Raw genomic sequence first — 72,089 nt, 5'->3', positions numbered from 1 at the left:
CGATGATTAGATGAAGATGGATGAAGATAGCAGTTTCTTCGGCGATGGCAGCACTCTAGCTACGTTTCACTGGAAGAGTAGATGTTTACGAGTAAGTTAGAGTATGTTTAGTTTTAAGACAGACAGTCTTAAAACAAACTCTTTACTGGACGTTTTCAAAACGTATTATGCTAAAAAAAAATTGCACAGTTGTCGTAGCAGTCAGTTTCTATATCAACCCGTGTGACATCAAATAGGAATTATTCTTGTTTTTTTAAATAGTTTTTTCGAAAAATATATGTAACATGTATAGCTCATACAGTTATGAATTTATAGTTAATGGAAATTCGGATGTTTATACTTCATAGATATTTTTTTAGTTAATAATCGTGTAAATAATTTGATTAAATAATCAGGTACCTACTCATCACTAGTATCAATTTTATTATATTACGTGTAAAATCACCGACAGACTGCATTTAAAAAATTAAAAACATTATAAAATAAAATATAAAATAATGTTGTAGTAGAAGCTGGAAACTGTAGTTTATTCTAATTTATAATCCAATTAATGTAACCGAGAATGTAACTATTAAATTCATCATTGAATGATTATTCAGAGATCACTTTGGGATAAATGTAAATTAAATTAAAAATAATTAAAAAAACATTTTGTGAAAGGAACAAGATTACTGCTAATATTTAAGTCTTAATTATTATTAACAAATAAATACAAATAATAGATATTTTAATAGCTTTTTACTATGAATACTCAGTGTAAATATATTTTCTGATCGACTTACCTATATGTAAGTACCTTCTATAAAATAATTATTCATATCAAATAATCCTAACAATTTAATGCAAGAATTCTCATAAATTGACCTACAGCAGTCTTAAGACACCAAAAATACATTTGTACATCATTTACAAAATTTAGTTCCCTATTATGGTGTGGGTATTAATACAAACAATAAATTGCTATTCGAAAACACAATTTCGTATACGTATTATTATTTACTAAATACCTACAATTAAACTAAACTAAAAATAAATATATTATACGTTCCCCTTTCAATTTTTTTTCATAAATTTAATTCAATTGATTTTTAATATGAATATTTTCAAATTTGTAATGTAAATGCATTTGCATGCTGGCGCCCACATGTGTGTTTCTACTGTAAAAATTTTTCCATATTTTTTTTTGTTTTCTAAAATGCTCCACCCTTCTTCAATTTTTTTTTTTATTACTTTGAACATCGTTTTGTGTATTCCTACGGTAAAATTTTTTCCATATTTTTTATTGTTTTCTAAAATGCTTTTGCCTGCGGGTGCCAACACCCTTCTTCAATTGTTTTTTTTAAGTAATGTAACTCTAATTGAATTTTTTTTATATACTTTTTGAACATTGATAACCAGCTGGTGCCCTATGAATAATTCTTTAATTTATAAATTCTTTAATGAACTAAATATTTCTATTTTTAATTAACATTCGTTTTATACATTTTCTAATACATAATATATTACGGTGATACACATCCGAACATGTTAACTATTCGTTTATAATAATGTAAACAATAAACACAAATGTTTTCTGTTTAAGATTCTGTACATTTTGGTTTGAACTCATTAATCTGTGTTCCTACTAAATAATTTTTTCTACATTTTTTTTGTTTTTTAAAATTCATTTGCCTGAGGCCTGAGGGTGCCGACACATCGCTTCAATTTGTTTCGAATTTTTTTTTACTGTTCTTGAATTTGTTGTAGGGACTTTTTAAACATTAATAATTTGATACCCTCTGTATTATCATTCTTTAGTGAGCTTATCATTTTCAATAGTTTTTCTGTATAAGATTCTGGGAATTTAAGTTTGTAGTTTGTAATGTGTAATCCTAATGTAAATATTTTTCCACATTTTTTTTGGTTTTCTAAAATGCATTTGCCTGCGGGTGCCAACATCTCCCTTCAAATTTTTTTTTTATGATTTTAACTCTAGTCAAATTTTTGAACATGGTCAATCTGGTTCCTTCTTTAATGAACTACCTATAGTTAGTTTGAATAGTTTTTTCTGTTTAAGATTCTGAGCAATTACTTTGAACATCGTTATGTGTATTCCTACGGTAAAATTTTTTCTAAATTTATTTTGGTTTTCTAAAATGCATTTGCCTGCGGGCGCCAACACCTCCCTTCAATTTTTTTTTTATGATTTTAATTCTAGCCAAATTTTTTAAACATGGACAATCTGGTACCCTTTGAATAATCCTTCTTTAATGAACTAAATATTTTAAATAGTTTTTTCTGTTTAAGATTTTGGAGATTTTAGTTTGAAGTTTGAATGTGTATTCCCACAATATAATTTATTTAAATGCCGATCTGCAGCGTCGTGAAGCTGTCAGCCGATATTGACGTAGACAAGATAGTGATGGCCAAGCAAAATGCCGCGATTTATGGCGTACTTGAGAAGATTGAGTTCGTTTTTGGAGACTTTTTCAAACTGGCAAATCATGCAGATAAAGGGTAACGTCATAGTCACATCGCCACCATGGGGCGGTCCAGAATACAACAAAATGGATGTTATCGAAAATGTGTGTATTTAAAAACTGTTTAACTCGACGTTGCTGTATGTCTAGTCCAATAATGTAAGTTATAAGTCATTGTGTATTTAATGCAATAAAAGCATAATAAAAAAATAATTAATAGACTATATTAATATAGTACCTACTTAATTAATTTAATATACCTAAAGGCTAATAACTGTACCTATACATACAACAATATTATAATAATGTATTATTTATGTTTGAATTCATTAGAACAATGCCGTATCAGACGTCGCTCCCAAACCGGTCGACATCCATCTGCATAGCTGTGAGTTGAAAACGCCTATATTTAAAAATTGTTAGAGTATAATATTTATCTAATAAATTAATTTTCTTTGGCATTCCGCAAGAAAGAGCGGTATAGTTTGAAAACTTACCAAAGTTATCTGGTGGATGTCGATACGTTGGTGAGCAGCCGTCGCACATCGGTCTGATGTACCTAAGGAAAGTTATTGTTGGATCGGTCATAATATTACGTTGAGAAGTTATCTGTTCATGAACTCATTTGCAGATTTGTAGGCCAATTCCGTTGCCATTTTTTAATCATTTTTTAATCATTCTTTGTTTTTCTTAAGGTTGAGGCGTAACAGCATTTTAGCCTTTGATGTTTATTTCTATAGATTGGTTTACAATTAATGATTTATGGATATTATAGAATAAAATATAGAACTTAATTGTATATTTTATTCTAGTGACAAATATTTATAAGTTATTTTAATCACAAAAAAAAAATAAAAAACAAGTTACGGTTTAATTACGGAACAAACAACACAATTAATTGCGTACGTATTTGGTTACTATGAACATATTATTTCGTGCCAACACATAACGAATTGAAATAGACACCATCAACGTTTGACAAAGAAGCGTTGAGATGGCTGTTGCAGGGCCTAAAATTAAGATATTTTGCTACTGCACACCTAATTCCAAACAAAAATATTTTAAAATAATGAACATAATAGACCTAGTAGTGCACACGCAGTGGCGTGCCCTGGTGGGGGGGGGGGGAAGTTAAGGGTTATATCCCCCCCCCCCATTGTCTTTTTTTTGCTGACCTACAGAAAACCACTTATTAGTCATTACAGCTGTTTGGAGTCATTCATTTTTATTAATTATTGATTTTACTCGTTGAGTCAACAAACTTGAAATTTAATACGATACTCTTAATATATTCTTACAATGGCAGTTGAAAAATATTAAAAATACAGTCACAATTTTTTTTTTTAGGCATTTAGTGCAAATATTGACTAATTATGAAAAAACCATTAAGATGTGCGAATTATTTTGATTTATAAATTCATAAAAAATCTTATTTTTAAATCTAACTATCTAAGATTTGATAATTTAATACAAGATTCCTTATAAGTTTGTCTACCTTTATCAAAAAAAATGTTTAGCGAAGTCAAATTAAATTTTTATAAACGTTTGAAGTTCAAATTTAAACATTTTCTTATATTGTATTTTTTTTTTTATATAATTTATATTATATAACAATACATTTTTATTTATTTGGTCAAAAAGCGTGAAAATATAACACACGGCTCCTAATATATTTTTATAATAGCAATTGAAATATATTTAAAATACATAATGCACAATTTTTTTATAAATATTTAAAGTTTTAATTTGGACAAAATTTAAAATGCGGGTAAGTGGATGTCACTCTGCTGTAGAGTAGGTTACAAGTGAGTCATTGTATAATGGATTGTATTAAACTTGAATTCAATGATATATAATAATTTGTATCCAGGATAAAAAAAATAAATAAATAAATAAAAACCATTGTAAAAACAATTATAAAATGATTTAGTAGTTAAAAATGTATATATTATATTAATAATAACAATATGAATATAATATACAATATCCTATAGGCTGCCAAACAGTTTCTGTTCAGAACCGTTTTTTGCACACATGATTTGAATTTAAATTTACAGTCATCCACTTGTAGCCTACTGTACAGCAGAGCGACTTCCACTTAACCGCTTTGTTTTGTTTATTTTAAAAAAAATGTTGTCCCTCCCATTTAAAATTTCTGGGCACGCCACTGTGCACATGCCACAAATAACTTCATTGCACAATTGTTTTTGCTATTTATTAATAATTAGGTAGTTATAATAAATACAATCTAAGACAATCTTCTATAAAAGTCCATGATACCTATATGATTAAACATTTTAAATTATAAACGAAATAGCTTGGGTTAGTTTACTTATTATATTATAAGCCACCCAGAATATAGTGTAGTCGGTATTATTTTTAGTGTTAAGGATTTTAAACGAATACAATATGCTAATTAGTAATTTTCAATAATTTAATTGAATATTAATCAAATAAAAATGTATAAAAGCTGAAAATAAGTACTGCACACTTTTAAATTTGCTACTGCGCATTTAATATTAGCTACTGCACACAATTTTAGGCAAGTATTTCAATGGCAAGCGGAACTACGACGCGGAACTGTTCCGTATGTTTATTAAATTAAGCTGACACGATTTGGTAGGATAACGTGATACACGCGGAAGAATGGCTCGAACCAAAACGTTGTTGATAATAACCTATGTTAGTGTGAATGTGAAAACCACGACTGTGTTTGTGCGTATACCTAGTGCAGTGGTAAAACACGTTTTTCCCGTCACTTGTAAAGTTCTAACCAAGTAACCAACGATGTGAGTATTAGCAGTCAAAAATTGAATTGTAGTGTATTTATAATATTATTATAATTACATATTTATATTGTTCGTGTAATGAACATAATATTTATCAGCATTGATGCATCAATAGAAAACCATATTATAAAAACGGGAAACGTACGCTGTCCGCCAACGCACGGCCGATTCGGGCTCTGGGCGGACGTGATGCGAACAGTGATCCTTCAATTCACGATAACTTATAAAATAAGGACATTATATTATAATATTAATATTATATCTATTTGTTTTAATAAATTTATAAATTATGAATACTATAAAATATAACGTAGTAGGTACTTTGTTATTTGTTTAAGTGACAGATATTTATAAATACTTTTGATGGCATACAAAGTATATAAAAAAAAACCGGTAACGGTTAATTGCAGAACAAAAATCAAAATTATTTTCTCGCGTAGGTTTTTGGTTGCATCAGACATTACAAATTGTGTAGATACACAACGAATTGAAATCACAGATATCTATGATTGAAATAGAAACCACGAATGTTTGACGAAGCTACAGGTGCCCGTCAAGATGGTCAAGCCCAATCTGATTTCAGTGGTAAGTGCGGAACTACTACGGGGAACGGCTCTACTTTTAATAAAATAAATGTATAGGTACAATGAATACTTTCATTAAATAATTTCAATGATGCTGACACGATATGGCACTTCACGTCGAAGAACGGTTTGAACCCAAAATCTGGTATTGTGGTTGGTAATCCTATATTATTGCTATATCAGTGCGAAAAGCATCACTATCTGTACGCATCAGTAAAAACATGTTTTCCCCCTCAATTCCAACGATGTAAATATTAATAATTAATATTTATTGAGAAGCAAATTGTAGTGTCTTATTATAATATTATTATTATTATATATTTATATTGATATAAGAATTAAAATTATATTATTTTTTTAAACTTTTTCAAAGAACTTTTGTTACTTTTAACTAACTTAAATATAACGATAGTTACATTTTTTTTCCATGTTATTTAGCAACTTATGTCTTTTGAGTTACTTTATTTTATTGTCACGTTAAGTAAAGTTAATTTTATTCCTAAAACACAGATCAAAATATTTTATACTTTATTTTGCTTTTTAGTTCTTTCTTTATTTACCGTATTTGCAGGAGTCGTTGTCTACCCTCTGCTGACTACATTTTGTGGTATTGATATTATTATAAATTATTATTATTATTGGTACATATAATTTATTATTTATTCGTATGGCACATATCTTGTCTAAACGCTGAGTACCTACAGTTTATCAGAATATAAAACGTTTAAATGTTTGTTTTACAATGTTACGTTACATAAACTTGAAACTTAAAGCTTGCAATTGAATGTGAACGTGAATTTAGGTTAAGGACAAAAATTGAAGTTATGTGTCGTGTATTTGTCGTTGGTAGATAAATTTATTAACCAGACGAGTTAATTATTATTTCTTCATAATCTTTTGTTTTGTAGCTAATGGTCTAAAATGACCAACAAGCATATAGATATAGCCGTGAGGAAAAGTACCTACTCTACGAAAACACATTCTGTTTCACCCAAAAAAATGTGCTCAACGTTTTGTTTATCTGTAGAAAATGGGTATACCGTATACCCAATTAGTTATAACTAATAAACAATTATTCATTGAAGATATTCGTCATAGTCATAAATATAACATTTTTTCCGTTCTTGATACAAGATAAGAGATGAATAATATTATTTGTTTCGATAACAAGCTCAACACTGCAACTCCGAGATTGCAGCATCTCCTGCACCAGACGACCTCGCGATGCATGCATATACGCTTGGCCGCCGATAATGGTGAGAGGAAGACAATAATAAACACGCTCAAACAAGTGTTTTTTGACGTGTATATACCCAATATTATAATAATACGCGTATAATATTCTCGTATCCGAGGAAGCTTGACGTGGGTACATATTTGTAATTTTTTCTCGACACGACTGAGCCGCAATCGCATGAGACGCGCATCGGCATCGTCGTTATACACATATACATATTATTATATATATATTATATATTATATTATATCACATTATATATTATGTACACGAAACTATAATGGTAGAAAAAGTCTGGTGGTCGTGTAGGAACTGTGTGTCTGTGTGTGCGGCATATAAGCAATGCGCGATCACGCGTCGGCCGCACTGTAGCCAATAGCGCCGTCCGTCGTCGTCGTCGAGTCGAATCGAAAATCGATCGCGGCGATAAGAAAATAAAAAATCATAACGATTTCTTAAACGTATTTTTTTATCATTGGTATTACCTATTACTGCGGCGTGCGATTTTTATTGAGTGACCGTTTTGTAAGACACGGCACAAAAATGTAAAAAAAAAAAACGGTCGTTTGTTGTAGGTACACGTATTATATACCTATATAATATAGTGAACAATATATTATATTATATGTGTACATAGCATAATACACATATAGGTATACCTCTATACCTATACGATATTATATATATATTATTAAATCGTTATCACCGTTCGCCGATCGGCAATTAACGTTCGGACGCGACGGCGGACGACTATTATTATAGCAGTCATATCATAGACAGAAAGAGGAGATATGCAGTACGGCCCGCGGAGGACATAACGTAAATAAAAAATGGTCCATCTTGCGGCAATAACCGTTGACCGCGCAGTCGAGGAGAGGAGCCGAACGATTTGGAAACGAAATCCGATCGATATCCGACCCTATATATATACTTGTATCATATAATAATATTATACTATTGGGTAGCTATATAGGTATTCCTTTGCGGCGAGCCGATCGCCGCCGACGAGCGCACTGCGGAATACATTATCTCATTACCCACGACCGAATATGAGACGACTGCGTATTATTAAATAATATTATTGCAACGACATAAATCATATATTGTGTTTTCGTCTCGCCGAAAATCCGCAGACGAGAATCGAGGTTACACGTAGGACGACACCACATTAGCAGGTGGAAAGGGGGACTTGAGATACTCGCTCTAGAAAAAAAAACATTATATATGGATAATATCAAAACATTTTAAGTCTATTTTTGTTTGGTGTGTATTCGAAATGTTGATAAATTGCAAATATTATTTTCTATTTCAAAATTCATAAATTCTTCAATTTAAATATCTTATCTTGACATTTTATAGAATGTCCTTCATAAATTATTCTTACAGTAATTTGTTTAAAAATATCGAAAAGAGATTATGTTTTTTTATGCACACTTTTATTTTATAAATCGTTAGCGTTTGAAATTTAAATTGTGCGTTTTTTCCTTCACTTAGAAATTAGATTTGTATTTTCGCATAGGTCATATTCTTAACGAATTCAAACCAACAGAAACAAGTTCTCCAATTTTTTTTTTTTACAAATTATGGCGGTTGATTACTATTTACGTAAGAAGTTCATGGATAATGATGGATTTAATTTTTCAGTCAAAATATAAATACCACTTACATAAATATTGCCACTTTTACAAAGAAAATATTTTTAATTTCTATTGTATCGTGTCCTAGCTAGTTGAATGTTGATCTATGGACATTTTGGTCAATATTTATAAAGAAAAATATTACAATTATTTATTTTATTCGTTTTTAGACGAGCTTGAAAGACTTTTGAGTCTAATCCGCCCTAAGCCCCCCCCCCTGCCAATGGCTGACACAACAACTTACTGAAAATCATGCTAAACGAAAATCGATATCTACCAACTTTCGTTAAAAATGATTGGCTGCGGTTCTGTCAATCTAGGATTTTAAAGCTCTGCAGTCATCGCCGCTGAACCAAACTGCAATTTATTCGCAGTCTGTATTGTAAGTTACGTATAGGTATAATATAGTATTTCGTATCATAGCAAGTTTACCGACCGTTTCGAACAAGCGCGGGCTCCGACGCAATGTATCGTAATATTATTGTTGTATGTTTAGGGTTTTCGTGTCGGGAAAATCGGTAAATGTTATATCATATTATTTTCTCTCAGTCACAAATTGACATCGGAGCAAAACTACGTCAGAGTCCTCCGTACGTATAATATAATAATATAATTTACGGGGGCGGACGACGGGGAATGTATAACAGTTGCGACAATTCATCCTTAACTCTCTCCCCGTCACTCGTCACTCCTCCGCCCACTATAACCGCCTCCGCCTCGTTCTTTATTCGGCGAAAAACGAATACACCATGAAGGCGCAACATTTTCGCATTGTGTTGTATTCCGCTGACGGATGTGTGCTATATAAGGGAGCAAAAAGCTCATGTTTGTACTCTGCTGATAACGACGTTTGTGTCCCCTCGGCGAGTTATCGTGTGTACACGACTATATACTGCAACAACTACTGTATACGTCTACACTGCAGCCACTATACTGATGTTGTTGCTAGTATTAGTGTTCAAATCGATTTCGTATATATATAAGTGTCGAGGAAAAAAATAAAGCAAAGTTTTATCTCTCCCGAGTCCTGATTCTGGTAAATAAAAACACTCGCACTGCAGCATGATGCGTTTAGGTACTTTCGAGTTTTAACCGAAAACACAGCGTGGTATATTATATATATATATATAACTTACAAATCGGCTGTTTCGATAACGGTAAAGTTTTTATTTTTTTAAGGACAGCGACAATACGTCAGTCTGTATACAGCAACCGTTTGCGTTCAGACGATTTATTTAAAAAAAAAAACCACAGATTTCTTCGATGACCTTTCTACGAACAATAAAAGCACGCGTATTATTACTGTGTATAATATAACGATATAGTAGTGCATACCTCCTGTATATTATACCGCATAGTATAATATATCGTCGATAAGTTTGCGTGAGAACCACTCGTCGCGTCATCGTCAGTCACTATTGGTCACATAATATATAATATTATATATACTCGTATATCGGTATAAACTCAGTATATATTAACTATAAAAGATAGGTGACAAAACCACCGCACTCACAATAATATTATACAAAAGCACTAGGCACATGCCACTAGGCACATGCATACGCGCTAGAGTGTGTGTGTGTGTGTGTGTATGTGTGTGTGTGTATGTGTGTGTGTGTGTGTGTGTGTGTGTGTGTGTGTGTGTGTGTGTGTGTGTGTGTGTGTGTGTGTGTGTGTGTGTGTGTGTGTGTGTGTGTGTGTGTGTGTGTGTGTGTGTGTGTGTGTGTGTGTGTGTGTGTGTGTGTGTGTGTGTGTGTGTGTGTGTTCGGTTCACTCATTCATTTCGGCCGAGTCCGTTCGTTGCGAGTCGTGACCGGTCGACGTATACATTATAATATGCGCGATCAGAGGTCTCTTCTCGATTTCACTGCTCTGCGAACCGTTCTCGTTATATTATCCCGAGTCGGTTGATTTCAACACCTCGTCGCTTATTATGATATACCTATTTATATTTGTGTGTGTGTGTACATTACTTCCCGACGACAAAGTTGCGGTGAAGTTATCGTCTGATATATACGATAAATGGCGGTAGTGTTGATGATACCGTAGTGGCGGCGGTAATGGTGGCGGTGGTTTTTACATTTTTTTTCGCTCTAAATAATTAATCGTACACCACCGCCACTGCCGTCGTCGTCGTCGTCGTCGTCGTTGTATGATAATATACATTACCATAAGAATGTCCGTCTCGGACGGAAATGATGCTGCCGTTGCGGCGACAACGGCGATGACGGTGTAAAGCGCACTCATTAGACACATCGGCCGATGATTCACACGGCGCGTGCAGGAGTCTGCGGCCATCATCGGACACCCGATAAATCAGACCACGCACGTGTATTCTAATTAAATGGCAGAGATCGCTTCCCCGACCCCGCCAGCCCATTCTCCTGCGGGGATCTACGACTATACGTGGACGAGTCCTCGCAGCTACGAATTGGCTTAATGATGTAGATACGACACATTATATATACATATATAGGTAGAGGTATAGTGTACGGCAGAAATCCCGCCTCCGAAGGTTTGTCCGTCTATATAGCTCGTAAGTCGTCTAAGTACACAATATGCGTTTAATATCCGCATGCCGCACGGAAAAGTTTATACCGAGTTTAACGCTGCTTTTTAATTTTAAATTATTAAAGTAATTTTATATCGAACGTATACTTATTGAAGGAAGGCTGCTCTATACACGACTGTATGGAATGTAAATAGGTACACGAAATTTTGACTGAATGTTTATATTAACATTCTCTATATACACCATAACATTTTGACTTGTTTTGAGCTGTTTACGGATATTTTCAGTTTCCAATTTTTTTAGGTTTTTTTTTCAATGAATATCAATAAAATTTTATTCGTTTGGTCAAAAAGCTTGAAAATTTAATACAAGGTTCTTAATAAAATGTGACAAAGTCAGTTGAAAAATATTAAAAATACAGTCACAATTTTTTTATAAGTATTTAAAGTTAGAATTTTGATAAAATACGAAAATGTGCAAATTGTTTTGAGTTTGTAATTCATACAATTTTTACTTTTTAAATCTAATGTTTGAAAATTTAATACAAGATTTCTCACACGTTTGTCTACCGGAAAGTCAAATTAAAATTTTATGAGCGTTTGAAGTTTTCACATCAATTCCTATACTTGATAACATTTTCAAAATATTTTGACTAATTTTTAGCTGTACATTTTCAATTTTCTATTTTTTAGGTTTTTTTTCTATAAGCGTCTATATAATTTTATTTGTTTGGTCACAAAGCGTGAAAATTCAATACAAGGCTTCTGATATATTGTTACAATAGCAGTTGAAAAACATTAAAAATACATAAGCACAAGTTTTTTTATAAGCATTTTAAGTTTGATCTTTGACAACATTTATCAAATTGAAAATTGAAAAATGATTTTATATACTTAAAAATGTATAAAATGTTCAAACTTTATAGCTAAGGATTGAACTTTTAAAACAAGGTTCTAGAACCTTACAGAACTAGGTTCTGTCACCAAAAAAATATAAAAACAGTTTTTTTTTTTATTCAAATTTGGACGAAATTACATATTAAGTAACCAAGAATGTAATGTAATTTTAAAATGTAACCCTATCCATTACAGTGACTCACTTGTAACCTACTGTACAGCAAAGCAACACCCACTTACCCGCTTTTTAGTTTTTATTTATGGCATGTTTAATTCCTAAAACCATCGTTCTATGCGTTTTTTCATAAAAATAGTTTTGATGTTTCACATCTGCCATGCGTCCCACGACTGCTCACTTTTTATTTGTTTAAATAAATATAGTTATTACTTATTTTAGAACAAAATAAGTCAAAAGGATGTAAAATATCTATTGTGTTAATATAAAAAAGCAAAGGTAAATGTTTAATTTATTGATAATGAAAAATATTTAAATTGTAAGCAATGTTATTTATGAATTTTGATCTAGTGTCATGTAAAAAAGTGATGCTATAAAAATAGCATATCTATAGGCAACTTTTGTTTTTTAGTTATAATAACTCTATCTAAAATTCTAAACGAAATTAATCGATAATTGTTTATGAGGTTATTTACTGGATTTAAAAATAACTTTGTAAATGTATTTCAACTTTCAATATATTATATTATAATAATATTACAATTAATTTTGGTAAAATTGCCTATACAAAACTCCGTAAAATCAGGACAATGCACGGGTTTTATATATTAATTTATCGGAATAAAATTGAGATATAATAATTATTATCATTAATATAATACATTAAATTTACTAAAATATCAATTATTTATATTATATATAGAAAAATATCAAAAAAAAAACGCTAAAACATATTCTGGAGGTGCTGGGATTTGAACCCAGGACTTTCAGCATGCGAAGCAGACACTCTACCACTGAGTTACACCCCCAAGTAGGAGAAGTTTATGATTCTTCTGTATTTAAGCATGGCTTAGTAATTTTATTACCTATTATAGTATCTAAAAATAAAATATCAACAATTTAATTAGAAATAATTAATTATAATATGTATATGAGTATATGAACAATGGTATAGATTTAAAAACAATATTCAATATAGGTGTAGGAAAATAAATAATTATTTAAAACTAATTTAAATCTAATAAGTAGCCAGTAGGTTTTAAATTTAAATACTTAGTCAATTAATAAGTAGGTATGTAAGGGGATAGGTAAATTGGGTTCATTGTGAAAGCAGTAAGTTGAGTCCCGGGTTAAAACCAGTAGTAGATAAGTTGAGTCCCGGCTATAAGCCCTCTTTGACTTCTCAATAACGCGAATGGGTTTATTGTTTGTAATTGGTGGCTCGGTCAACGTAAAAAGTATACGATAATATTATAAGACATAGTGTTATTATTATTTTTTTTATAGTTATATTTACCGTTAAAACAAATGCTTCATTATCTTCAGCATGTTTTTGTTTTTTTGGAAAGAGATTCGTCTTTGAAAACAATTATATTATGACAATTATTAATATGATAATTAATAATAATATCAAACATTCAAATTACAATAATGTATCGTAATTTATAACTATTAGTGTTTCAACATAATCAGTAATCACTGATTTTCTACACAGATAGCATATTATTTATACCTTGTGCTGAAAACGGAAACTGCATCATGATTCATGATTCATGGCCATATTGCCCATATTATAACTGATCTAAATAATATTATCAATATAGACAAATTCTATAGTTATTATTCGTGATTTATAATTTATATGAACAGTAAACAGGGGATGATTACACGTAGTTATTTAGTTTATTTTTAAATGTTATGCTTACTATCTATACGACTATACCTATGGTTTGGGGCTACATGAGATAAAGAACGAGTTAATAATTGTTTATAAATAATACAATATGCATATATATTCTGCCTAAATATTATAAACAATACCTACTGAATATTTTAATTTCCGTTATTTCAGAATAATATATTATTTAATTTTAATGATTGAATGTACCTATATAATAATATTGAAGATACACAATAGTTATTATATGATACCAGAAAATATGAGAATTTAAAAAGTTTGTGACATGTTTATATGTTTAAATAGTTTAAAACTTATCAAGAATAGAAGCGTACCGGGGTAATTAATTTGTTTAATTATTTAATAATGTACATAGTAGATGTACCATTGTACCTAATATGAATATTGAATAATACGTACTTCAGAGGACGTTTAGGATGATGTTATGTGGTGGTGGTCATAGCAATAACTGTTTTGTGGCGGGAAGAACCGAGAAGGCTATACAGTCGTAACAAAGAAACGAAATTTGCACCACATAAAAAAAGAGAAATTGGCTGTGGCGTTGTGCATTATTGTTTTTATTTTTTTCATATCAGTTGTACGAAAAAAGTTCTTATTGTTACCAAATCCATTGTTATTTGTGTTTTTCTAACTTAACAAACATTTTTTGAAGTTCCGATGTCGATAAAATAAAAACGATATTGGACAGCCAAAGTTTCCTTTTTATATGGTGATTATTTCGTTTTTTAGTCGTGCCTCAAATATATAACAATAAATTAACCTGTGAACAATATGCCGCAAAACAAATTATTTACCATACAACTACAGAAACATATTTACTCAAAGAAAACATTACTCAATACGTTCAAAAATTGGGTAATCATTCAATGAAATGAGGGTTAATGTTTTTTTTTTAAAAATAAACCACGTTTAGTGTGTCAAATCTCAAATGGTACTAAAATTTGCAATAAATGTGGTTAAATGCAAGGTTAAACACAGTTGGTATAGTATATAGGTGAGATGATTGTACATTTGTACATGATAGGTCTATGATTGTAAAATATAAACATAATAATTGAATCATATGAATTGAATATGGTTCAAAAAAAATAATAACTGATTTTCAACAGGGCCTGCATTTGAAAAAAAAATTCCGTTATATGTTATTTATATGAACAATTAAAACGTTACACAATTTTTGCGTTTATCGTTATTTAGAATTAAAACGTTATCCAAGTTTTACGTTTATCGTTATTTAAAATAGTGTTAATTACCTATTAAATTTAAGAATAATAACTAATGCGGGTAGGTAATGACCCGGATAAGGAATATAATAATATAATCAAATCTAAGATTGTTTGCATGAAATAAATATTTCTACGAAACCAATAGACCTTGTTTTAAAATATTTCTTTTTGCGTTATGTTTTGTTTTGTCTAATGAATAATGATGTATAATATATTTTGTTAACCGTTATGTTTTGTTTTGCAATATTTAATTATTTTTGATTATTGCTTTCCGTTATAATAACGTTTACAAATAAAATATCAATCGTTTTTTTGTCAAATATAACGTTTGCAAGCCCTGAAGGTTATCAATGATAAAAAAATGTAACTTTATTTTGTAACCATAGATTTCTATACGGTAAAGTATAATTTAATGAAAAAGTAATGTAAAGTGATTAAAATAATTTTACGTTACGCAAATGTATTTATATAAAAATATTTGAAGTAACGAGTAACGTAATTTCATTATTTTTTAAAAGTAATTTACGCAACACTGAGAATACCTAAGTGTTGTCATTTTGACTCAATATGTCGACTGGGGGTGTAACTCAGTGGTAGAGTGTCTGCTTCGCATGCTGAAAGTCCAGGGTTCAAATCCCTGCACCTCCAAAATATTTTTTGCAATTTTTTCCGCGCACGACCAAATAAAATAAAACCCAGCGACAACATATTTTAACATAATAAAACCGATAATTAGAGTTTATTTTAATAAACAATACATTTCTCGTAATTCGTTCCGATTTACTATAATACATTGTATAGTCGTAAATCATGTTGACGTAGACACGGTTCCTGCACTACACTATTCTTCTATTTGTACCAGTAACGCCATCTCTGTTGCTGTGTTAAAAAAATCAGCTGTTATTGTTTTTTAATAATATTAATCATGAATATCATCAATAATATTAGGTATCTTAATAATTATTAATTATTATTAATACTACCTACGAAGACACGTAGTAGCGTAATAGTAATACTGTTAAGTGTATGGGTCATGGATTAAGATATTATATTATAATATTAAATATCCTAGTACACGGTTTTTACGTTATCTTCAAATCTACAATAGATCAAATAGTTAATAATATGTAGGTATATGATATGTTAACACAATAACATCTATACTACAACCTGCACCACGGCCTTGGTAGGTGGTACACGACGTAGACCAGTGCTGTAGCCAAGGGGAGGCACTGGGGGCACGTGCCCCCCCCCGAAATTTTTTTTTGGCTTGTTTTATATTATATGTTTGATAAAAATTAAAAGTGAAGCCTGTCAAATGCGAACCATTTTGAAGGGGTCGGATACTCGGATTTAGGAAATATTGTACATACATCATTAGTGTGTGTGAGTTACCCGAATGCTTTATGTAATTAAAGATAAACGACGGCTAAGATTCTTGGACCTCAGTAACGTACATACTCGCAGTCACGTCACTGTATTTGGTGATAAAACAACTCACATGTGCCACAAAACTCCCAAAAAGAGGAAGAAAAATTCACCCAGTACCAAAAGTCCTATTTAAATTTTTAAAACATATTTGAATTCCTTAATCTCTTTTGTAGGTAATGTAAGAAATTGATTTTTGATTTGTAGTATTATTTAAGGGGCTTTGATACCGTGGTTTTCTGTTTTTGTCTAACACACACGCGACATAGGATTTTAGACTAGTTCTTTGCCAAACCTACCAATAATTGATCTAATGAAGCGATAAGAATTCTAAAAACAGATTTGAATTTGTCGTCAAGTGTACTTGAAATCAACTTAACCACATTTTTGATTTTTTGATTTTAACTTCTCCAAAAATTAAAAAACGAAAATTTTTAAATATACTCGTTTAGATTCTGAGCGAAGTGAAAAATGTATTGATTTTACAATGATGTTTTTTTATTTTTTTATTTTTGTGTCTGTCATCACCTTTTAGGACAGTAAAAATGCTTGGGTTTTCTTCAACAGTAACTTTTCTGATAGGAAAGTGAATTTAGTTGGTACTTTGGTGGGTCAAAAGTAAAAAATTTTCCAGTGGTTTTCAAAAGCGACATGAAAAACAAAAGCAAAATTAAGGAAAAGCGGGAATTTTTACGCAAAATCTGTTTTTGAGAAAATCGATTTTGGTTTTTAGTGCAACTCTAAAATAAATGACCGTAGGTACATGCAATTTTGACTGAATGTTTATATTAGCATTTTCTATATACCATAATATTTTCCAAATATTTCGACTTATTTTGAGCTGTTTACGGACATTTACAGTTTCCATTTTTTTTAGTTTTTTTTTTCTATAAATATCAATAAAATTTTATTTGTTGGTTAAAAAATCTTGAAAATTTAATAGAAGGCTCTTGGTTATTGTTTCAAAGGCAGATGAAAAAAATTAAAAATTCATAGTCACAATTTTTATAAGCATCTAAAGTTTAAATATTGACAAAATACGTAAAAATAACGAAAAAATGACGAAAATTTGCAAATTATTTTGAGTTAGAAATTCATAAGAAATTTTTTTTTTAAATCTAAGATTTTAAAATATAATACAAGATTATCCATGAGTTTGTCTACCTTGAGTATGTCAAAAAAAATGTCTACAAGAAAGTCAAATTAAATTTTTATGAGCGTTTGAAATTCATATTTTTACAACATTTGATATTCACTCGATTTCTCATATAACAATTTTCTCTAATTACTGTATTCACAATAATATCATCAAATTTACTTTAATATCATATAGGCTGACTGACCGTTTTCGCTCAGAATCGTTTTTCTTATACAATGATATTATATCATTAAATTCAAATTTAACACTATCCATTTCATTGACCAACTTATAGCCTGTATAACCTACTGTACAGCAGAGAGACATCCACTTACCCACCTTTTTTTTAAACGACATTTTTAGGAATTTGGGGGATAATATCAAACATGTGGGAAAGTCGATTTCAAGTAGACATGACGACAAATTTAAATCTGTTTTCAGAATTCTTATCGCTTCAAATTTCAATAGATAAATTGAAATGTTGTAAAAAAACACGTCTAAAATACTATGTCGCGCGTTTATTAAACAAAAACAGAAAATCACGGTATCAAATCCCCTTAATTACTATAGTAACAAATTAATTTTCTTTTTTTTCACAATTCACTTTTACTTTATTATAATTAAAAAAAATTACTTCCTACAAAACACAGACAAAAAGCGGAGAAATTCTTATATTTTTTCGAAATCAAAATTGGACTTCTAGAAGTATGTTATTTTTTTCGCTTATTGGTCTAAATGCACAAAAAAAACGACCAGCTTACAACAGCCCTAATATAGTCTTGTATTTTTGTTAGTAAATGTTAATAATATTCGAACAAAAAATGGTATGTTTTGTTTACAACACATTTTAAAATAATGATAATATATTAATATGCTTATATTAATGAATATATTGACCTATTACAATAATATTAATACATTATTATATTAAATATAGGTACCATCATAGTTGTTAACATAAAATATATAGTCATTAAAAGAGTAGATACACTTTATGAACAAAGTAGCATTTCAAAGGCTTGAGAAATAAATTAAGTGCCCTTCCCCCCAAAAAAATTTCTGGTTACGGCACTGACGTAGACTGATAGATTCTACGGTTTACAGTTACATATTATACCGCACTATTATTTCTAAATTATACTGATGTTTTAATATAAGTTAGATATCGATGTGTCACTTTAATTTATAAATGTTTACAATGTCCAACAGAAGAATAAATTTAATATTGTAATTTTAATAAAATATATGTTTACTTACTACTATACTGTATTCTGTATAGGTGCCTAACCTATTAGTTTTCTAGAAAAGTTTTTGTAAAATACTAAATTGTATTATTATTCAGATTGATTGTTTTCGGTGGGTCAAAGCTCCCCTCCCCAGTCCCAACGTCAGTTTTCCGTTAAAAAAATGATAGTGCTCAAGTCCCGTTGATTTAATTCCCTGTTTGCGGTTTTGAGGATAACTCATTTTTGAAACAAAAACGAGCTTATACGAGAAAAAAAATTAAAGTAAATAACCACTTTTATATAGTGAATGTATTTAATTTAATAAAAAACAAAAAAAATGCAGAAAACTGTATACGAGGAAAAAGTAAAGACAATAATAATGAGATAATATTTTAATAATCCGGATGGACCAAAACTTTGAAAATATTATTATAATGCAGTGCTACCCCTGATGCAAACCGGAATATTTAAATACGGCTGAGCCAGGAAAAAATATATAAAACGATTTATACGTGAAAACACCAACAACCACCGGTTTTTACGCGATAATAATATAATTATTTATATAATTAATTAAAAAGATTATATTTATTCTAGTGGGGTCGAAATAAATTTGAATAGTCACGCACAAATCTCGGGTCGAGTTGTTTGAAATGAAATGTGAGCGCATGCGGGATGAAGGTCACCGCGGTGGAGTATTTAAAAAATTTCGCTCTTCGTCGTCCGACGATGTCGTCGAACCGCGGGTTTCGCACGGGAATATTTAATTGACTTGTTTATATATTTAGGCACCTACCCCTAGGGCCTCGACGATTATATAATAATATAATATTAGAGCGTAGGACCATTCGCCGGTTCCTCTCACGGCTTGCATATTTTAATTCAATCACTGCATCATCTGCACGGCACCTCCTCACCACTAAACAACCGTTTAGATTTCACACAGACTCATTTACTTAAAAGTTAAAACCGCAATAATTAATTATATTATTATTTATAATATTATATTCACGTCATCTATGACCTAATTAGAATAGCTAAGGTATATTATAATAAAAATATATTTGTATATATATTATGTTTATATTATAGCCATTATTTGGTATACATAATACGTATGATAATAGCTATAGTTATAATAACTACTTAATAAATATTATCGAAAATCGCATAATCAACTATAATAATATATGCAAATTTGTATAAATTAGAGTGTACCTACATTTTATTATATTCACGTCAATCAGTGTGATCTTGGTATATTATTGTAACACTCAGGAACTGCCCGAACTGGAACTATACCAATAATAATAAATTCTGGATGCGGACAAATATAAGCTCTTTGAAAATATTGGAACCTTAGTTTTTGTCGTTTTTTTTTTATAATCATGTTTAGTATAAGACGTTAATTGAATTCTGAAGCAGATAGTTTTAACTTAAAAACCAAAACCGACTTGTTTGTGTTTTCTAAGTAATGTACCAATGAAACATTTTTTGTTCTTCGCAATATGAATCAAAACAAAACTGAAAAAAAATCATAAAGATCCCTGTTTCTGCAGCTGGGCTAACAGTTACCTTTATGGCTAATGGCTGTAATATAATATATTATTATCAATATTACAATTAATGCAGTCTTGGTGAGTCTTATATAGTATGTCTATGTTTTCATAAGCATGGACTCGCCCGTCATAATGGTGCATATTATACTAAAATCTTGAGAAATGTGCCAATAACAATGCATCATAATTTGTAAGTTTGTTTTGCTAGTCCTGTTGCGAAACTATTGCGAGTCACTTCCTTCTAAAACCACCGCAACTATAACAGATGTCTTATTTTAAAACTTCAATATACATATATTACATGGCCCACCCAAACCATTGACCTGTAATTTTATAGTAATTATCAATTAATATTTATAATGATAGCAGAAATTAAATGATCTGCGAATAATATGTGCGTTACCTAAAATCTCGTTTTGCTAGTCTATTCATACCGCTATCCGGCGCTATATATATTATATATATATAATATATTGGCTGCAGCAAGAGACTTTTTTCGCGTGAGTACGTCGTGGTGCGCTGCAGGTATATCTATCTATATAATATCATATATATACCTATACAATATCTTTTTCCGAGTGACCGGTTAATTCTGATCAAGTGTATCCGTATTTATTGTCCTTTTAGGCGGTCGTAATTTTTATTTACTACATAATATCATGTGTATAGGTATAAAAATATAAGTATAATCCCCTACGCGGGTTTTGTTTTGTTTCGTCGACCGAAAGGAGTGGTCGGCGGAACACACGGAACGACGGAAGCAGCAATAGCAACAGTACTTCGGAGGATGCGCTCCGTGGCGTATATATATAGTGACAAGCGGGCGAAAGGCTTTTTCGGTCGTTTTAAATTTATGTGAGCGCGCGCCCGCGCGAGCGCTCATGCACCGCCCGAAGACTTAAGACCTCTCAACTCTCCCCCCCCCCACACTCACCAATCACTATCCTAGACCCAGAAATTCTGTAGAAGATGTGTTTGTGTGTGTGGTAAACGCGAGGGTAAGGGTATAAAATCGAATTATCCGCGTGTGCGTCTTGACCCTTTTTTTTTCCTGTTTCCGGTGTTTTCGGTCCATTTGTTTTCCATACACTATACACAACACACACGCATACGGGCGTGCGGGCACAAAACCGGACACGGGTGACGGACGCAAACGTTTTTGAAAACCACAGCACTGTCGCCACACTGCCACAGCGCACACACACACACAACAGACATATACGTACTATCATACACACATGATGTTTACGCACACACGGTTGCGACAACCCCGAGCGCTTTTAAAATTTTCATTACGACGCATCCGGTGCGGCGGCAAGAGCCGCTTGTACGTGCGATCCGACTTGTTTGTCGGCTTGTCGCCCTACCGCTGGGCCCCGCCAGTATACACTGCACCGTAACTATACAACATATTTTATATTATATATATATATGTGTGTGTGATTTACGCCGCACGGATATGTCCATTTCTATATTTCCCATTTCCTATGTGTGCACCGTGTACCAAGAGAGATGACAAATAACAATAATAATATATAATAATAAATAATAATATACATACCTATACATATATCGTCTACGCGTGCACTGCACATTATATTATATTATTATTACTTATATCTATACTCGCCAAGTCTCCGAAATTCAGCGGCATTTATACATGTCTAACATATTATTATAATATATAGTATACATTGTTATTATTAATAGGGATAGATATGAGAATCGATAACTTTGTCTTCATATTTTTCCGGCGTTCCGCACTTCCGCCATATTCGCCAACTGCAGTTCCAAGACATGGTCACATATGCTCCCCCTCCAAGGCCCCAACAACTCCGCTATTCACGTGTATGCTTTTCATTATAGGTATTAGGTACCCAAATGTTATATAATAATTAATAATATTTAGGTACTATAATTATGATTTAAATTTTAAAGACGTACCGTGTACCGTGCACGCGGTATTTTAAAATCATTAGTGCATTAGTGCTTCAAAAACAAAGCACAGGCCTAACCGAATTTTCTGAAACGAAAATTGTTTTAAGAAAAAATATAATAATAGATATTTATGTGACTATATACGTTTAGAATTATATAATATAGGTACCTAGCTAATATACTAAATATATGGGTACCTAAATAAACCTATTAAGTCTAAATCGTTATCAAATAGCTACAATTTTACACTACTAATATAGTTATAAATTATAATAGATTGCTAAATGAATAATGAATAGTTCGCTTTCACAGGTCGCGGCTGGACGGTGTCCACCGACTCCACCGTCAGCACGCTCGGACAGAACAACCTGTTTCTCTAATACAAATTGTAGAAAAGTTCATAATACCATGACAGATTAAATCTAATTTGTCATGCATAATACGACGACACAACACGCTCTTACCACACATGAAATCACGGACACCGACCACCGACGGCTGGACAAGTGGACAACGCCGTCGGCGATACATATATCTGTTTTCACGACCTCTGACTTTGGCGCACGTCCGCAATGTCAAGTCTCACCGACAACACCGCTCAACTATACTAAAATCGTCATCGTCCCCTCGTGGACGTTGGTGCCGTCTGGCCATTTTTGTACGCCGTCGTCTTTCATCATCAGCCACTGGCCGTGGGCGACGTTGCCCATACGTGCACTGCAGTCAGCAACTCAACACCAGCGTGGTTGTCGTAAAGTATTATTTTCCCTACTTTTATCTTCCCCTATACAACTGTTAACCCACGTGGTGCAAGCCGCGAGTCCCAAAAAATTCTCTCGTTCATAAAGTTACCTACGTTTTTTCGTTCGCAAGATGCGAGCCATTTGGACCACAATGCCTACTACGAAAAGATGCTTTTGGCACACCCACGCGGTAACGCTGTGGCTCGGAATCTATGTCACACACTCACACCCTGGACCCCTTGAGCCGTAAACCGTATGACTGGTTAAAATATCATTATTATTAAAAAATCGAACGTCCTGCGACGAGTCAAATTATTATATTCCCTTTTCATTTAAATTATACATACCATGCTCAATCATCAAAACTACATAGTGGTCCCCCATTAATTATTATTTGTATCAACTGTCTTCTGACAATGCTCAAAACCACATTATTCTCTGTGTACCTTACACCATGTGCCACACAAACAACAACCATTATTATATTAACTGTCAATTGTATTATTCTTTCAAAAAAAAAAAACTGTTTCATTATTCATTATTAATGAAGCCAAAATTATTATTCAAAATTGTAACATGCCGTATAATTATTTTTAATTGTTCCACATATAAAAATACACAACTCGTGATTACCTTAAATTGACATCTTATTATTATTTAAAGTGTCACCTTTATTCTACATGTTATTATTTATATTATTTTATTTAAATAAAACTGTACAAAGCCCAAGGCTTTCACCGACTAGTCTTCACAGACTACATGCGGTGCGGGCTATGAGTCAATACGTATGTGTTCCCCCAAGTGTTGGTTGGTAAGTAAGCCCCAAAAAAGGTCTCAAATTCTTATGACTCATAAGATAACAATTCAACACTAAAGAAAATTTTAACAATGATAAAAAAAAAACAATACAAATTAACAGGAACAAAGTGAGTTTAATTTTATCAGTGAAATTTTATTTTATACTTCAACTTCTTGGTGCAGCATATTCTAATTTCAACAATTCATAATGTGCCTGATCCTAAAAAAAATAAAACATTTTAGTTTGGAAAAATAAATTATTATGAACCGTGTAGTAACTACACTGTAGTTGAATGGACAATTTATCATCATTATTGTACTACACAATGTCAAAAAAAGTTTGTAATATTTCAAGTTAAATTGGTGCATGCAACAGATTCAAATTTGTATATATTTGTGTGGATAACAATATGTATATGTGTCAACACTCAATGTGAATATCGAATTAGGTAGGTTATTAGTTAAATCCTTAGACATTTTTGATTAAAAAAATGTAGTTAAAAACATACAGAAGTGCTGTTGCTATTAACATTACAACAAAAGATGCACTTTTTTCTATTATCATATTGGGAATTTCAAAATCTAGTGTACCTATAAAGTATCTAAGTGCAAAAATTAAATAAATAAATTTATAAAATAATAATCCCAGTCCCCAGACTTTTATTTGATTACTAAAATTAATATGAAAAATATAATTTATCTTGGAATTTTTATGTATTTAATAGTATTTGTGTGGCAAGAGTGGGAAGTGAGCTATTTCAGTCACGGATAACATGTGCAACACGAGCCAAATTACACCCAAGACTGAAATTGCCTTCTTGTAGGAGCATTACATACTATTTTTTGTCACGCGTCTGCGTTCATCGATCACAGCAAAGGTAATGGAGGGATCTATGCAACAACTACTAGCTAGAAATTCGATGGACTAAACCGGTGAGAAAAATAATGCATCAGTTTAATCTATCGAATTTGTAGCCAGACTATTCTACGAAAACAATATTTCATGAAAGTAACGATTTGGTTTTATATATTTTAAGCGTCAGGTTATAATATGAATATAAGATATCACCAAAAGTTTATGGTTTTTAAGGACCGTGATATAGATTTCAGTATAAATAATAACAATTATATTAAAATAATTAAATTAATAAAATAATAATAAAATAATGTTATCACGGCAAAAGTAATGCACTATGCAACAATCAGATTATTCTGCGAAAACAATTTCATGAAAGATAATTAATGTTTACACGTAATACAATGAGGTTATAATATGAATATAAGATATACCCAAAAGTTTATGTCTTGTAAGGACCGTGGTATAGATTTCAGTGTCTGGTTGTACTTTTGGGAATTTCCACTTTACCACCCGGCACTTTGGGGATTCCCACTGTACCGCCCGCTGTACGGAAAAAGGTCGCTTTCGAACGATTCAACTGTCATAAAAAACTAAACTTTCGGTGCAGGCGTGACAAAAGATGTTTTATATTAATCCTAACCTTATGATACATGGGTCAACTATGACTGCTAGTGTGCTACAGGCTACAGAAAAATAATTTATAAATTGTTCATAAAAGAAGAATTAATTTAACAAGCAAAACTTGTTTTTTACGTTATATTTTTAACATTATATAATTTTAATTAATTATGAAAAGATATTTTTTAGTTTTTTATGATTTTAATATTTTATAAATGATTTAATTTTTAATATACTCGATATTAGGTATTTTAAAGTTTCTGTGGTATCACAAAACTACTTCAAGCTTTATAAAAAAAAAAATACAAGTATACAATGTTACATTTGTAATATAATATAGTCTAGTATAATTTAATACCTCAGCAGATACAGAAGGTCTGGTTTTCATCATGGCTTCATCAAAGTGCTTACTCTGGATTGCCAACTGTTTATTTACTTCATTTGAACTTATAAACTCCTGCAGACATAAAATACCTGCCTCTCGTACAAGTGCAGCTAAATCAGCTCCAGTAAAGTAAGAACATTTTTCATTTTTGCCAATCGCTTCCAAGTCTACATCATCTGCCAACACTGGTCTTTTACGATTCTAAAAATACAACCATGAGTGTTTAGTATTAAAATTGATTAACCAAACTATGTCCTTTATACTTTAGTCACTGCTCTTAATATGTCCACACGTCCTTCTCCATCTGGCAATCCAACATATAATACTTTGTCCAAACGTCCTGGTCTAAGTACAGCAGGATCTATCATATCTGGCCGATTTGTTGCTCCCATAACAAAAACACCACCACTTCTACCACCTTCAAAACCATCCATTTCAGTCAATAATTGATTGACAACGCGCTGACCAGAACGACCATTTGCCTAAGCAAAATAAACTATTCTTTAAAATATTCATAAACAAAATTGACGTAAATTATATATACATCCATGTCACTTCTTTTAGGACAAAGAGCATCAATTTCGTCAAAAAATATGACGCAAGGCTGTGAATTACGTGCTCTTTGGAAAACCTGACGTACTCCTCGCTCACTTTCACCAACATACTATAGATAAAAATAACAAAGTTAATTATACTATGCAAAATTAAGCAAGTATTATTATATTTACCATGTTCAATAATTCAGGGCCTTTAATAGATATAAAATTAATACCAGCTTCATTTGCTACAGCTTTGGCTAACAATGTTTTACCACAACCTGGTGGTCCACATAATAGTACTCCAGTCGGAACATCTAAACCCAATGCAGTGAATTCTTTAGCATGAGTCACAGGAGCCTAAAACAAATAAATAATTTTTTTATTACAAATCGTTAAATATATTATATAAAACAAAATAACAATATCAATATACTGACCAACATAGCCATGTGCAGTTCTTCTCTTATTTTCTTTAGAGAACCAATATCATCCCATGTAACATTGGGCACTGTAACAAATCCTTCTCTTTTAGATGAAGGGACCACTTTCTTCAGGGCTTCTTCAAAATCATATAATTCAATTTGAATATCACTAACTTCTTCTATTGGAATAAAACTATCTGAGCGAAGCAATTTCAATGTGTTTTTGATTTGATTCTTATTCGATGATAACAACTCTTCAGTCTCATCAGGCTTATCGCCATCAGATATAACTTGCAATCTCTTTTTTATAGCCTCAATAGTTCTATTAACATTAATTAATTAAAATAATAATTTTATAACTTATAAGTAAATTATTATCATAAACAAATTTCAAATTGTTAAATAACCAAGGGCGTGTGTATTCTTTACTATTATATAATAAATATTTACTTTATGGTGATTATAAGGCTTAAATTAATAAAAATATTTTTTAATATTCAAACTATATCCCTAATTATATTATTGACTTCTGCGATATTAAATACATTTTATTTTTAATTCATTTCTTGTTAAATGATCTGAACAAACTGAAAATCCTAAGTCCAAACACTATAGGGGTTAAGACTTAAGATTTTTGGATTATTTAAATTTTACAGCTTATAAAATTGCGGTACTAAAAGTATTCATTTTATTAAAAAACATTTTTTCCTTTGACAAAAGGATTGTTCTGGGAGATACAAACTTAAATAAACTTAAAATAAAAACCCTTTTTAATTTTTCTGAACATTTTAATGTATCAACATACAATTTAAATGGATAGCTTTTGAGTTATTTAACTTTGTGTACCAAGTATAATAGGTCCATGATAGGTTTGGAAGATATGGTGGGACTATGGTGGGACTTGTAAATTGTAGTTATTAAAATTAAACTATCAACATTTATAATCTGTAAAATGGTCCAAGTATTATAAACACTAGATCATAGGCGTAATCTGGGGTAAATTCTTGGGGGAGGGGGGCAAACTATGGTAGAACTATAAATTATAAATTTATAACGTATAAATCTATAAGGTAAAATGACGTTATTGCCCACTCAGTTAAATATCTGAGGGACAGTTACTTAAAAACTAAAAGTTTAAACTTGTTAATGTAAAAATTTGAGTGAATTGACCTATTATGAAACATTGAAACTTGATGGTAAGAACATTATCTGTGTTTAAACGTGGTTTTGTCATACAATAGTTAAATTTTTTGCAAGTCTTGCATAAATAAAATAGCAAAAATTTAAAATGCTTATAACTCACTAAAAAACTGAATTATCCTAAAAACCCACAACTTAACATAGATAATGTTCTTACCATCAAGTTTCATAATAGGTCGATTCAGTCTAATTTTTAAACTAAAGGAGCTAAATATGATCTGCGGAACGTACATTTCCTATATTACACACTTTAAAGACAGAGACAACAAATATCTGTTGTAACGTCCTCTAGCAGCAGACTAAACTACGTGTAGAGTGGCAGTATAACCCTAGAGCACATGCTTCCAGAAATTTTTTCATTGTTTCAAGATGTACGTTATCTAACCCAAGTACCTTCTAATTAGGTGATAAACTAAAACTACATAAGACTTCCAACTGTATACGATCTGATGTCAGTAATAGAGAAGTGTTCATTACCTATTAACAATACTATTTAAAATACCGTGTGTGTGGTTGACTGACATTTATAAATAATTAAATTTTATGAAAACTCAATTATGAGTTATTAGATTCTGAGCGAAGCGATGAATGTATTGATTTTACAATGATGTGTGTTTTTTTTTTTATTTTTGTGTCAGTCATCACCTTTTAGATAGGAAAGTGAATCTAGTTGGTACTTTGGGGGTCAAAAGTAAAAATTTCCCAGTAATTTTCAAAAGCGACGTGAAAAACAAAAGAAAAATTAAAGAAAAACGAGAATTTTTACGCAAAATCTGTTTTCGAGAAAATCGATTTTGGTTTTTGGTGTAACTCCAAAACAAATGACCGTAGGGACATGAAATTTTGACTGAATGTTTATAATTCCATTTCCTATATACCATAAAATTTTCCAAATATTTTGACAAATTTTGAGCTGTTTACGGACATTGTCAATTTCCATTTTTTTTAGGTTTTTAAATATCATAGGCTGACTGACCGTTTTCGCTCAGAATCGTTTATCTTATACAATGATATTATATCATTAAATTCAAATTTAACACTATCCATTACAGTAACCCACTTGTAACCTACTGTACAGCAGAGCGACATCCACTTATCCACCTTTTTTTTAAATTGTGTTCCCTTATAATTGTTGAATAATAACACAATATCGAACATAATAAAAATAATTAATCAATTTATCAAGGTTTAATTGAAATATTTCAATACGTGGTCAAAAACACCATGTGCATGTAGTGTTGTAAATATTTTTAATGCGTGTAATACAGGGTTAAAATATTAGAAATTTAAAATTTTAATCACCATTTATGTACCTACTATGTAATTAATTATTAATATGTATAAAGTAGGGATATTTACCTATTGGCTGCTACAGTGGCTGCTTCTCTTGTTAGGGATTTCAAATCAGCACCAACATAACCTGGTGTTAATTCACTTAATCTATCCAAACTGACTGTTGGATCAATTCGTAAATTTTTACACATAAGTCCCAACATTGCTCTGCGAGATTGTCTATCAGGAATACCAAGGCAGACTTCACGATCGAATCGGCCTGCTCGTCTCAGTGCTGGATCTAAACTATCAGGGCGATTTGTAGCACCAATCACAATTACTTTGTCATCATCTTTTAAATCTAAAATCAAATTCATAAACAATTATAAACCATTATAATTATAATTATATAATAAATTAGTAATCTCACTATCTAAAGATGATAGTAATTGAGCAACAATTCTACGTTCCATATCACGTGAAGTGGTTTCTCTGTGTGGAGAAATTGAGTCTACTTCATCAATGAACAGTACACAAGGTGCTGATTTAACAGCAGTTTCAAACAGTTTTCTCACTCGTTTTTCTGACTCTCCACTTATACCAACAACTAGTTGTGGAGCAGCGATGCTTATTAACGGAATTTTTAGTTCCTAAAATGCAATAATTGTTAACACAATATAATATTAGTGAAAAATAAAATATGAATTTACATACTCCTGCTACAGCCTGTGCTAACAGTGTTTTACCACATCCAGGAGGGCCATGTAACAAAAATCCTTTTGGAGGAGATACACCTAATGTCTTATAAACTTCTGGATGTTTGATATGCATAATTAGTTGACATATTTCCTAAACACAAGTAAAAATATAATAAAATAAATAAAACAATGCAAGGCTTATTATGATTGATTCGGTTTAATACCAATAACACGGAATCGCAACCAGCTAAATCATCAAATGTTAGAGTCACTTCTTCTGCAGTACCTAATTGTTGGCAAACTTTTTTCAGAGGTGTTGGCATTCCATCGACAGTTTTATCTAAATTACTTTTTCTTTTTACACTTTTGAATGGCATCTTGTCAATTACCCAACCAGGCTATAAATGATAAAATAAATATAAATTAAGTAATTGTCTTGGTTCTAAATATTAATACTTCATAAAATTAAATACCATATTTTCAAAGTCGTTAGGAGGACAAGTAGCTGACTTATTGCTACCACCGTTAGTAGTTATATCACAGGCAAAAGAATTTGCTCCAACTCTATAATTACATATTATAATATATTGTAAATACTTTAAAACAAGATGTATAATGTTAATTCTGGGTTGCATAATCATTTAACATATTTTGAATCAATTACGAGCTTATGGTTCCTTAAATATGATTTAGTGGCCCTTGATATATCATTATATTTTAATGAATCATTTAATTAATCAATTGTGGATGCACCTGGCATAAGACAATAAAACGAACATAATACTTACTCTTGGGCTATTTCAGAAGCTGAACTGTTTACATCGGTAATATATGGGTTTATATCTATTGGAGGATCCAATGTAATGTCAATATACTCTTCTCCAGACGACATTATGTCAATTGTTGAGCCTTCCGATGATACATCATCTACTATCGGTTTATCATCTTTTATAGTATCGAGTACAACTAACGCTGAGGGAAATAAATAAAACATTATGAGGAGATTAGAAGATAATTAACAAACTACAAACCTCTAGCAACTAGATTTGACATAACACCCCAAGGTTTTCTATTATACTCTGGATACTCTGACCGCAAGGCATTAACAATCAGTTCTTTATCCAGAAATCTTCGTTTTCTTGCAGATTGCATAAAACGGTTCAAATACTGTAATAAATAAATGTCATGTTATGTACTCACTATTCAGATTCATGTTTTTTACAATTTAATTACCTCTTCAACGCGGGGTATGATAAATCGATCTGAGTATTGAACATCCTGCAATGATGTTTTAGTCAAATATTTTAAGCTGAAATTTGTCTGCAGGTCAAAATGATGCAAACGCAACATTTTGAGGGTATTATAATATCGAACGTATTTTTATTTTTTAATAATTATTTATAATAATTAATAATACCCATGACTATAATACATTAACCATACATTAACAATAATAAAACAACAAACTGAAATTATTTGAAAAAAAATTCGAAATGTGAAATAATGAAATGTCTAATGATTGATGAACAATAACATGTGATAACGATAAGCGAGGAATCGATGCAATCACAGAATAACATAAAATTATGTACAATATTTATTGTAACATTAAGTTGTTATAAGGTACCATAGAATATCCTGTGGTAGTACAATTGGTTATTATCGCTATACAGGTTACACTGATATAGTGATATCCCAACAGGTGTTGCAAATCTATCCCTCATAAGAACCCACGTAATTCTAGAAAAGTGAGCCCTCTGGTTATTCTGTGATGCAACCAAATACTATAGATTAGTATGATGAGTTATATAGCTTCAATTTGCGGGCTTCATTTCCCAATGTATTAAAATTGTATTTGGCTGTTTTGATGGGTGCCATATAAATACTTTATTTCCTTGGGAAAAACGAACTAAAATGTCAAAGTTGGATAGAAATATGTTTTGCAACAGAAAACAAGTTCCATCTTTGTACTACAAGTTGGTATTCCAGGAACTGTTATAATATCTGTATTAATCATTCATTTTAACTTTTAGTCAAATTTTTTTACAAATCTTCTCATTGACATATTAACTAATTAATAAGCTATGAATCTTCTAGTTATTAAATTTATTTTAGGGAATCGTTGACGCTGAGATGAAATTTATAGATGTGTTTGCTGGTTGACCAGGGCGGTCTCATGATGTCCGCATTTTCCGTTGCAGTATAATTGGTCAAACAATCATAAATAACCCATCATCAATCCTCCCTAATTCCTGCTATATTCTTGGTGATGGTGCCTATCCACTCGCTGAAGGCCTCATGATACCGTATAAAGATAATGGTAACCTAAGTTTGAAACAAAAAAATTTTAACCATAAACTGAGTAGCTCAAGGGTTTTAATTGAGCAGATTGGCAAATTGATCGGCAGATTTCGAAAAATTAAGTGTGTAAATGTATTTTTATATACTAGGTATTAAAATTTTTCTAATGTTTTACTTATTTTGATTAAATATTAGACACATGGACTTATACAAAAAAAATTTTTGTGGGAAAGTTATAACTGCTGCATGCTGCTTGCATAATATATGCATATCAAACAATGATACATTTGATGCTGCTGTACCTATTCAAGCCGAACTTAACTTACAGGAAATAAGAAATGAAGTTATTAGCGGCACAACCAAAAGAAATCTAATTTGTGATACATTAAGCATGAATTAGAAACAAAATCATGAAGTTTAAAACAGTGTTATTATAGTAACAGTTATTACACAAAGCATCAAATGATAGGAAGTTTAGAAGAAAAGCAATTTTTATAAACATAATAAGACAAAATAAATTGCATTTTTCTAACCGGATGTTTAGTTGATTTGCGTTATTGTTGGTTGCTTCTAGTTGATCATTTCTCAATTTTTCAAATTTGCTAAACCAAGTAGGTATTTTTCATGATGATTTTGCTTGAATAAAGATTTTGGTGTGTGTATAAGAAGGGTAAGTTATAGGTGATATTGTATTTTCTAACTGGTGTTTCTATGGAACTGTTGATGTCTTTTGACGATTCATGTAACAAATCTACAAATTTGTAAATACAAAAAAATATATTAAAATAGTTATACAAGGATATAATATATATACATATAGACATTATACATAATATATTATATAAACAATTTAAATGTATTTATGTATACTTATGTCTATACTTTTCTACTCAACAGTTATAAATAGAGAATGTATAAATTGTAACTTACAATTACATAAAAGAAATATAGGTCCCTAGTTAATTTAATACAATAATTTGTAAGCCCCATGGCCCACATACGGAATAATATTAAAATTTACTTTTTGGTGGAGAAATTGTTTGTCTGGCCATTGGTGTTATGGCATTTTCTATTAATGTATAATACTGCCATTTTATTCCACTACTCCCAGACTTTTTAGACGCATCCCTCACTTGTCGAAAACAAGTTAATAATCTTCACCATTTTTTGTCGCATTGCTTAGGGCTAACATTAATATACTTAGCTTTCATTTCTTTTGAAATCACATTTGCTCAAATTTCTTTCCCTTTTTTTTTATCTTATTGAATTTTTCATTGCAAGCTCCTCTTAGGGATATTAATAACTTGGTAGCAATTGATGACCATGAACCTAAAAGTAAACATATTTATTTCAAGTCAAAACATGAATTGTAAATACAGTATTTAATTATATTTACTTGAATCTGTAGTTTCATTATGTTGTTTACCAGCAGCATCTATACAAAATTCACCATCGTTTTCCAATACTAAAATCAAAAATGAGAGTTCATTGGCATGTTATTTATTGTATTAACACATACAAAATATCTCTGAATGCACCAAAATTAGTGTTAGGAGGGGTAAGTGAAACACCAAAACCTAAATTCAACTTTATATCCTTTTCAAGACTTATATTTTTTAGAGAAATACAGTAGGTATTTAATTATATTTGCTTGAATTTGTGGTTTCATTATGTTGTTCATCAGTAGCATCTATATAAAATTCACCATCGTTTTCCAATACTAAAATCAAAAATGAAAGTTCATTGACATGTTATATAAAGTATTAACACATACAAAACATCTCTGAATGCACCAAAATTAGTGTTAGAAGGGGTAAATGAAACACCAAAACCTAAATTCAACTTTATATCCTTTTCAAGACTTATATTTTTAAAGAAATACAGTATTTAATTATAATTACTTGAATCTGTGGTTTCATTGTGTTGCTCATCAGCAGCATTTATACCAAATTCACCATCATTTTCCAATACTAAAATCAAAAATGAGAAAAAGCGAAGCGATGAATATATTGATTTTACAATGATGTGTGTTATTTTTTTTATTTTTTTTATTTTTGTGTCTGTCATCACCTTTTAGGACAGAAAAAGTGCTTGGATTTTCTTCAACAGTAACTTTTCTGATAGGTTATAAATTCAAATAATGGTAAGAAGTTTAATATATCCAATGCTTGTATAGGTACATTTTTATACCTATATTTATGGTTGTATTGTACCATAAATGTATTCCTGAGCCCATTGCCTCAATATACACCGTCCTTAACAGGCTGCACTTGAGGTGAGAAGTCATCCACTAATGACACTCACTAAATTTACAAGTTAAAACTAAAACTGTTACAATGTATTATTATTTGTAATCTACCTCAACAAGCAGTGCTTGTGGGAGGTAGATGAATAATTGATAGTATACAACATAATATTTAAAAGTAAAAATGAGAAAGATTAACTTAAGCAATATTTAAACTTCTATTTAATACACAAGTCTATATAACAACAATAAATAGAATTGTATTAAAACTAAAACAAAACCTAAAATTGTGATTTCAAACAATATTAAAATGGTACTTAAATTCTAGATAATATACAACTATAGTTCAAGTAACAAATAGTTACAAGATCTTTTTTATTAGTTATATAATTATTCTTATTTACATTACTAGAAATATATTTTTTTAGGTACAGTGGCAATGAGTTAAAATTAGTTGGACCTAAATAGTCCATAAACTTTGTATAGGGCATTATATACAATACGCAAAATTTCTGTGGGTAAAAGTTTGTTCGGTTTCAAGAATTCGGAAATAATAGATTTTAACCTCGTAACCAAATTTTTATATTAATTAGTTATATTTTAAAAACCAAATTATTTTTTAAATTAAATTAGCAAGAATTTGTTCATTGCATTTTGATGAAAATGCCTATATTCTAAAGCCACAGACTGAAACTATGTTGGGTATTTCACTAAGGCATAAGCGCAAATTAGTGTCTGATGCACTTCCTACTTTAAAAGTATGGAATACATCAAGTTGTATTGATTATGTTGAGAAAAATACAACAGAAACTGAAACAACTAATTTGGTTGATATCAGGTAATAATTATTACACTTTATTACCTCTAAAAACAAAAATATAACATATAATTCAATAACTCAGGTTGGAACAGATTCATCAGAACCCACTTAATAATGAGTTAGTAAATTTAGAAGACAGTGGGTAAGTATTAAAAATATCGATTGGATATAAAAATTATAAAATAATGAGTACCTACTAAACTACTAAAACATTTATTAATTAATTGTCTATAGTTGATCTATTTAATATGTCTTTTCAAAATGACCACTATTATACAACCATAAATGGTTCTAATATTTCTAAGAGTTCAAAATCGACAATTGATGCTCAACATCCTAGTATTGAAGATAGTTGATAAGAATCTGAATGTGTTAAATATGAGCTAATTGAAGTGAAAATAATTATATTTCGTTAACAAAAATAATTATATGCTAGGAATTTAAAAAGAAATAGAAACAAAGATGATGCACAAGAAATTTTAAGGTATCACTACCTCAATTAGTAGAATTTTTCAATAATGTGTAATGCTTTATGTTTTAATCAATAGGCATTTATGTTTAGTTATCCTATACTAAAAATACCATGTGTACTCAAAATAATTTAGATAGAAGTTGACGGTTGAGCCTCAAACATTATGAATATGATTAACAGGGAAGTATTTTTTGAAACAATTCTATTATTCTTTAACATTTTATTATTTGTTTTGCATGATCTCATAAGTTAATGTGTTTATTAACAATTATTTTGGTTTAGTTTTTACATATAGGTAGTTATTGATATAACTTAATTGAAACAATAAACTAATAAAAATAAATTTAATATATGTTTTATATATATTTTGTTAAAATTTTTAAGACTTCAGAATCTGTTAGCCGATAAAATGGTAGAAAACAAAAGTTTGAATGAAGAAATCACAAGGTTGAAAAATATTATAACCATACAAGAAGGAAAATTGTTGACAGCTAATGACCAGAAACGACAAGTACATCTTAATAAAAAATAAGTCCAATGTGCCCTCTTGTAAATCTGCATGGTTTATTTTTCCATTCTAAAATAATACCATTGAAATTTGACAAATAAATTTTAAATTATTGTATTTACCCTTAAAAATGTTGAAAATTCCAATAATATTTGATGATAATCATCTGGATGTTCATTAAAACACATAATTTGATGAAATTGGTCAGAAAACTGTCTCATACTTCCAGCATAACCTCTTGGGTAAGTTATAGCTATGAACAATTTACTATTTATTAATTTATAGGCCCACTGGTATTGGTAGTATAAAATAGTAATATTTCAGTATAATTATATTTAAGAAATAGTATATTGTGTGGCAAGGGCGGGAAATGGCCTTCCCGCGTGAGCCACACATACTATTTTTTGTCACGACCCTGCGTTCATGGAAAAAGTTATGCAGGGATCTATGCAACTACAATTATAGACTATTCTACAAAAACAATTTCACGGAAGACATTTTATTTTATTTCAAAATTACTATTTTCACTTTGTATATTTTATTATTGTAACTGATAAGATTATTATACAAATTGCATGAAATAAACTTACTAACGCATCGTTCGACGCACTTATCTAGGAACAGTGCAAATTAAATATGTTTACATTTTTATGCGTCATGCAAGGAGGTTATACTATACATTTAAGATGTAACCAAAAGTTTATGTTTTGTAAAGACCGTGGTAGGTATACATTTTAGTTTCTGGTTGTGCAGGGCCTCTTACCCTCATTGTTAGGTATACAATCAAACATCTTGGTTAAATATTTCTGCATGTTCCAAAAATCATGGCTATTATTCTGTAGATCACTTATCTGTTTCAACGGCTGTTTTTTTACTTGAGTAGAATTATATTTATTAGCAAGAACATTGTACTTATCTTTTTCATCATCAGCCAATGTCTATAAAACAATAATTGTCAAAATTAACTTAAATAAAAAGTATAAGCCCGTACCTTACTAGGAGTGGCCAAACTTTAATCAAATACTAAATTATAATTTATAATTTATAAATAAAGCAATTTGATGTTATCGCCATAGGATTAGTACGGGTATATTAAGAATACGAGTATATGATTTTTTATTTTTTAATAGTATATAGATTTATATTTAAAAAGCTTGACCACTCTTGATTATAGATTCCATTTAGACATTACTTACCTTCCATATGGGTGATAATTTAATAAATAATTCTTTAAAACTGGGAGCTTTATTTCCTTTATTAATTTCTTCACTTCTATGACAATCTAAGAAAACAAAAAATGGAGATTTCTTGGACGACATATTTATCTCTAGAAAAAAACATAAGGGTTATTATTAACCCGTTTTCAATATACTGTTAAAAACTCAAACACGTTTACACTGTTTAAAACAAAAAATACAGTTTGAGTAAAATTACCCAATACAAAAATTAACAAATATTTTACATTAATGCGTTTTATCTACATTGCGTGGTGGACTGAATGAAAAAAAACAAATTTTGCTGACATAATCTACCAAATATATAAACATTGTTAATAGGTGTTGTTAAAAATATATATATTTTTTCTTTGTTAGATATTTTTATATTTTAATATTTCAGTAGTGTGCGTAAATATCTATGTTTTACCTATGGAAATAAAATTTATTTTTATAAGACAGTTTAAATTAAATATAATTTTATTGTTGCATCTATTATAGGTACACTTGTACATCAGTACCCATTAGCATTTAATTCCATAGACAAATAAAACTTTAGATTTAAAGACGATCACTTCACTTGTGTAGATTTTCACATGTTATATCTGATTAGATACTACTTTCTAAGGTCTAGACTGAAGTCTACTGAAGCTGTGATTGAACTGAGCAAAATACATTTTTAAATTTATAACAGAGCGATAGTACCAAGATATTCTTGACACATTGTTCTTCTAATATAAGTTTTCAGGCACCGTAAGCATGAATACATTTTTTCACAAGTCATATGTTGGTGGGAAATTTAAAAGTATTAAATATCAAAGGAAATCCTGATCATAATTGGTACTAATGTCAAAAAATTCAAAAAAATTCTACAGAACTATGAAATAAGTAATATTTTTAATATGACCGAAGTCCAACTACAGCAGGTGCAAAAGCTATTCTGCTACTTATTACCAGAATAACAGTGTGTATATCCACATTTACGCCGTTAACAGTACATCACGCAGTGAAATATTTACTTTTCCATCTTTAACAAATACACAACTCAGTATTCACGTGAATGTCACATATATTCGCTTTTATCGGGTACGCCGAACGAGTACAATATTGGTTATTTGGTAAATTTTCAACAACCCGGGTGGACTTTTGAATATCACCTTGATAACGATACAAAACTGACAATCAATCAACAACGAGGTTATGGGTTTCAGATTCGAAGTCCCACGTAGGTACATCAGGAACAGAGGTCGGAGAACAGACTCTCGACTCGGTATCTCGGTAACTCGGGTAACTGGGTTTAGTGTTTACCTCCAACAACGTTAATACTATAGGTTAGGTACGAGGGATGGTTATTGGTAATCCACTAATCCAGCATACGACTGATTACGCATTTACGTGTATGAGGCTATGCCAATGCCACTATGGCCCATCGGCCCGATCATCCAGCATGCTGCACATGTTGTTTCAATACTTTTGCACATGCGCCAGAACAAACCGGGTTGTGTTCATATAGTAATCTTGATCGTGTCGTAATATAGTATGTATCATAGACATTAATATTATAATACTTATATTAAAACTTAAATTATCTATAATCATTAAATTATTAATAATCTAATCTTTTTTTTTTTCGTGTGTAAACCACTACATGGGAGCCGCACGTTTATCACATTATACACATCTTATGGTTCCGGCTCGCATGAGCCGAGGACACCATACACTTAGTGGGCCCCCTATAACTTTAACTTCAAAATAATTGTATCATTACATATTAACGACTATTTGTATTATTGTATAATTATTTACTATACAAAATATATACAGGTTGTATCTTATGTCATTGTATGTTTTTGTTAACAATTATGGATCGATAGTATAGAATTTCGTTAAAACAAAAAAGATGTGTTTCTCTATTAAAAATTTTCAAACACGCAGTTGCACCAATAATAAAATCGACTTCATTTTTTCAAATGGTAACCACTATATTTTTTGATGGATTCTGGTAAAACTTTTTTCTGAACATTTTGACAGTAAAATGATCAATTTGGGTTCACTAGGTTATTAACTATATGGTCCTCTAAATTTTAGTACAAATTGCATTAATGATTTTAACTGAAATACCTAATTTACAAGAGCTCAATATTTTTTTCTTATAACTACCTTTTTATATACTTAAATAATTAAATCGGTAATCTAAAATGCTCAAAAAAAAAAAAACAAACAAACAAACAAAGTTGTTGGCAAACATAGTTCATTATTTATAGTAATTTTTTGTGATATAAAATTAAGAATAATTTAATTTTATAATTATTAATAATAATTTACCTACATGCCAACCTACTTACATAATTTTTTTTTTAAACCGTATTGGACGCGTTAAAATCAATGGGCCTCGGGAGCGTACCCCCCTTGCCACCCCCCCCCCCCTTAATCCGGGCTTGGTTATTATTAATTAAAATAAACGTATAATTATTATACATAATATTGTGCGGCACGTCGGCCCGTGGGTTTCCAGCTACCTATAACCTGACCTTTTTTCTTTTGTGTGTGTCTTCTCGGCGTGTAGATATGAATTCTTCCAAAAAGTAAAATTCAACAATCTTCTATTATATAATATGTATCTATATATCTCTATTTAAATTTTCCTTGGACTAAACACGACTCCAAGGTGAGTATCTAGCCCCTCCCCCCACAGAAAACAGTTCAGCCCCCACTGAAAAATATGTACGGTATAATAAAGTCATGGAACTTATTTTTAGAAGAGCTACATCAAAGAATTTATGAAATATACTTTTTAAAAATTTTTAATTTATGGAAATACTTTCGTATTTTTGAAGATTTGTGTTTTCAGTTTTTGCCATTATAAAAAACTGGTATAATAATATTAATATTTTATACTGGCGTGCATCAATGTGTTTGGAAATTTTTAAAAAAAGAAAAAATCTTTTATTTATTAATTATTACTTTTATTGAGTACTAATTACTGGATGAAAATAAACATATTCAAACATAATTATATAGCCTATAGGAAATCTCTTCGTAGAACATACTTATAGTATAATATAAAAAACGGTTTAAGAAAAATGAAAATATGTTCGTTTGCGAGACGCATTGCCATGAATACACTTGTAGCGATAAATATGGTGTTTATATCTATATATATATATATATATATAAATAAGTGTACATTTTGAATACATTTTATAACTCAAGATCCACCGAATTGATTTCGATAAAAATTTCAGGGCATATTAAGATTGATATTTAGATGGTTTCTGTGAAGTTTGTACGCTGTGGGATAAGTGGTTCCGGAGTTATGGTATCTTAAGTGCACACCTGGCGACGTGGCCAAAAACAATAACATCGTCTATACAATTATTTTTTATTTATATATATAACTCATAGTAACCATTAAAAAACAAAAATTTCTATCGTGAATCTCAAAATTCCTGTTTGAGCACCTACCGAAGGTGATCACTTCTCTTTTTAAATTAGCCTATGACACTCACAAAGAATGTGGCTTTGTATTGGTGAAAGAATTTTCGAAATTTTCAACAGAAAAGTTAGGATAAATTTTGAACACCATACACCGAATATTAAATAACGAATTGAACAAAGTTTGAGTTATATAGAATTGGTACATTTAACGGGAAACGAAGTGCCAGCGGGATCAGCTAGTTTAATATAAAAATTAGGTTTTTATTTTTATAACATTTTTACTATCTATTACTTATTTATTATTATTAAAACATGTATAAATTAACTTCTTACAATTTTTGATATCGATGTCTTATACTCTTATAGCCGTTTATACAGTATGATTGAAATACAAATAAATCTCTCTCTTTTATGTAGGGTGATTCATTTAAAAGAACTAGCGGGTCGGCAAGAAAAATTGACACATTCTTTAAGTAAGATAATTTTAAGTATAATTTTAGTTAATAATTTACTTTGATTATTTTTTAATTGTGTACCTATTATATTATCTTTTTGTCCTTTCGAAAAAATTACCCCCCCCCCCAAATTTTAGTTTTAGATCCACGCCTGATATAGCTAATAGCTATATTATGTTATATGATACGAAAATATTTATATTTTATTTAAATAACCTCAGTATTTGTTGAAAAAACCATGTAAAAAAATATTTGCCCCACTCTGCCCCGCTGGAAAAAAATTCTAGTGTCGTGTCTGCCCTGGACGCGGCATCACGCGAGAACGGCTGGATCGATTTCGCTAATTTTTTTTATGTTGTGTTCATAATTGTCATGAAAAGGTTCTTAACTCTTGAGTAAGATCATTTTAAGAAAATCCACCTAGGAAATCTGGATGTAGGTGCCATCTGTCCAGTAAGAAAAGAAACTAAATAATAATATATTTTTGTTTATTGTAAGGTTGCTATTGGTCATGATTGAATAATGAATATAATTTTAGACCTGATTATATATAAATTACTTTATTCACAATAATATCAACAAATATACTTGGTAATATCATAGGCTGACTGACGGTTTTCGCTCAGAATCGTTTTTCTCATACAATGATATTATATCATTGAATTCAAATTTAACACCATCCATTACAGTGATCCACTTGTAACCTACTGTACAGCAGAGCGACATCCACTTACCCACCTTTTTTGTTTTAATAATATTTAATAGTTAATTAAAATTATATTAAACCTGCCGTCTGATGACATAATTTTGTTGTAATGGTATAGGAATCTGAATAATACAATTAAGTGCGTAATGTATGATTAAACATACCTACAGATTTAATACACTCAATCAGGGGGGGAGCTGTTGGACCTGGAGTTCAGTGGCCTCGTTATTTTAAAGGCCCGTTGAAATTAATTTGTAGTTTTTAAAATGTTGATAGGAATACTTATTTTATATTAAAAAATATTTTATGGGGACCACCAAAACATTTAGTACAAGGGCCCAAAATTTGATGTGGAGGCCTGCATTCAAGTTTCAAATTGAAAATTTGATCATCAATATTTTCATTTAAAGTATTTGGTTTTCTTCCTCTATTATCATTGGCCATGACTTTTTAGAATAATACACACAAGGTTTAATTATGTTACAGTATAAAACAAAATAAATTCAAGTATATATTCTATAGTGCATGACATAAATGTAACTATGGTACTTATTTGTTATTTATAATGATCATAATTTTGAATTTAAAACAAAAATACATTATGAAGCTATAGCCATAGGTACCTACAAGTTCACATTAAAACCAAATGCATATATTATTATAAACAACAAACATATATTATATTCATTAGTAGATAAGTAAATTATTACTAGAATAAAATAAAATTAAGAGTCAAATTTTATATTTTAGTAAAGCTTATAGCCAGAAACGACATCACTATAATAGACAAATAATTAGTCTACAATGTACCAGCACAACTGATTTTGGAGAGGTTTTGAGGGTTGCACAAAATTTAATTTTGGTTGGTCAAACTTGTACAAAATAAAGTACATAACACTGTACGGTTTAAAGTTTAATTTGGTGAAAAATAACTGATCCGGATGCTGGAGTAACGTTATCGCAGCACCTATAAGATGAAATTGGATTTGGTGGGGTTTGAGGGTTATGCAAAATTGTACAAAATAAAGTACATAATACTGCTTGATTACAATTTATGATTTCGGAAGACGGAAGTACGTACGCACCTGACATAAACATAATATATACAAATATATTATAACAGTAGTCAACTACATAGACAATAGCTTACATAATATTATAAATCATAATATACCGTAATATATCATAACTCATAAGCTTGGACGGTGGTGTAAGTTTCGATACATAATGGTTTTTTTTAATAGTACCTATCGTTGATAACACATATAAAAAAAGTAAAAACTTATTTATTTTTGTAATTTTTTTAAAAAAATATATTTTTATGTGTTAAAATAATAAACCCCTGTACTGATGTTGATAAATTAATACACATTATATTGTATTGAATGTTTAATCACCATTTGTAAGAAACTTTTATTTAAAATTTAAATAAATTGAATGCGACCTAAAATTTGATGTCAGAAACCATTCAAATGAAGCTAAAAACGCATTTTTTATAGCGGAAATATCTTAAAAATCGTCCAAACTTATGCCATAATTATATATTAATATATATTATGTATAACGTATGTATAATAAAAATTCTAAACTCTAAAGTTTATTTGTATACATAAATGGTTAGTTAATAGGTAGGTATGAGTGTATGACGGTCGACGGTTGACGCTAGGTAGTAAATATTAATTTCATGTGTAAAGCTGTAAAAATTAAATTTGTTCGTCAATGTATAACTGTGTAAGTCCATATAAGTAACTAATTAAAAATTAACAAATACAATAGCAATCAACCACACGCCATAGTGTTTAAATACTATGATATAATATTGGTATGTATGCTACCTATAGGATGTATAACCTACCCGAGGAAAACCGAGAGAATACTTACTATTTTAAAATTAAAATAGTTTGATTATTTATGTGGATTGTATCAGTACATATAAATTGTTGTATTAAGTATCATACAAAACTATTTATAATAGATAAGAAAGTATTTAAGAAAAAGTTAACAACTTGATATCAGCGATGCAGTTAATTACAATAGGAAATTATACCATTTATACCTATAGATCCTTTACAGAGTTAGTATAATACATTCGTTTTCGATATCATTGTATATAGGTACTGTACGCACAGTTTACTTATGGCTTTCAATTTAAAGAGGCAACTACTGAATGATAACCTTTTTCTCTAATGTACACTGCCAACGGAGTTAAATAATAGAATAACACATTACGTAATCATGGGTTAAAGTTCATCGAAAATACGATTAATGAAAAACATTATAGTGTTGTAATTGTTACAAAATACACGGGGCATTTAGGGCAACGATGTGTGTTCATAACCTGCAATAGGTGCACTTTATAATAATATGTACTAGGTAGGTCTTCATAATCCTATACAGTCAAAACTAAGGTACATATTGTTTTACCAAATTATTTTTACGGAAACTGACGAAAATTGAATGGGGGAAAAAACATGGTTGAATAGGTAGGTAGCAGAAAAAAGATTAATAATTTTCAATAATAAAGCATCAAAATGTAATTATTATAAAACACATAACAAAAAATATAAAATAAATACCATTACACTTTGTTCGCGTGGAATAAAATCAAAACAATAAAATATACACATTAAAAACAATATAATATCATGTGTGTTCTTAACCCAAACTAATAAATACTGCAATTTTTTAAAAATATTTATTTGTTGTTGTTTTTATGCACGAATTATGAATTTATTATAAGTAATATAATATTATTGTAAAACTAATAATTTATTGTATATTATACATAATAATAATTATGAATTGAAATAAAAAAAATCAGATAATATTTATGTCTAGTGACTAACTTTATATATAATAATAAATGTACTTGTTCAATAATATATCATAATATATTATCAATATCGTGCGTATATAGGAGTGTGAAACGCCGCGAGTTCTCGTCGTGTTGGTTGGGAGATTCGATCGCGCCTAAATCGATCTAGAAAACTATAATCATTGATTATAGATAGTACTATCTATACTCAATGCTATAATGTATAAATCATAACGGGGAGGAATCTCTGTACTCTGGCTTAAGCAAAAACCACCACATTTTCAGTTACCAAACGCTAACCGTCACGAAACGACGTGTACAATAATATAATGTTATACATACAATATGGTACCTATGTCCTAACCCTACAGTTATATAATATTATGGTTCACACGTCGCATATACCTACCTACCATTATAATATAGTCATCATAGTATGAAATTAAACCTTAAGAAAACAAATTACGCGATCGTTGACTTTTATGCGTTCACCGCTCTACCCGAAGGGATCGGAAAATCTCCGGCGTTTAGAGATCATTAATGATTTTTACTATTTTTTTTAATACTTTTACTATAATTATATATCCTATCATTATACGCACGTGCACATGCATAATATATATAATATTGTGGCGTGACATTATGATACACTCGCCTGTGTAAATTATTATTTTAATACAATAATAATAATATGTACCCTTCGATCTTTAAACACATGCAGTACAACAAATCAAAAATAATAAGATAAAAAATGTAGGTATAAATACATTGACGTAGGTATATATTATACGCGGGCAGCACAATATTTTACGTAAGATACGCGATGCAGGTAAAATTTGTTAAAAAAAAATTAAAACGTAGGGAAAATTGGACGATTTCACGCGGCCGACGACAAGAGCGCGGCTGGTTCGGTCTTGTTATTGCCGGCCGAGTCGTTGTGGGCTACTTTGGAATCGGACGGCGGCGGCGATTGGGCGTTCTGCACTTTGTCGGCGTTGCCGCGGCGGCGTCTCCTCCGGCGGCGGCGCATGCACACGCACAGCGCCAGCAGCAAGGCCACGACGATAACGATACCAGAGGCGATGGCCCAGTACGGCGTGTTGCGGTGTTCCCACTCGGCCATGCACTCCTTGAACGCGGCCAGGGCATGTTCCGGGGTCCGGGCGCAGGCCTCGTCCTTTGGGTCGTCATGGATGTCGGTCTCACCGTCTCCGGTCAGCGGGTCCGGGCAATGGCCCAAACCGTAAACGGTCACCTTGTACGTGTGGGCCCACTGGACGACGCGCCGGCATCTGCAGTGAGCGCCCGGCGTCCCGGGTCGGAACAGATTGGTAACGCCCGTCACGTTGAGCCGGGCCAGGCGGCACGTGACGGCCAGCTGGGCCGGGTCCAGATCGTAGATCTCTACGTTTTCGGACACGTCCAGATTGACCAGGTTGGGCATGATGCCCAGTGCCGGGTAAGCTCTCAGGTCACAGGCCCTGAGCTGCAACACTCGCAGTCCGACGGCTGTCTCCAGCTGCCGCATGTCCGCCACCGGGTTTCCGTTCAGCTTTAGCTGAACCAGCGATTTGGGCAGTCCGGCCGGCACTTCCTTGATGGCGTTTTGGGACAGGTCCAGCGTTTCCAGCTCGGCAAGCGACCCTAACGCCCCGGGCTCGATGGTGTGCACCTTGTTGAACGACAACATCAGATTCTTGATGTTCGGGTACTCGGTGAAACTGTTGTTAAATAGCTTGCCGATGTAGTTGTGCTCTAAATTTAACGTCTGTAATATACATTTAACAATTAATAACAAACATAAAAATGTCTTTTAATTATATTAATATAAAATGTTTAGGTTTTTTTTTTTTTTGAGGCGAGGATAATAAACACAGAAACGTTGAATGTTTAATGTTTAAAAAAAAGAGATGATAAGTTTAAATTCTAAGGGCTAAGATTTATAAGTAAATTAAATAGGTGTATTTCACTTTAAGATCAACGCTGCAAAGAAGGATCTTGGTGGAGAAATAAATTAAATCAGCGGACAGAAATGCGTGACACTCGAGTTGCGGTTTTGTAGAGAGCGATGAAGAGCAAACTAAATGAAAAAGGGCAATGGGTATAGATAAAATGTTAGAAATTCACGGATCTTAAATGTCTATAAATAATTAAATAGAATTGGTATTCCAGACATATGAATGGCATTCCTAAACACGGAATAGGTATAAATCATTTTGTGAATATCTAAGCATAGTTCATAGCAATATAGTACCATATTATAGTACGCTGTGCCTGGTGCGTTCAGAGTACATACAGTAGATAGGAACATTGTACGCGGATATGGTGTTACGTTATTTTTTCTCAAAATATTTCGTAAAATATTACACATAAGGTGCAAGTCTACGGGCAGTGACGTTTTATACTCAATGAATCATCGGTGATTTCCTGCCGGACACTCCCAGAAGAAAAAAACAAATATAGATTTATGAATACCGACTAATTTTACGAACGCGTCTAATTATCTTCTTATTGTTTTGTAGGTCACGAGAAAAGTATATAACATAACATAATTATATTTTAAACCTTTTTGGCATGTGAATATTTTTTTACTTAAAATCACGGCAGGACGAGAGGCGCATGCAAGTATATTTTAATGTTCCTGAATCGATGAATATAATATACGCATTAACGAAATTTACAATATGTATAATGGACAAAATGGCGTGTCCGATGTTATATACACACTTAAACACACAGGCCATAAATGCGTATGCGGTCCAAACTTTAAGTAATCAGTTTAACGTGAGAAAAAAATAACTAACTATTATTAATATTTATTACGACATCGACAGCGAAACGCTCTCCGGGTGATCTATTTACAGGATGACTTACGACTTACTAGACCGCTATATTATTATCATTTTTCTTATTTTCCTCGTTGGCTCGATGTTCGCGACGATTAAAGCATACGTCACTAAATAACCAATAAATGAAATATAACTGACCGCCAAGTTTTACACCAAACGTCAATAACGAATATAATTCAATTTTATAAGCTGAGGAGATCTCAATATAAAGTCGACACGAAATCCGTTATAATATATTATTATCAGTCGCAACTGAATAAATTGATCAATATTGTACTACTATTTTCCATGCACGGGGACACATTCATTTGTAATTTTGATTATTTTATTTTTTATTTATATCTTGTTTTAACAAACCTCGACGTCCTTTAAAATGTCAGTACTTGGTACAGATAGAAATTCTTGATAGGCACAGTTGACCACCACGTACCTTTCCACGTCTTTTGAGTTGAGACATTTCGCCCCATCCGCGACAAAGGCGGACATGCCAAAAATAATGATCGCTGAAACATAATGAATATCGTTATTGATTATAACATTTTGTACGTTGTGTAGAAAACAACACATGAACAAAAATACAAAATTAATTAGGTTCGTCGATAACGGCACAACACGTACAATAAATTATTATTTCAAGATATCGTTGTAGCCATTCATCGCAAATATCAATAATTATAGGTACAGTGAATTGCTCACGGTTGGAACCAAATCTACAAATGATCACGTTTTTTCTCGTATTATGGTGAAATTATTATGTCTATTTAACACAAAATATAACAATACATTATTTAAAATTGGTAACACTGTCTGTTGGACGTTGATTTATTCATCAAAATGCGTATAATAGGTACATAAATACATAATTAATGATCAATCGTTTCATTAGTGTAACATAATTAGTAGTAAACATACCTATTATTATGGTTATAGGTACATACTTTTCTTTAAATTATTTAGATTTTAATCGTATTTATGTTCGCATGGACACCATTCAATAGTCATAGATACAATTGATATTTAGACATTTATTAATTATTATAAACTCGCTCACTCAGCTATATAATATTATTAACAATAAAATAGCCACCCCTAGAAATCTAAAATTTAAATGAAAATAATACAGTTTGAATGGTGATTGTATATTAGTCCTGAACATTTTGATTAAATGATATCGAATTAATGTATTTATAGTATAATTATACATTTATAATAACCTAGGTCTATTATAGTATAGGTATCATTATAATACAATTATTTGTATATATTCATTTAAACTCTAATAATGTACACGTTTCAATTTTTAGTAATAATTTACAGCCTGAAAATTCCAACATAGGCGTACTTTAATATCCATTAATATCAATATCAATATCCATTATCCATCAGTTTTACTCGGATAAACTATATGAAGATTAAAAATAGTCGTTTTAATCTTCGTAGGATAAACTCTAAGTAGTATATTCGAATCCACCCAAAAACTTTTCGACCATATTTTAAGCAGACAATGTCGAGTAATCAACAACTTGAAGTTGATGAATCGTATTTAATTTAATTTTAAATTTGCCGAATTTATAAAAAACGTACACCACACTCGAAGCCAATACGATTGTAATTATTTGTAATACCTACAAGTCTTGGAATATATGACTTAATATATATTTATTTTTTTTATCGGTTTAGGTGACTAACCAAAGTCACTATGGTTACTAGCATGAAACCATAGCAAACATTGATGGGCATCATATTATTATGATGTCATCATAGGCTTATTTCCAAGAGTTTACGTAACTATAAGTGCTATAGTAGGATATATTATTAGATATAATAATGCCGACGGTGGAAAAAAAATGACTATTTAGTATTTACCAAATAACCATAAAAAGTTTAATATTATAGTCAACACTCAACATATTATAGACAAGTTTTAATACAAATTGAACATAGTATACATAGGTATAGGCAACGATTGCGGGATTCTGGCATACATAATATATAAGATAATACAATACATAGGTATTATACTGCAGTTAGGTATGCATTATTACTGTTATTGATACGAGGAGAATACATTTTCAATGGCCCCGTGTACATATTAATGCGTATTTTATTAACCACGTGTGCTTACAATTTACAACCTGTAATTTTAATTTTAATGTATGTTATCTAAATGCATAATAGATAATATATCTCCAAAGCCAAAGCTATTCATTTTCCCATCGTTATCCTTTACAGCATGCACTCGATTTCCTGTCCGGATTTGTTTTGGATTGTGGTCACTCCACACCGACATCATCAATGCGTATTATTGTTATGCGCTGTATACCTTGCAAGTCCCAAGGTAATTTTAACCATTTGCGGCTTTTTCTTCTCATAAATAATTTGTAGGTAGTGTAGGAATATGGTGGTAGGATATCGGTCGAATTGTGGCGTTTTCCATAACTACATTAAATATCAGCGATTTGTAGGTATTTATTCAATTTTCATTTTTTGTATCCTACTCATATTGTTCTTCAACAGTAATACAGTAGGAGCTCCGGTTAGGTAGGCGTAACGACCTTAGTAAATATCCAATTATTGTAATTTTGTCAATAGCACTTTTTATGCATTGTTTTTTTTAATGTATAATATTGTATTTAAAACTTTTAAATCATATACTAGTATTACTGCTGTAATGATTAGGGACAGTTAAACTCATTTTTTTTCTTTAATTACCTTTAGCTACGACAACGGTAAATTGTTTATTGACCTACCATAATAACGATATATGCAGAGACAATAAACGCGTATTTTTAATTTTAATTGGTGTGAACTAACACGTCATTCCAGCTACCTATCTAAAAAGTAAAAACCAATTTATATTCAAAACCGAACTAGTGTGACACTCATTATATACCACTGAACTAATAATTCAAAAATGACCTTCGATAATGATTTATTACCATGAGAATAAAGAATTCAACCATAGGTATACACGTGGTTTAACAAGCTCGGACTACACATGCAAATACATACATTTATATGATACAATTTGTAATTAATAATTATTATCGTTATAGTAGTAAACATAATATTAATTATTATTAAGTAAAATATAATTTCAGTTAGGTATAACCTACCTACCTATAGTGGCGTATTTAGGAATTTTTCATGGAGGGGGAGCTAATTTTCCAAACACATTTATGTGGGGGTCTCTGTTACAAAATGTACTTATATATATTAGATGTTTAGATAGGTATATATTATATTAGGCCAATGGGGAATCCGGACCCTATGACCCTCTCCTCCCCGTAAATATACGCCACTATATAATCAGACAGGGCTTCTATATTAGTGAAGGAATCATAAAATGGAGGAACGTTAATTCGTATTTCTAATGATAGGTATATACAAATATAAACATTTACAAATATATTACGATTAATACGTTACTAATCATTTTTGTTATTAAAGAGTACAAAAGTAATCATAATTCGATCTAAGATCATCATGTTCACGGTATTCTACTATTTATCAATATGATATCTGTAAAAACATAACTTTTCGCTAAGATTACCACGCGGGCTCAAGTGTAGAAATTGCATTGAAGACATATAGAAACACAATTTTCGATAAGCATCAGAAAAGATTAGATAGAATTAAAATTTGATTTTTATTAAATGCAAGCAATATTAAAATATAATTGTTTTTTAGATGCAATTATTACTTTAAAAAAACACAACAATCCTGCAATTCTCTGTGCACCCTGTCCGGATTTTCGATATTAAAATTAATTTTGTTAATAATTACCCCACACTTTTCAAATCGTAAAGATATAGGTTTGAACAAAGTAGAAGAAAGTATAATAATAATTTAAATAACTTTGAGAATAGCATATTATATCGATGGTAAATCGTATTAATAGTTGCATAACTATCGATATATAGATTACAATAAAGTAGGTATACCTATATAAATTTATATCAGTAAATAATATACACGTATATATATATTATATATATATATTATTTTTTTTATATATAAATGTGTCATTGAATAATGGTCATTGGATTCGGATTTGTAATACAATACTCCAGCGTTGTATCAAATTGCATATTATTGAATGAAGTATCCTCTTCGCAAGAAAGGTAGATATATCTGATGATTTGTAAATCACAGTGTTGGAATACAATTTGAATAATCGAAACATATTTAATAATAATATTATGTCAGTTCATTATTATACAAAGAGACTATGCTATTACTTACTATAATAATATTATACTACCTATTATCGATAGTTTGGATGACCGTTTTTCGAAACTAAAAATGTCATAAGTACAGATTTGTACATCCAATTATTGAATAAATAAACCCAAATTTGGTTAAAACTGTTATTATGTTTGAATAATTATAATAATAAAAACATTTTCGAGTTCGGCATCGACATAATACCTATTATTCGGACGCATGTACAAATTTCCCTCAAAATTACTTTTGTTTATGCCAATTTTCTCCAAACTCCTCATGAAACTCAATTTATACCAGTATGTAAAATGTAAATATAGGTATACCTATTATAATATACAGTATTTCGATTAAAAAAACCATAGCACACTACTCGATATTTTTCCTCTACAAGGAAAATCTATTAATCATAAATATATTGTGTAAATAAGTAACCATGACAACGAAAATCTAACAAAAAATAGGTCGGAAACAAAAAAAGTGTATCCAGTCGAAAAACATATTCATGTTCAAAAAAAATGAGTAGGTATTTATCATTTAAAGTGCATTTACATTTATTGGTATTTACAAATTTATATATTATACATATTATATTATATTATCAACTAAATATATTTTGTAAAAAAATGTTAAGAATTATTTATAATTTACCAGAAATAGGTATTATTTATACGATTTTTGATTTTTGATTTCCTATGTTGTTGACTTGTCACAGCAACTAGTACGAATTACATCTGTGGTTTAAAAACCTTTCAGAACATCGATAAGGACGAAAAGTTGGAGAGTGAACGATATAAAGACCTGTTGTGTGGCTCGAAACGTATATAACAATAAAATATAAACATAATTATACAGAAGGTGGGAGGGGGCGGAATTAGCACATTAGTCTTTATGAATTAAGTGTGACATGGTTATTGGTACTAAGCTATTGTCTATTATCTGCCGATATAATTAATGCAGCCGACAGAACAGTCATCGCCGAGATTGTAAGTTGAAACTTTTTTACATAATATTATATATAAGTGGACAAGTATAAACTACAGTGTGTCGGTGTTTGTTTATTTTGGTAGACACACGCACATATTATAACACGTCGAGTCGATTGTAGAGACGTAGAGTTTTGACCGGCTACTTTTGCGTAGGTACCACTTGTTGCGCGCGGGAAAGTCGTTACACATAATATTATATATTGTGTACTGATCATCATTATAATATGTCAATATATATTATAAGTATGTTTAATATAGCGATGCTCGATACAATAAAAAGAGATACTTTAATAAGCATAATAATATGTAATATATTATTATATTTATAAAGAAGAAAAAGTAAGCAGACAATTCGAATGTAATAAATATATATATAGGTTATATATAAATATACCACGCTATTAATCAGTCACGGTGATAATATATATAATATGATATATAAGTACCTTAGCTATAGGGTAATATTATATTGTTGTGTACAATTTTTGGTGTTATTATTCAGTTCACGTGACGCTCTAGAGAAACAAAACAACAAAAAAAAAAAATAATAGTTTTAACCAATTTTCCAAAGAAAAATAATGATGGTGGCGATGATGACGATAGAACGTTCGTGTCGAATTTGCGATTTCACGAGATCAACGGGTTCGTCCGCATTATGAGCGGATGATTTTTCGAATTGAGAACGGTCGGCGTAGCGGCAGATGAGGCACGTTATAAGTATGGAAAACCGTTTTTGGTCATCGACCATGCCAACCGCTACCGCGTGCGGTAATCGTTTTTCCTTACACGGTTCACCGGCTAATAACTCGAAAAGAGCATACTGCGGAGTGGGAACTATAATATACAAGTTTGTTATTATACATTTTTTTTCTACTCTACAGAAAAGAAAACGGCAATCGATTTGTGTCATCGGTAGCCGGTGGACTGTGAAGGACATCCGTAGGTTCCACGGCAGTAGAAGACACGTATACAAATTTTATTTTTTACTCGATTGTGTATACATATTGTCTATATAGAAATAAAGCGACATAATCACGAATCACAAACATCGACATAATTCGGCATTCGGTGGCTCATTATCAGACTTATATATTATATAATTCAAAACCACAACATTAATTATTGTATCTTCGATTTACAGTTAAAGTGTACAAAAACATAATATCATTGTAGTATTATAGTTATTATATACGATGCATATTGGTATTAGTATGGCTAATATGGATTTTTTACCAATATTTAGAAGGTACCTACGTTACAGAATTGTTTTATTAGTATGATTAACTATAATCTTTATATTAGTGATTAGTCTATACATATTAATTACATTTACAATTTACTTAGTATTAATGATGTAAATTTCTACCTACCTATACATATATGTATTACACAGTTTTCGATAAGAACATTTTTTAAATTTAAGTGCAAACGATTTTTGTATCTAGTCAAAAAATGATTTGAAAAAGTAATATTACATACGGCTTAATTAAATATAACCCTGGATATATATGTCCACAGTATTATTCAAAAGTAAAATTACAACTATGCATACTGCACATTAAATTACAATTGATATTTTTTTTATTATTTTTTTTTTAAGAAACTGACTCAAAATAGTCATTGTACAAATTTGTACTACACATATTGTGTACGATTTAACATCAGCCCACCCAAGTTATGATAAATAAATAATTGTTTTACTAATTTGAACCATATAGTTTTAAAATTATATACAACGCATATAATGACGTAGGTTAATACCTTATACGATGCAAAATACAAATTAAATAATTTAACTATTATATTATAACCTATTCTATATATATAAGCTATAAAATAAATATGATACATAATACATTATAGATATCGGTTTATAAGTTATAACTAACGCATTACCCTGATTATAATTTATATTTTATATGCACTACGCTAAGCAAAAATATATCTTTACAACACTGCAATTTGATTATTTGTAAGTTGTAACACAATGGGTACGTACTATAAATCTATAAATGCATAACAATTTATAAAAATAAATAAGTTATCATGTTTTTAGTAAAATTTAAAAAATATCACGTAATTGCCTATATCAAGTCAGCAAGTCATTTTTGGTACATACCTTTACACATAACTAACTCAAAATAATTTAAGTTATAAATAAAATATAATATAGAAAAAAACGGGTAAGTGGATGTCGCTCTGCTGTATAGTAGGTTACATGTGGGGCACTGTAATGGATGGTATTAAATTTGAATTCAATGATATAATATCTTTGTGTACGAAAAACGATTCTGAGCAAAGACGGTTTGTCAGTCAAGGATATTTTATATTAAATTTATATTAATACAACTTATTATTTATACGGGCAGCCGGTAAGTTGAATTAATAAAATAAAATTAGAAAAAAATAACTAAAATCGTTATTCTTGGTTATTCAATATATTTTATATTATCATTATATAAATTCAATATATTTTAGATTTTTTTGTTACAGAATTACCTACTTATGTGGAACTTTGTTTTGAATTTTCAATCTTTATAGCTATAAAAGATGAACATTTTATAAATGTTTAACTACAAAATCATTTTTAAATTTTAAATTTGATAAATTTTGTCAAATTTAAATGCTTATAAAATAATTGTGCCTGTGTATTTTTTTCAATTGGTATAGTAATAATATATCAGGACCCTTGTATTAAATTTTCACGCTTTTTGACACAACAAATATAATTTTATTGACAATTATAGAAAAAAATGTCCGTAAACAGATCAAAACAAGTCAAAATATTTTGAAAATTTTATCTAGTAACTATGGAAATTTATAAAATAAACATATGGTGTAAATTTGTTTGTTTGTTTTATGGTGTATAGAAAATTCTAATACAAACATTCAGTGAAAATGTCATGTATCTACAGTCATTTGATTTAGAGTTACACCAAGAACCCAAATCGATTTTGTTGGAAAAATTCCCGTTTTTCCTTAATTTTTTTTTTTGTTTTCCCAGCGCTTTTGAAAAGTACTGTTTTCAATTTTGACCTCCCCAATACACCAACTAGATTCACCTTTCCGTTGAATAAGATACTGAAGTTGAAAATCTAAGCATTATTTCGACTATACTTATCGTGTACATAGACACAAAAATAAAAATAAAAATAAAAATAAAAAAACACACATCATTGTAAAATGAATACATTTATCGCTCCACTCGGAATCTAAAACGTGGAAATTGTGATACAATTTAGCTATTAATAATGAAAGTTCACTGTTCAGGATACCGATGGATAATAATTGATAATCAACTAATGTTCATTTAGTAACCATACACGTGACTATAATGGTTAATGAATAATTGATAGTGCTACACGATTTTACGATATCGTATAAAAACTGTACCTATATAATATTTACTTATTATTAACAAATATTATATTTTTTACAAACCAATAATTTATAAACTAGTTAATTTAAAGTAAAAAAACATCGAAAAATCCTATCAAAGAATAGAGATAACCTCACCTTGAGATACCTTTAAATTGGATTATAGGTCAATTCACTTTTACGTACGAAACAGGACGAACGTTAACTGCTTAATATAAATGTACGTACATTAATTGATATTTTACTCACTAGTAAATTAGTAACAACAAATACAAGTATAGCGTCCTATTAACGATTATTGAGATTAAAAAAAACGAATCAATTTAAAAAATTATAAGCATTTCGTTTGATTTTTTTATTATTTAAAAAAATGTTGTTTCTATTTTGAAAACACAAATTGACTTTCTAAATCAGTCGTGTACTTGTGTATCACTTTTTCAAGCGGTCAGGCTCATACTTAGGTTAATTTTCAGGGCAACATAATCTGTATATCATTATTTATAATGTCAAAAATATTCTGATGGTTTGTTTTTGAATATTTTAAAATTTCTACTAAAAACGGTACAGTTTTCACTTAAATAGTATGTATTCTATAATATAATATGGCAATGCCAGTACGTTAAATCAATTCTGTAATACAAAAAAAAAAACAATTAAATATAATATTATAATATCATAAGTTAAGTTAAACAGTTAGATAACTTATCAAAGGTTATAACAAACAAACGAGCATCATAGTAATTTATAGACTTTCCTAAAGACATTAGTAGGTACTCCTTAATAACCCCTTCCGAAAATAAATCCTTTATTTGCTGCCGAATATGTACTAAGAACACATTTATTATCTACTATGACCTAAACATATTTATTCCATTATTTGATACGCTGATTACACAGATATCTACATTTATATTTACAATATTTGTAAATTTAGACATTTAAACTGATGGATAGTAAAAAGTGTCGGTTGATTATATTCAATTAAACATGGCATATTTTTTAGGTTTTCAATTGCAATGGTTAGTTTACGCTGACGCACACAGCTATAGGCCTACCCATGATTTAGCATAGACGAAGGAAAACTCGGGCGTTACACTATAATTCATGGAAATCATCAGGAAATAAGGAAATCTATTCTCGGCCATTGTCGGGCTGTTATAATGCTGCTGCTATTATTATTATTATTGTTATTATCATGGTCCCTATTGATAAACAACATAGATTCTATGAACCATGTCCTCGTCCAGCGGGGAGCATGATGCAAAAGAAAGTGGAGAAAATACGGCAAAGTAATAGAAATATTCGAATATATAATGTTATGAAAAATGAAAAAAAGTAAATAGCACTTTCTATTTGAATTCATTGTCAAAGCACTTATAACATACGGTTTCCAAGTCATTATTATAAAATCTATATAGATCTACTTTTACAGCCTTAACTATATAAATTATAAGTACCTACTAATATAGGTAATAGGTCCATACAATTATTGTAAGCATTGTAAACACAGTATATTTTCTTTAAAGATACGATATATTATATACTAAGAGTTGACAGGTCATTTACCATAACTTTATAGGTACTCAAAGAAAAACGTAATACAATTACGAATGTTTAGATTTTTATGTACTAATAAAATAATTCTACAAACCACAAAAGTTAGTACAATTTATATAATTTATAATTTACACATTTAATTACTTTAATTTTTTTGTTAATTGTTACAATTTAGATATAATCATTATAATCAAATTATATACATAGGTATTAACGATATTATTCGCATTCTGGCATTCATTATTACATTTTATCTTTAATTTTAATACATTACTACCTACTACCTACTTACAAATTAATTTAAGATAAACTATATTATAATACATACATATTACATACACTGTATTAAAATTTAATCTAAAACATCTGGGAAACCTTGACTACAGCCTACACCTAACGTTTTTTTAATAACAGAATAATTTTACAATAATTTGACAAAAACATTATTTTAAGATTTCAATATGTATTAAAACGTATCACAAGGTTAGGTTACAAGTATACAACTAAACTTTAATAATATAGATAAATTATGTAGGTATATCTTATTCTTATACCTATTGGTTATTACTATTTATAAACATCAAACAAATTTTAAAAATATTTAGTTTATAGCCATTCAAATTTAAAAAAAAATAATTTTATAATAGTTTTATTACTTATAAGTTATAACCGTTCTTTGAATGTTATGAATTTATGATCAATATTATTATTGTTTTCGAATTCAAAATAATAATTTTACACCAGAGTGCAATACGACACGAGTAACGAAAATACTCAGTACGTAGTCTCTATGTTTTATCAGTACTTTTTTTTCGAAATGTTAAAAACTTATTTTCATTATGATCACCAGAACACTAAAATTATTGTTTGTCACGTGCCGGCGTATGCCGTATTTTAGAAAATACAATCGAGAAGCGGTGGATAATACTCACTTAAAATTCCAATTGTCATCATATTGTGTTTCTTGTATTTCAAGACTTTGTTCTGTTATTGTAAAATAATATTTCCAGTCATGTTACTGTAACGCACCATTACGTCAAGCCAGCGTTCGAAAAAATTCCAAATCACAGGGTGGAAATTATATCTTTTGAAAATAACACAACTCGTAGCCCTGAAATAAAATAAATTATATTATCAGCCAGGTTCATATTTTTTATTGTACTTATTTGATTACTTAATTATATTATATCTTATTACTTATTATCCCATAAATGTTGTGCCAACAATGTAAAATTAGTTGGGCCGGGCTTATCTATATATTAATTGTTGTTAAAAGAAGTGGTAGTGATGTCGTACGTGATCTACCAAACTTGATTTAAGCAGTACGCGATCTACCCAAAAATTGTATTGAATTACCATGTTTATATAAATTATATTTATTTTAATTTTATAATCACTAGTATAATTAATTGACATATTGTTATTATTTTTCCCTTAAACTAAAAATGCCATTAAGTCTGTAAGGAAATTGTAAAATACTGAACTCTTGGATGGATGAAGTGATAAAACCATTCGACACAACTTCCTTTCAAGTAAAACTGAATCGCTATTTACTTTTATATCGTACCTATATTTATTTCACGACACGCTAAAGAAACCAGATGGACTGAGTATGTGCTCTTGTAAGTATTTGGTATTTAATTTTATCTGTATATAGGTAGGCAGGGCCATCCTTAGGGGACATTTTTACTTACATTTGGAGGCCTCACGTTTGAAAAAAGTGGTAAAATTGGTTTAAAAATTTGTTTTCGCCTTGGGCCTCGAAAATCCTAAGGACGGCCCTGTGTATAGGTACTATAGTAAACCCATTTTCATTTACTGACTACTGTGCAGACGTATGTGCTACACTGGTCAATGAATCATCGTTCTTGGTTCAACTTCTATCTTAACTCTTATAGAATATTTGGCAAAAATGTATTTCTGTCCCGTTTTCAAACTATGATCGACGCTCCAAAAGGTCATTATGGTACCAACATATTAAACCAAATACCCATGGTCCCTGCACCCTAAAACCCTAATTTTGTTGATTTGTTTCATTTTGTTCCGTTGATAGTTGAATTTCGCCATTATCTATTAGCAGCTGTTCTATTTCTATTTCTATTTTTTCGATCAGCTGTGTATAATAAACGTCATCAGTTATATTTTCATTTTCTTTGAAAAAGAGGTTCATCGATTTCCACAATACAATCATGCCCATCCATTTTATGGCGTTTGGAAAAACAATCGACTACCCACAGGCTAAAACATCTCTACACAACTACACAAGTTATACCAATCAAGTATCAACTGCAGTAATACAGTATAGGTCTTATCCATATTGTCCAGTATTCTGTTAAATGCACCGAATTAAAGTTGACCCAATACCACATCAATTCTATAACTTCTGTAAGTGTATAAAACGTTAATAAGATATTGTTAAGGCGGTACGTCGGAGTGGTAACTAAATAAAATTCGTCGTACCTATTTATATATTTTGGGTGGCAGAATGTGGTAAATTAAATTATGTATTAGGGAAAAATATACTATAGCCCCTACAGTAAAACATTTTGGAGGCCCCAGTTCCCCTTTCCCTCACAGATTACACCTACGTCCCCAGGTTTCCATATTATTAATTTTATCCTATCGTATTATAATTGGGTCATAAAAGTAAGAGTAGGGCAGTCACATATCGTACATATTTGTCAATTGGGTATACAAATATATAGGCAAATATAATATGTTTTTCGAATTCGGGATTACTATTATAGTAGATCGTTTATTTGGATAGATAGCGTACATCACAAATTCACAACCCAATTGAAATTTGTATATTTTTTACGAGTATTTCCGATTAGTTTTTCGATCAGTACAAGTTATAACATAGACAGTGTTATTCTACTTATTCCTACAAAACACAATGTAATGTATTATCAGTTATCACTTATCAATATTAGTTTACTTTGTCAAAAATTAATGATAAGCTGAACAAAACAAATTATTTGAAACTATGACAAAATCATAAGAAAACAAAGACATTTTCCGATGCTTGGTATAATGCTACTAACTTATAGTTTTTCTTATAATTTAAATAGATTTAACCAAGCGGTAACTTTTTTACAACCTGTAGCTGAGAACCAACCAGCAAGCTATACCAAAAAAATTAGTAATTATAGTATACATACCTACTTTGTTTATATTTGAACGTATATTCAATGTCAATTTGCTCATACATTATACATAATTAATTGATACGCCAATTAATTTGGCAATAAACCAGACACCCGATTAGTTATTGAGTGCAAACTTTATGATTGGAAAAGTATATTCAAGATTTTTTAAATAGTTCTAATTTTAACAAGTAGTACACTACCACTAGTTTCAGTCGGCCAATTCACTAAAAATAACCTACTGGAACTTTACACGGAGTATTTGGCCACCGATGTGGCTCAATTCCAATTGTATGTTATAAATTTGGATAAATTATGTAGAGAAAATGTTTATTTGAATTATATCTATACCAATAGCCATATATTTTAAAAGGTACCACCTTTCTGTATAGCCATTTTATTCCTTTAAATTATCTCCCTTCATCAATCAAAATTTTATTTTAAAATTAATTGAAACTTTTATTATTTTATTTACATGACTATATTTTGATTACGCAATAGACCATGTTGGTGAAGTGTTTAACGTTGTTCTTTGCATAAAAGCAATCGAAATAAATAGCATTGCCCCAGATTAGGAAAGCAAACAATTCCAAAGCGATTTTACTTATACTAATAAAAGTGGTATACTAACTACCTACCATACTGGACAAACCTAAATAAAATGTAGAAATATAACAAATAAACTAACTTCAAAATACTATAAACATTTTTTTGTTTTTATAAACTATAAAAAGTATTAACAACGTTAGACAGTCATTTAGACATTATAAATTAAAAAAAAGATTAATAATTAATAGTTATTATTAGTTTATTAAAATTACATTGTCAACTTATCAATTATATAAATCTATTAAATACATATAATATAACTTGACCACGGTTATCTAGATAACTGTGAACTTGACTGTATCTACACTCTTTGAGTAATAACTATTATTTTATACATACTTCGGAAGTTCTTGATCAATATGCTTAAACACTGCTAGTTCCACTAATTAGTGGAGCCTGAAGTCTGATTGAAATAATATGTACCTACCTACGTATTTATTAAAGCATTAAACTATTATATGGATTCAAATTGTATATACATAATAATTAATAAATATAATATTATGTCTACCTATTCTCTGTCCGCCATCAAAAATATAACTTTACTGATAATAGATATTAAGATATTATTATAGGTAATCATTAATATAGTAAATACTTATAGTAAATACTTTTAGGTAAGAATTACCTGATTTTACACAAATAATTTATCTTTTTAGATTTTATGTACCTATTGAAGAAATGCGTTTCCATCACTGGTTTATTAATAGTAGTACCTACATAATGCATTTCATTATTAGAATAATCAGTATAGGTACTTAATTATAACTGATTAATCACAACAGAATACTAATGATCTAAAATAAATGAAATATATATAACCCTGCCATACCTAAATGGCTAAATGTTCTCGAAAAATAAAAACGCAATGAATTGCAGAATAATTTTAGTCGTTATAAAATACTAAATTATTATTTTATTACCAAAAAAATAAGTAGGTGTATGGATTTCAGCCGATTTTGCACAGTTGCCTAAGTAGGTATATACTATTTTAAACGCATCCAGGCGCTTAGTCTTTGCCTGTCATTTGACACGCGTATACTAGTGGACCGTTAAGTAAAAATGAGTAAATAATTAGGCAGGTACGATTTTTTTTTAACATGGTTCTCTGATTATTTCGTAACATTTGAATACACTTCCCATGAAGTATGAACAGATATATTACCGTAAACCATTGCTACACTTTTAACTGTTGAAATTCAAACCAAATCACAGCAAGTGTATAGGTATTTTATTACGATTGAACGGGACACCAAAAAAAAAAAAAAATGTTTAAAAAATGGTAAATACAATATATACATGACATCATTGTGTACTTTTACATTGTCTATTTAAACTTCTGACATTAAATACATTTTCGTATTGGTACCTATATCTAAAACATTCAAATTATCATTCTGTTATCAGAGAGTTAATGACGTTTACTGTAAACTGTTCGATAACGACAGGTACACTATTTGGTTGACTGGCTTACGTACATGTTTTTAAGTTTTAACAGATATAGATTTCTGCATAGATTTCTATTGACGTTATTATTTATAAGTTTATAACATTGGTTATAAATACTAGTATGGACAATGGTTGTAGGTACATTAATACAAAAACAGTGTGTGGAATCACTGCAAATTGCAGAAACTGAGAAATTGGTGTCCCGTCAACTCATATTATCATAGTTGTTGATTCATCGCGGTCGCGTAAATAATTTATAAATAAACTTAACAGTTTGACTTAACAACCTGAGACTCCCTAATTGCAAAAAAATTAAATACAAAAAAAAAGTTATTTTTGGGAATTGTAATTGGAAATTATGAGCTACTCCTCGTAAATAGTCATCGGTTGTTATGTTATATTTAATTCCATTACAATTTTTTGTAATAAAAATTTACATTTTATTTTGTAGTTTTCGTTAGAATACGTCTCACATTTATTAGGTGAATCATTAGGTATAGGAAAATGTGTAAGACACTAAGACTGGTATGACCTATAAGTAACCTATAGCAAATTTATTAATGTTGGGCATAAACTTGATATTATTTTATCGGGTGGACCTTGCCATATAATATAATTAGATACTTTATTGATAGTTTCTTGATGAGACAAACGTCAAACGCTATTTCAACAATATGATGTTTTATATATAACCTCATTTATCTCATTATTTTTCATTTTTTAAATAATAATAGGTACCTAATAATAGGTAATAATATTTTTGATAATAATAATACAGACCACCTATTGTAATGAAAAGATGTTGGGTACCACGTAAACCTTGAAAATATATGGACCACGTTAAAAAATACGTAAAAAAACATAGAATTTTGAAAATATGTATTTGTCATTGTGTAACCACATAGGCATAGAGCATATAAGTACTTATATATTTTGGTACTTAAAGTATGACACAAAACAAAACAGTAGAATATTATTACAGGATATCCATCAATAATATGACGAATGAGTAATAGAGAACGTATAAGTAGGTAACAGGTATTTATCATATTATAGGTACAATATATTATAATATTGTAATATGTTATTTATTTTACTCGATATACATACTATACACTGCAGAACATCCAATAGAAGTATGCCAAACACATGAAAAACGAAATTCGGTAGGTACAGGTATTCTATATACGTTCAATAGGTATAGGTACAGGAAGTGAACAATATACAATATCTATAAGAAAACTTCTTGGGAAAAAAATGATTCAATGATTCTATAAAACATTTTCTAATAAAAAAATCAAGCAATTCCCAGTGACTGGAAATCGAGATGCATTATTGGGTAAAAAAAAAATTAGGACGATATCTATAGCTAGGTGCAATGGTCCAATTAATTTATTTTATGATTGATAAATAACAAGAGAAAAAATATTTCTTAATTTTACGATATAGGTTGAATTGTGTTATTTGTTGATTTATATAACTATTTTTAAATACTATAATGTGAATTAAATGACTCACGTCTTAATTTTCAATACCTACTCGTAATTTCTGTGGAAATTATTTATTTTTATCCAAATTGAACTATAGTAATATTATATGTTTACAATTTTAAATACAAATTTTAATTAACTTTGAAGGTAAAATTAGTATAGGACGCATCATAAGTACCTATACTTACGATCACTTATATTATACCTATAGGCATAAATGTATAATATATATTATCATATAATATATATTATTAGGCATGCTTATTATATTTAGGATTATTAAGAATATTAAGTTTTAAATTTATATTTATAATAACTAATAGGTGACAAAACAATATCTATTATTTTAAACACACATCTAATAAATTATATTATCAACTACGATATTTTAGTCGACGGGTATTTAAACAAATACACGTAATAATAGCTATATTATAGGTATGTATAAAAATACTAAAGTCGTTGGGCTTTGTAATTGCAGAATGAATAAGAACACTTCTCCGGATCAGAAATGTTGACGAGAAAGAGTCTAAAAGGCTGTAGTGGCGCCGTGGCGGAGTTGTTGGGTGGGGGGTGGATGGCACAACGGAAATTCGCTACCACTTTTGCCAAACGGACGACGGAATGATTTTGACCGTCAAAAACAGCTGCAGCGATAAAACGAAAAAAAATAGGCCTCTTGTCCATTTTGCCCGTTTGCAATGAACACCACACTACACACACATTATTATTATTATTATTATATAATATTATACCTGGTGGTTGGAAAGCGAGAGGGACAGATGGTCGGAAATCGCGTGTGTCTATGCAGTGAGAGGTATACAACGGTCGCGGACACACAAAAGAGCCCCCCCTCCCCCCGTCACACCAGCGCACCACCACCCGAGTTATTATAATACACGAAATCCAAACGTCCCTTCGACTCTCATTCTCGTATTAACTATTTAAACTCCAGCGATGGTGGCTATAATACATCGTGTTTGTAATAATACGCACGTCGTGTTTTTTAATGCACAATGACGCGGGCGGGAATGTTAAAAACAAACGACGTTTATTTTATCGATAAGAGAGCATAAAAAAAATTAAATAAAATTTCCCCCGTCGTGCGTGCAGTGTGTACGATCTCATAATATTATGTATATACATCATCTAAACCTACCGTGGACTGTGCCGCCCAGACAGTAATATTATAGTAATCTCGTATATGACGATGTCACCAGCATGCATATAATATAGGTTTAGAATTATATGAGACATAGCCACATAGGGTACCTATATTTTGCAACGTGTCTATTTATTTGATTAACACCTACCTAGACGACGGGATTTATAAACTGTATATTATGTGTACACATACTACATACACACAAACTGTTAATTTATGATAGAGGGGTATTTTTTGACACGCGTGTGTCGACTATTCTGTTATATCATATTATAGTAAATATTAGAAATATTGTATAAATATTGTGTACTCGATGAAACCATTCAATAATAATCTTTCGATGTCTTAACACCTACGCATTCGTGAACAATCTACATGCTTATTCTTTGAAAAATAAATCCTTTATTATATAACGAAGACTATGTTTTGAATATTTTATTTAAACTGCTAAATTTAGTTTACAAAAAAACTACCCAACGGTAATATAATATAATAGTACCCAATTGTTATACCTAATGGTTTAAATTAATATCATATTCATAAACAATTTAAATTAATAACTTTAGCTCCCATTTGAATATGAATAATGATGAAAATACATAATTGACTACCTATATAGATAAATGAAATTTTTTTAAATAAGAATAGTGTTTAAACTTTAAAATAATAAAATATTCTAGTTTTTATGAAAGAAAAAACAATACTTACTATACAATTAAATTTAAATTTGTATTTAAAAAGTGCTTGGACATCGGTTATTTAATGATTGTTAAGCAGTTATTATAGGCAGGTACGATGTACGTAATATATTGAATCAAATATTTAAATGTATACCTATATTTGACATAATTATACAAAGTATAGTAGAATATAGTGCCTACTAATTATAACTAGGTACTTGTATTGCTTTAGTTTAGCTGTGGCTTGATAATATTTTATATACACAAAATAACTTATGACAACTAATGAATTCTAAATAAATTATAACATTTTATTATTAATAATTGTAAATCATAGAACGACAGTTGACAAGCAGTGGCGTAGACATGATTTCTAAAAGGGGGAAACAAAAAAAGAAAACGACATAGCTAAATGTGAGGGGAAAATTGGAAAATCCCTGACAAAACTTTTTACTTAGGTAGTAATATATTTAACAACAAGGAACAATAAATAAAATTTGAATTGATTCAAAATTCACATCAAACATCATAATGTGGAAGATTATCCACTCCAAAGCCAATATATGCCATATACCTATATGCCTGCACTGTTGACAAGTAAAAAGAATATTTTTAAAAACTACAAATATATAGCCACAGCCACCGAAAAATGTTCATTTATTGATATTATCTCCACATAATAGTTTAATAACATAAAATATTTTGAACATTCAACATTAAATAATTATATTTAATTAGTAATTAGGAACCTCAAATATTAGTTAATATTAAGCTATTCAATTAAACTAATAAGTAATCGATTATAATAAATAATAACCTAAAATATGTTGTAATTGTTATAATTACTAATTAGTATAAATATTAAATACTAAATAGGTATACCCATAACAACGTCTTATACATTTACCAGTTACATAGTTACCCACGTTCCACTTACTTATAGATTGTAGTATTTAGAGTATATAAAATATAAAATAGAAGTATATTGGTGAAATATAAGAACACTTTAACGTTGTCATTTGTCATCATTTCAAATGCAATTCTTCATACAAAAAAACGAACAAAATTATAATTGTACTCGTGATGTAAAAGAAATATGTTTTTTTTAAATTATTAAAATAATGAATTTTTCTAAAGATCATGGTTATAAAAATACAATTATTCTAGTATAACTTATTATGTGACTAAAGTAAATGTTCACACTTTACGAGATTTTTCGTCCGTGATAACACCATTAATTGGTAGACACAAGGGTAGCCCTTATAGTTTAAATTGATTTAAAAATTTTAAATGAAAATAAGCCTTTTTAGATAATTCATCCGGTGTGAAATCAATTTTATAACAAACATTTAAGGATTCGAGAGGTGATTTTCCATCTTTGTCTAACACTCGCAACATATGAATTTAAATATAATTTCATTCAACGTACCAATTGATTTGGTAGACTGATAAGAATTCACAAAAGAGATTTGAATTTTTTACTTAGTTTATTTGAGAACAGATACCTGTTTGGAATTTTAACGCTAAAGGTAAAGCTACGATGCCATTATTATACTGCACTTATACTGGAATTATTATTGTTAATCATTTGAAATTAATTTAGAAACCGGAATTCAGCACGCTTGTAGAGTGCAGGGCTTTCCTAACTTGTTTTATAAATAAAACAATGTTTATATTGATATGAAATTGCCTAATGATAAAAAATTATGTCCGTTGACTGACGAAAACCCTGCTTGAGGTTGTGGACTGCAGTTAATGCAGCCGCCGCGAAATCTCTGAAAAATGTACCACCCTCTTCCCCTCCCCTAAAAGTGTCACTACTCCAATAGACTTTGCCGAAATTTTGATTTTATTCCTCTATAGTCTATAATAATACGAACAACTAGACTTCAAATCTACACAAGTTAAAGGTTAATCCGAAACGGTGATATAATTATAAGCCTATTATTAATATTATTATTACGTACCTGTGGGCTGTGACTTGTGAGGGTTCCGGTCTCCGGACACGTGTGGCGTTCAGGTATCTGAATAATTCGAAAGCGTCCAGTGACTTAATATGAGTTATGACGAACAAATCTTCAGAGATATTATAAATATCGTATCTCGGTCGACAGCCTGCGTCAGGAGTATAAATTTTGAAAAAAAAAAAATAATAACCGTTAAAACGCAAAGACGATAACGAAATCACGAAAGACGCAAGACATAACGAACGAAACGGACGCACGTTGTGAACTGATGTTTATTATTGTTTTGGCAAACAGGCGGCGCGGCGGCCGGCGAGTGGAGACCGTCGAACAAAGGGTAGGGAGGGATACGCGACGGATGATTGACGGTAGTGGCGGCGGCTACGAAGACGGCAGAGCGCTACCTATACATATTGCAATATTGCAGGTAAAAATCCGCGGGGTTACTTCTCAGTTTTCGATAGTAAACAATAATTTACAAACAATAGTATTTTATTTGTTATTAATTGTAGGACGGGTAAATTATAACTTATGAGTAGGTAGGTGTATAATATTTGATATTATAGTTCCTGAATTATAACCCACACTTTACTATCATGTTTAACTTAGTTCTACACTGTACAGACATGATAATATACATTTTAAGAGAAATGATAATACCAGACAATGAGATAACTGATAAGTAAAACCAACTACTTATACAAAACAAATCATAACAAAATCAATACATATTTATAACACTTTACAAAACGTCAAAACCACAAAATAATAAATTCTAAAAAAATATTTTCTCACATATTATATATATACTATTACATTAGTTATTTAATTATTATAGGTAATGTTTATATTTTTTATTGTCTAACTAACAAGTAACAATGTAAAAATAGGTAGGAACTTCTATTTTTTTTGTTAAAAACAGAGTAATAAAATACTCTAAATACTGTATTAAGAAGTGATGATTTTATTTCTAAACAATCTAAAATAAGATTTTAGTTAATTTCCACGTGATATAATATAATAATATTAGGTACCTACACGTATAGGAAGAAAGAAGATACATATCAATATATTTTTGAGCCATTTACACAAATTACTTTTTAGTTTTTGGAATTTACAATATCATTAATCTCGTGACTCATGAGAGTATGAGACCCAAAAATCAATATCATTTCAAACACCAAACGTATACTATATTGTATATAATTATAGTATAATAAAATAGTACGTAGCATATATATATAATATATATTATAATTTACTCTAAGACTAAAAAGTACTTAGATAGCCTGGCCATAGACGTGTGAAATATCGTAAATTTATTGTAGGTAATTAATATTTTTATGAGCATTTTTTTTTAAAGTAACCTCGCAGTAGACCGACATGTAAACATACAAAAAACGCTATCTTGAGAAAAGTATTTTAATGAATCTAGAATTTATAACTCTTCGTACAAAATTTAAGTCTAATGTTTAATCTGTTTAATAGCATAATAATATATGTTGATTGACACGGATAAATTGATTAATACAGTTGCAAACTCTTCCCGTTGAATCAACGAACAAAATTACTTATGTAAAAAAAATTGATTGTATGGTTTGAATCAATTTATAAAATATAGGTAAGTATATTGGTATATACAATGGAGTAGCCATGATTATGAAATGGGGGGGGGGGGTTAAACACTCAAATCCCCCTGACTGCACCACTGGGCTGGGTAAATATAGGTATTATATATTTTAATATTTATATTATTCATATAATATTTATAGTGAAATAAATAATAACTTACTATGTAGTTCACATAACATTTGTAATCACATAATTTGTTGTGTATATTTTAATAGGTACATACTTATTTTTTTAAAAATCATCTTCTTTTTAGCAGCCAAATACATCCGGGACCCTTTAAGTGCCAGACCGACAACTGTTAGATAGGTACTTGGACGATGTGTTATAAGTTTATGGCTTAAGAGTGATGACGAGTGAAATTAAATCTAATATTTTTACGATTTCAGTAATTTACACTAAAACTAGTATATGTTGATAAGTTACTGCTATATTCTATTTGCCTGATTCAAGTAAAATACACCTTATAATAACTAGTAAGCAATAGTAGTAGCATTGATAATTAATACTATGATAGTATAATAGTATTTATAATCAATAGTAGTAGGTACTAGGTAGTAAACTCGCACAATGCATAATTAAACAATATTATTTTTGTCTATCTCTTTCACATTCAACACAATAAAAACTATCCAGTTCTCTCAATACCCAAAACATGAATAGTAAAAATTATTTTTTTATGAAAGACTTTTGTTCTTTTCAAATTTCGGTATATATTATTGGTAGTACATTTTATATTTTAACTAATAAAATTAAACCCATAAGCATAATCATTTTAGTACAACATACAACATATATTATACTACATAGCTTTATGATATTATGAGTTATGACTTATGACTTTATGACTTATACAATTCATAGAATTCTGAAGGATTAGGAGTTGGCATGTGCAGTACCTAAGTGTAATAACTTTATGAGCCAATAATAATTCTTAATAATTCACATGACAATTTAAAACGTTACTAATTAATTTATACTTTTGTTAACTATTACGATTTACGAGTCATAAACTCTTTTAATTTATAATATTATCAATATTATTGTGTTTTTATGAATTTGAAATATTTGTAAAACTTAATACATTATTGTCTTATTTAATATAAATTTGAATAATTTTCGAATTTTGAATACTGATTATGCCAAAAACAGAAAAAATCTAAACTCTACAAATTAAAAATTATTATAGGTACGTAATATTAGGTACATAATAACATAATAACATAATATACATTATATACATACAAATCATACAATATTAGGTAGGTAGATATAAATATCTTATTAATTAGTAGATAAAAATCAAAAGTATACACCCAAGTACCTACCTACTTGTGAAAAAAAATGTGCAAATGACGTGTGAAAATTATTTTGTATCATTATTTATTCATATTTATGAATACATAAAATAGTTCTAAGTTATAAACTATAATCTATAAATTATAATCAATCAGATGCATAAAAATTGTATTATCATTTTCAATTAAAATAATTTACCTACCTAAAAACTTTGATTTGATTTTTTCGAAGCTTAAAACGTGACGTAATTACAGGTTTTTAACATAACATCACGTGTGAAAGATTAATTATTTTTAATGCAAAATAAAGTTATTTATTAATAATTATGATTTTATTGCTCTACAAGTTTCATGTGGGTATAATAGTGTAGTACCCCAATGGTATTGGTGTATTACTGTACTACTTATTACATACTACCTATATGTCCTATACTAAACTAGTATTGTAGATTTCCATGCGTAGGTATTGCAATTAGCACTAAATATATACAAGAATAATGTATAGGAGTACCTACATAAATATTCAACAAGTTTGTAAAATTTATAAATATTATAAAAGTTATTTTGAATCAATTAAAATTAATATAATATGTGTATTGTGTATAAAATATGTATAAAATACAAGGGGATCCATTTAAGTGTTTTCAC

At 29.9% G+C, this 72,089-nt stretch overlaps 2 protein-coding genes, 2 non-coding genes and 2 pseudogenes across 4 annotated transcripts; 2 read left to right on the top strand and 4 right to left on the bottom strand.

Annotated features, from left to right (window-relative positions):
- Positions 1-13,029: 13,029 nt before the first annotated feature.
- Trnaa-cgc (transfer RNA alanine (anticodon CGC)) lies at positions 13,030-13,101 on the bottom strand. Its single transcript has one exon. It is a non-coding gene; the product is annotated as a tRNA-Ala (tRNA).
- Positions 13,102-15,793: 2,692 nt separating this feature from the next.
- Trnaa-cgc (transfer RNA alanine (anticodon CGC)) lies at positions 15,794-15,865 on the top strand. Its single transcript has one exon. It is a non-coding gene; the product is annotated as a tRNA-Ala (tRNA).
- Positions 15,866-23,889: 8,024 nt separating this feature from the next.
- LOC132941348 (nuclear valosin-containing protein-like) lies at positions 23,890-31,563 on the bottom strand. Its single transcript, XM_061009364.1, has 14 exons — positions 31,274-31,563; positions 31,072-31,207; positions 30,829-31,012; positions 30,514-30,604; positions 30,265-30,438; positions 30,057-30,191; positions 29,773-29,992; positions 29,430-29,703; positions 26,886-27,192; positions 26,638-26,805; positions 26,454-26,573; positions 26,173-26,391; positions 25,883-26,110; positions 23,890-24,267 (listed from the first exon to the last, which is right to left on the bottom strand). Exons 1-14 carry the CDS (start codon positions 31,388-31,390, stop codon positions 24,214-24,216), a joined length of 2,427 nt encoding a protein of 808 aa, XP_060865347.1. The 5' UTR covers positions 31,391-31,563; the 3' UTR covers positions 23,890-24,213.
- Positions 31,564-31,954: 391 nt separating this feature from the next.
- LOC132940123 (uncharacterized) lies at positions 31,955-33,669 on the top strand (annotated as a pseudogene).
- LOC132940122 (uncharacterized) lies at positions 32,868-34,454 on the bottom strand (annotated as a pseudogene).
- Positions 34,455-44,949: 10,495 nt separating this feature from the next.
- Positions 44,950-68,797, bottom strand: LOC132941529 (immunoglobulin superfamily containing leucine-rich repeat protein 2-like). Its single transcript, XM_061009625.1, has 4 exons — positions 68,518-68,797; positions 58,944-59,122; positions 48,221-48,366; positions 44,950-46,782 (listed from the first exon to the last, which is right to left on the bottom strand). The coding sequence occupies exons 2-4, from the start codon at positions 58,963-58,965 to the stop codon at positions 45,892-45,894; spliced, it is 1,059 nt and encodes a 352-aa protein (XP_060865608.1). The 5' UTR covers positions 58,966-59,122; positions 68,518-68,797; the 3' UTR covers positions 44,950-45,891.
- Between the last annotated feature and the right edge of the window lie 3,292 nt (positions 68,798-72,089).

The sequence above is a fragment of the Metopolophium dirhodum genome, chromosome 3 (assembly GCF_019925205.1).
Source record: "Metopolophium dirhodum isolate CAU chromosome 3, ASM1992520v1, whole genome shotgun sequence".
NCBI lineage: Eukaryota > Metazoa > Arthropoda > Insecta > Hemiptera > Aphididae > Metopolophium > Metopolophium dirhodum.
This window is presented reverse-complemented; position numbering and strand designations above follow the sequence as displayed.

Bases quoted from the DNA above. Each gene is read 5' to 3' on its own strand.
- LOC132941348 (XM_061009364.1), bottom strand. From the start codon at position 31,390: ATGTTGCGTTTGCATCATTTTGACCTGCAGACAAATTTCAGCTTAAAA. The intron at 31,208-31,273 runs GTAATTAAATTG...TATTTATTACAG, and splicing joins TCATACCCCGCGTTGAAGAG to TATTTGAACCGTTTTATGCA. The intron at 26,806-26,885 runs GTCAGTATATTG...TATTTGTTTTAG, and splicing joins AACTGCACATGGCTATGTTG to GCTCCTGTGACTCATGCTAA.
- LOC132941529 (XM_061009625.1), bottom strand. From the start codon at position 58,965: ATGATGACAATTGGAATTTTAA. The intron at 48,367-58,943 runs GTGAGTATTATC...ATTATGTTTCAG, and splicing joins GATGACAATTGGAATTTTAA to CGATCATTATTTTTGGCATG. The intron at 46,783-48,220 runs GTTTGTTAAAAC...TGTATATTACAG, and splicing joins ACATTTTAAAGGACGTCGAG to ACGTTAAATTTAGAGCACAA.